At 38.5% G+C, this 72,089-nt stretch overlaps 1 pseudogene; it reads right to left on the bottom strand.

Annotated features, from left to right (window-relative positions):
- Window positions 1-11,661: 11,661 nt before the first annotated feature.
- On the bottom strand, window positions 11,662-50,030 carry LOC143383168 (cytochrome P450 2G1-like; annotated as a pseudogene).
- Between the last annotated feature and the right edge of the window lie 22,059 nt (window positions 50,031-72,089).

The following is a 72,089-nucleotide window of genomic DNA, read 5'->3' on the forward strand; positions in this document are numbered from 1 at the left end:
TCCTTAAGTGTCATGGGCCCATTTCCCATCACATAGAATTTTCAGTGGATTTGTCTCCATGGCCATTTCCCCAGAGTCAAACTTGGTCTCAAGGCAGATGCCCTCTGAGTCAGTGTGATAATATATGTTCCCAGAGACAGAAAAATTCAAGAACTTTTGACTCCCAGAGCAGCAAACTCAGAGTAGACCTCAAAATGCCCCATTAGGGCACCATGAGTACCCACCAGGAAGGATAGAGAACTTTCCCAGCATCAGTTTGCTGGGCAGATCCCAGATCCACTTCCGTTCAGATTGCACATTTGCAGGTCCTGGTTCTTGTGCTTTCTGTCTTTCTCCTCTTCCCAACCCTTCCCACATCGCTGCATGATCAGTCCCACGATTCAGAGTTTGTGGGTTTCTCCCACTGTATCCGCCATTGAACTTCAGCATGTTCCCACCATCACCAACCTTCATGAGGAGCACCTCTCCAGTTGCTTGATTCTGTGGAGAAGTGGGAAAGTGCAGGTGCCTCTAACCTGCAATCTTGAATCTTCTATTTAACAGCCTTCTTATTTTAAATTTAAATGTTAGTACAGGGAATCCATGATATCATTTGTCAACCAACATCTTTTTATGTGAAGCTTTAAATGAATGTGATCTTTCATATTTTTATTAGTGCATCTTAGTTATACATAATATTGGGGTTCATTTTGACATGATCATATATGTATGGAAAATAATTTGTTCTATTTCATTCTCCAGTACTAATTCTTCCCTTCTTCATTCCCCTTCTCTAATATACTGGTCTTCCTTCTATTTATTTATAGTTTTTAAAATTAATGCTTTATAGGGGTGTGTGTGTGTGTGTGTGTGTGTGTGTGTAAAGGTAGAATTTTCTGTGAGATATATATATATTCACATAGTGTTGAGGGCCACAACCAAGTCAAGATGGTGCCTGGCACTTTGCCAGGAGGAATGGTTTGTGAAGTAACACCAGCGAGTCATTAAGATGATGAGGATTCCTTAATGACTGACTGCTGTATCTAGATGATGTTAATTAAGTTAAGCACTATTAGTTGGGTATATATACCTCTGCTATCCCGTAATAAAGCGGCTCCCACTGTTTCAACCTTCACAAGTTGCTTGTCACCCCCCGGTTATTTTGCCCAGCCAGACTGCGGCAACATAATATAATTTGGTCATTTTCATTCCAAAGTTCCTCCCTTTTCCCATCCTCCTCTCTCACCCTCAATTCTCCTTCTCTGCTCCACTGCTTTCCCTTTTATTTAATAAGATCCCCCTCTTCCTACTTTGGTGTAACTTCCACATATGAAAGGAAAAAAAATCAGCCCTTGACTCCTGTGATCTCCCCAATCCTCCCCTCCCCCACCTATTTTTCTTTCTGAAACATCATAAATCCCCCTATAATCTTGTGTGGTTCTTGAAACACCTCCCTGTAAACTTGAAACAAAAGATTCTGAAATGTTAGAAGTCTCTTTTCTAGAAGAGAGATTTGACATTATATCATTTTTTTAATTCCTTGGAACAAAACCAAAGACCTGATTGACCAATTACCACCCAAGCCACTGGCAGTGAGCATGAGAACAAGTTGTGGTCAGGCTGTGAAATGTTTGAGTTTTGTATTTCAGAGTGATGACAGGAATTAAGGTGAGGTCATGGGAATGTTGGCTAATATGGTGCAAAGTCAAGGTTCTTTCTGTCTGTTTAGATGGCTCACGCCCATGGCCACAGGAATGCCTCTTTACCAGGAAAATGGTAGGGCACAGAGTTCAGAGGAGGGGCATAAGTTAATAGGTGATATGGAATGAAGGAAACAGACTCAAAGGAGAAAGGATTTTTTAATTTATATTTTAATTGACAAATAAACATTATATATATTTACAGTATACAACACATTGTTTTGATAGGTATATACACTGTGGAATAGCTAAATCAAGCTAATTAACATATGTCTTGCTTCATATATTTATTTTTGTGGTAAGAACACTGAAAATCCCTCATATCAGTTTTCTAGAATACAATATATTGTTATTAACTATAGTCACCAGGTTGTAATTAACAATAGATCTTCTCAGCTGGAGAAGATTCCTCCGGTTTAATTGATATGTGAATCCTGTGATCTCCCCAATCCTCCCCTCCCCCAGTCTCTAGGAATCACCATTCTCTCTGTTCCTGTGAATTTGACTTTTGAAGATTCCACTTATAATGAGATCAGGTAGAAATTGTCTTTAAAAAGAGAATGGATTTTTTTAGAGTAAAGGTGTCATAGCCTACAGAATGCACTGAGTAGTGTGTTTCTGGTAGTGACTGAGTAACTCCTATTGGATGAAGCATCTAGCAAATAACTCCACCAACTTCCTAAAGTTACTGGTGAATGGAAAAAATACAGCAGATAGTTACCAAAGGAATTGGAATAAATATTAAAGAATGTAATTACATGACTGATAAGGACTAAGGATGTTTTAGAACTTGGTTTCAGGACTCCCTGCAGATACCAAAATCTACAGATGTTCAAGTTGCTAATCACAGTGGCAAATCAATGTGAATTCTTGTTATACTGCCTTTTTTTTTTTTTTTTTTTTTGGTACTGGGGATTGAACCCAGGGGTGCTTAACCACTGAGCCACATCCGCAGACATTTGATTTTTTTATTTTGAGACACAGTCTTGCTAAGTTGTTTAGGGCTTCACTAAGTTGCTGAGGCTGGCCTTGAACTCGAAATCCTCCTGCCTCAGCCACCCAAGCAGCTGGGATTACAGGCATGTGCCACTGTGCCCAACCAATTCTACATTTTTATTTGTAGTTTTCTTGTTGTATTATTTTTTTTGTTTTTTCTCACTATTTTTGATCTGCAGTTTGTTGAACCTGAGGATGAGAAACCTGTGGATACAGAGAAACAACTGCCTCAATGGACATGACAGTGAGGACTATTCAGATGAGGTCTCAGACAGAAATGAGGAACAAGTGTTAGAATCTGGAGTCTCATCTGTAACTGATTTAGATGACAACAGGTGAAACTCTGAACCTTGGCATTTTGAATTGTTGCTAGGATGAACTGAAGGCTGTGGAGGCTGTTGGGATGGAATGAATATATTTTACATGTAAGAAGGATATGAATTTGAGGGGTGAGTCAAAGAATGATATGATTTAAACACATCTTCATTTTTTTTCTAACCGGTTTGTAGTTTTATATTGGATCAAGAATACCTTGAATATGGGTGTGCAGTTTTTCCAGGATTGTTTGTAGAAATGCTGTGCTTCCTCCATTGAATTAACTTTGCACATTTTCAAAATTCAATTTGCCATGTTCGTGGGCCTGTTTCTGTACTCTTTATTCTATTCTATTGATCAATATGTGTATCTTTTCACTAATATCACATTTAGTTATTATTGCTTTATAGTAAATCTTAAAATCAGAAAGTATGTGTTTTCCATATTTTTCTTTTTCAAAATTATTTTGGATGTTTTAGTTCCTTTGCTTTTCCATGTACATTTTGAAATTAACTTATTGATATCCACAGAACATACTGTAGGGATTTTGATTTGGGTTACATCAAATCTATAATTTCAGAAGAATTAACATTTTATCAATATTGAATATTCATTGAATATTTTGGGTTTATTTAAGCTTCTTAATATCTTTCACCAGTGGTTTGTAGTTTTCAGCATTTATACTCTAATTTCTGTTCACTTTTTATGGCTATTGTATGTGGTACTTTAGTTATCAACTTTGCTCTACTTCAACAAAATACCTGAGATAATCAATTGAAAATGAGGAAAGATTTATTTTGGTTCACAGTTTCAGAGGTTTTAGCCTATTGCCACTTGGCCCGATTGCTTTGAACCATCAGCACATGATGGTGGGGAGTATGTGGTGGAATAAGCTGCTCACCTCCTGGTGTCCAGGAAGCAAAGAAAAAGGTCAAGACTTGGGTCTCATAATCCCCTTTGAGGACATGCCCCTGATGACCTAAGATTTCCATTTAGGCCCCGCCTCCAAGGTTTCCATCACCTACTAATCATGCCAAAGTGAAGATCACACTTTAACACATGGGCATTTGAATGACATTCCAGGCCTAAATTATAGAGGTACTGTTTTTAAATTTTTGATTTCCAAGTTTCCTTTGCTAGTCTGTATGTGTGTATATAGGTATACATATATAGTATACATACACACAAACGCTTTATTTTGTACATTGATGTTGTGTCCTGGGATTTGTTCTAGAAACTTTTTGTGTGTATTTTCTTGGATATATTACACAGACCCAATCCAATAATCTGAGTATTTTTCTCAGAATAATTCTTCCCAAACTGTATGTATTTTGTTTCTTTTTTACCTTATTAGCTAGAATTTCCAGTAAGATATTAAAAAGGTGTGGTGGAATCAGACATCCATGTCTTGCTCTCAGTCTTTAGGAGAAAACATTTCGTCATGTCTTTGTAAGCACATCTTAATTTGAACACTATATTTTCACTAGAAGTACTTGATCTGTATTTAGATTTTATAAAACTTAAAATTGAAAAGATAAATTCACATCTCCAAGTGTTCCAAAGTTACTTAAAATATTTCCAATAATTGAATCAAATGTTTGAATTATTTAAAATGTAATAAATGTAAATGTTCAGTAGGAGTTAGAAATTATCCTTTGTATGCACACAAGAAAAAAACTGAGCAAATTGAAAATCAACAACTCTTCTTAGATCTATCAGAGACTTGAGGTGTTAAGAAAAACTGCTGACCCCAAAACTGAAGAAACAGACAGGTAGATACAGAAAATCACAACTTATTAGAGCAGAATCCCAGGAGCAAAAATCTGTGAGAATCAGGAAAGCTAAACTGCAGTTGGCAAGTTGCTGGTGATTCAGTGTGGCCAAGTGTGAAAGGTAAAAACTCCAGAGGAGTCGTTTTTGGAACACACACACACACACACACACACTTTCTTGCTTTACCTCCAGGAAACCCACCTCTTTTCAGACTGTAGATAGGAGATCAGTGCTCCTGGTGAGCAGAGGGAGGAAGTGGGCATTCTGCAATGCCCCAGGTATTCTGATATTCTTAGGAGGCCTTCCCTCACGGGCAGCCATCTTACCAGAGTCTAGCTGACTGGGGTTTTACTCACCAACGAGACTAGCCTGGGTGAAGGGGCACACCCAGCTCCAGCCCACCTCAGCCTTCAAAGTGCAGAAAGGAAAACACACAAGTCCAGCTGCCATGCCCTTTCTCTCACCTACAGGGAAAAAGACAAACAAGTTGGGAAACATGCGCAAGAGTCACAGCTCCTGGGCACAGGTCACTAAAAGACTGAGAAATATGCACACACTACAGGATGCTCCCTCTCCCTCAGCACCTCACCATCCGTGAATACAGCCCCTGGGTAATAACAGGAGGATATAACAGGAAGAAATGTGAATTTTCAGAGGTTAAGGAGAGTTCTCTTGGGAGCAAAGACAAGTGAGACAAAAGCTAGAACATGCAGTGGTACCAACCAGATGGGAGAATAGGGGTTCTCAGGTTCTATCCTGCTCACCCTGGAAATCTAACTCACCACTACAGCAGGCAGTAGTACCTTCATGAATGTTCCAGCACTTGGGAGTGAGGCTGAGATACCCCACTAGGACCATAAAACTGAGAAAAACCATGTTCAAAGAGTCAGAGGAGCAGTTTGCTCTGAAGGCACTGCCTCTTCCCCAAGCTGGCACTGATACACAGAAGATTCCCCTTGACCCATGGTTTCTGCAATGGAAAAAGCAAATTGGAGGCAGACACTCAGTTTCCCCATCACTCTGTGACTCTTGGCAGGAGGCTCATTCCTTCTTGTCCCATTGGAAAATCAGGAGTCCTGGCAGGACTAGACACCTTGGGTCAGTTAGAAACAGAGAATAGAAGTGGGGCTCACCGCAACCAGCACACTGACCTCAGCAACTTGCCAACAGAGGCACCACTCCAAAGAGACCAACAAGTAGCCTCACAGTGCAGAAAGCACAGTCCACGGGACAACCAAGCTTAAGGTCCTAGCTGGCTTCACCACACAGCCCTGGTGCTCGGCTCATTCTTCCCAGAGGTTAGGTTAGGTGGCAACTGCAGCTCAGTGATTATCCACAGAAAGAGCACTGAACCCCACCCAACCCCAGCAGCCAAGAAGTGATCCAACTAAGCTCTGGTCTTGTCATTAAGTGTTCTCCAGGCTGAGAGGCAATTACAGGTCAGCCGTTACCATGGAGGTAATTATCCATCTGGCCCTGCCCAATGCCACTGCTCAGTGGTGACTCCACCAAGCCTCAGTGCTTTTCTTATGCTTATCTTAAGCTGGGAGGCAGGTGCACCTCCACACATATCTGTTCAGAACAAGCTCTGATCTTTCCCACCACAAGTGGCTGAGCAATAACCTGGAGATCTCCATCAGCCTCAGAGACAAGCACATGATCCTGCCCAGCTATAGATTCCAAATCATAGCACGACCCAGCAGGGAAGAAAACCTAGACTTTTTCCTTTTCAGAGATCATTGCAATGCCCTGTCAGTGCTGGCAGAGTCTAGCCAGTGGTCTCATGGAACACGGTAGCATATAATTTGACATCAGAGTACAGAAAGTGATACAGCCCAGTGAGAGAACTGGCACCAAGATCTGTCTGTTTGGGGTTACTATGAGGTGGTCCACCCAGAATCCCAGGCTACACTAAATGATAAAGATCTATCACCACCAAAGACCAGAAAAGGCCTGAAGATGTGGGCATATCATCAAATGTGCAGGCATCAATGTAAGGACATGAGGACAATGAAATCAGGGAAGTATGACACCAACCAAAAATATCTAATAAAGACCCAATAACAGACATGGAAGAAACTGATAACCATGAAATGACTGGCAAAGAATTAGAATAATACTCCAAACAAAGTTCAGGAAACTCCAGAAAAATACAGATGGAAAATTAAATAAAACTTGGAAACCAATTTATGAATAAAATGAGAAGTTTGACAAAGAAATAGAAAAAATAAAATTCCTAGAGAGAAACAGCACAATAACTTAACTGAAAAAAAATCAATAAAAAGTTTCAAAAGCAGACTTGACCAAGCAGAAGAAAGAAACAGTGAGCCAGTAGATACCACATTAGAAATTGTCCAGTTAGAGGAGCAAAAAGAAGAATGAAGAAGGCTTACAGGAATTGTGGAACTTATCAAGCAAACTAACCTTTACATAATACAATTTCAAGGAGGAGAGGGATAAAAAGATATGCTTTCTAAAAAGCATGTTTTAGGAAATAATGGCTGATACTTTCACAAATCTGGGAAAGGACAACAATATCAGGTATAAGCAACTCAGAGGTTGCCAGTAGTCAAATTCAACCCAGAAACATTCACCCAAATATAACCTTATCAGATTATCAGAAGTCAAACACACACACACAAAAAAAAAATACCAAAAGCAGAAAGAAATAAGAAACGTATCACATATCACTTATGAAGGAGACCCAATATCGCTTTCAGTGAATTTCTTAGCAGAAACCCTGCAGGCCAGGAGGGAACAGGGTGGCACATTCAGAGTGCTAAAGAAAAAAATTGCTAACTAAGAATGCCTGGAAAAGCTGTCCTTTAGAAAAAAGGAAAAAATAAATATTTTTCTAGACCAAAAAAAAAAAACCCAAGAAAATGTATCAGCACTAGACTTACAGGAATTGCTAAAGGAAGTTCTTGAAGCCAAAAGGCTGCTAATTCATAAGTAAAAATATAAAAGTTAAAAAAACTCGATAGTATGAGCAACACATAATCATACTCAGAAGTCTCAAATGCTGTAAGGAGGTGTGAAAATCAATTTCAGCCCTACTAGAAGGGTTAAGAGATAAAATTATTAAAAACAATTGTAGCTGCAATAAATAAACTGTTAGGGAATAAAAATTATTAGGAATGTAAAATTTCACATCAAAATCAAAAAAGATGAGAGGGGAAGAAGGGCAAATGTAGAGTTTTTGTATTCAATTAAAGTTAAGTTGCTATCAGCTGAAAGTAGACAGTTATGTAAGACTCATGGTAACCACAAAGCAAAAACCTTGCATCAAATATAGAAAGAAATCATTAAAAAGCACCATCATCAGAGAAAGGCATCAAACCACAAAGGGAAATAGCAAGTTAGGAAGAAAGAAAAGAAAGACCTACAAAATAATCAGAAAATAAAATATAAAACAAGATGTTCCAATGGAAATGGGATCTGAAAGAAAACAGAAATTGCTATACTTAGATAAAATAGACTTGAAGTAAAGAATATGTATATATGAAGAGATAGAGAAAGTCATTACATAATGATAAAGGGATTAATTCAAGGATAAGATTTAACAGTTGTAAATACATGCACTCAACATTGGAGCACCTAAATATATAAAGCAATTAATAAATTATTATAAGGACGATATAATCTGCAATAGGGTAATATCAGGGGAACTCAATACCCTATTTTCAACATAGAGCCTGAAAATCAATAAAAAAGTGCTGGAATTGAGTTATACTTTAGACCCAACAGCTCAAACAAACACAAAAACACTCCACCCAACAGCAGAATATACATTCTTCTCAAATGTCCCCAGAATATTGTCCAGAATGTCACAAAACAAATCTTATTTAAGATAGTTAAAAATATGTATCTTTTTAGGTCACAATGGCATGAAACAAGAATCAATAACAGAAAAACTCTTGGAGCACATGAAAATAGAGGAAATCAAACACATTTCTTAACAACCCCTAGGGTGACTGAAGAAATAAAAAGGAAATAGTAATACCTTGAAACAATTGGAAATGGAAACACAACATATCAAAATTTATGAATTCCAGCAGAAGAAATCCTAAGAGAGAAATTTATAGTGGAATATTCCTTTATTGAAAAAGGAAAAATTTATCAAATAAGTTCCCTCCAAGAACTAGAAAAAAAATGAGAACATACTGAAGCCCAAAGTTAACAGAAGGAAGAAAATAACAAATATCATAGACAAAAATTAGAAGAGAAAAAGAGGTGGGGAAAATCCCATAAAAATAGAAGTGAGAAAAAAATACAGTGGCACCTGCCCATAATCCCAATGGCTCAGGAGGCTGAGGCAGGAGGATCTTCAGTTCAAAGCCAGTCTCAGCAAAAGCAAGGTGCTAAGCACCTTAACGAGATGCTGTCACTAAATAAAATACTAAATAGGGCTGCGGAGTGGCTCAGTGGTTAAGTGCCCCTGAGTTAAATCCCCCCACCAAAATAGAAGGGGAATCAGTAAAGCAGAGAAAAGAAAAGGATTGATTGGGGGGGGGAGAGGAGGGATGGGAAAAGAGAAGAACAATGGAATGAAATTAACCAAATTATACTATGTACATGCATAAATATGCCACAGTAAATTCACCTTTATGTAAATCTATCAAGCACTAATTTTAAAAATCTATTAAAATAGAAGGAAGACCAGTAGATTAGAGGAAGGAAAATTGGGGGAGGTTGGAGGAAGGCAAAGAAGTGCTGGGAACTGAAATGGAGCAAATTATACTCCATGCATGTGTGATTTATGTCAAAATGAACCTCACTGTTACACATAACTACAATGCACTCATAAATACACTTTTTAAATGAAATAGAGATTAGAAAATCAGTAGAAAAATCAATAAAACTTAGCACTGATTTTTTTTAAAGAAGAAAACCAAAGTCAACACGTTCTTTCTGAGATGAGAAAAAAAGAAGACTAAAGTCAATAAGATCACAACTGGAAAAGCAGACAATATAACTGATTTCACTGAAATAAAAAGGATAATAAGCAATTTCTATCAGTGACCATTTGCCAACAAATGGGAAAATGTAAGAGAAATGAATAAATTCCTCAACACAAATCCACAGTACTGAGCCACGAAGACATAGACAACCTGAGCAGACCATTGACAAGTGAGAAAACTGAACCTTTAAAAAAAAGTCCTGCAACAAAGAAAAGGCTGCACCCTCACCAGAATTGCCTGTAATGCTCTGCTTATGGCATTCGAGGCTTTCCCTAGCCTGTTTCTCCAAATTCTGCCAGTGAAACAATCCCAAAGATACTTGAGCCTCTTCCAGTGTACTCACGATCTCATTCTTGGCACTGACTTTACTTTTTGGTCAGTTTGACATTCCAACCCATTACCCACAGCAGCCAACTTCATAAATAAAATAGGTTTATTTGATTCACAGTTTTGGAGGTTCAAAGCCTAAATGGCATCAGTACAAAGCTCTGACAAAGTGCCATGGCAGACAGCAGGCACCCCTGCAGAAGAGTGGCCACATCTTGAACCAAGAGCAGAGAGTTGGATGGGGTCAGGCTTATTCCTTTTATGGTAACCCTTTTATAAAGTCTCCACCTTTTGCAAGAACTACCAAGGAGTCACCAAAAAACGACTTTATCCCCACCACCACCTCCCAGCAATGACCTAAGGACTTCCTGCTAGGCCCTGCCTCTTAAAGGTCCACACCACCTTCCAAATCTACCCCCATTAGGTCCCAAATCTGTAATCACACATACCTTTGGGGGAATACAATTCAAATCATATCCAAACCATAGCAACTTGCCAAGTGCATCGGTAGCTCTGAAATGCTGTTTGAGGAAGGAATATCATGGCTTTAAAGATGTGGGTGTTTGTGTCTGTGGAAGGCGTGGAAATGTGCTACTCAGATCTTCATTCAAATGCAGTGAGCAGACAGCCCCGACCTGTAGCACCATCAGGATCCACCTCAGCTAGAATCAGAGACCGTTTTCTTCCCAGGAAACCCCAGACAGTACTGAAGACAGCCTCTGAAGGTGTAAAGATGAAAGTGGTTAAGGCTGGGGCACTCTACAGGGAGGCAAAACCAGTCGTAAATATCCACTATTCACCTAAGAGGAAACACGAATGAGTAATAGAAGCCTAAAAGGCCATTGGAATGTTTTGGTATTCCACAATGATATCCAATTCAACACATAATAAACCTACTATACGTGAGAGCCTTGAGTTCCTGGATGCTTTTGGTTTTCTGTTTTATTTGGTTTGGGTTTTGGATTTTGGATTTTGGTTTTTAGAGGAGGGAGATGATAGGGAGAACGAATGCAGACTACATTTTGGCCCACGTAGAGGGGCAAACTTAAAGACATAGAATATGCATCAAGAATTTGGTACAGACAGGGGCTGGGGATGTGGTTCAAGAGGTAGCATGCTCACCTGGTATGCGTGAGGCACTGGGTTCAATTCTCAGCACCACATAAAAATAAAATGAAGATGTCGTGTCCAACTAAAACTATATATATATTTTAAAAAAAAAGAATTTAGTACAGACAGAAACAAACAGAGTTGATCAGATGAATGGAAAACCTGCTGACTTACATTGAATCTCAGGAGCGTCATTGCTTTTCTGTTGCCTATTGAAGGCGAGTGGCTGTGTATTTCCAGTAAGACCCACCTCTTGAAGGCCCACACCAATGCCCAAAAGACCAGTGGTCCCATCTAAGTAGCAATACTGACTTGTCTTAGTGTATTTGTGTGAATTTGGGGCAATGAGGAGGGTAGGTGCACCTGGAAACACATTAGACCTCTATTACCTGAAGGTTATTTGCTTTCCAAGAAGGGAGTACTAAGTAGGCCATAAAGTGCAACTCACAGGTTCTCAAGATGTTACTTATACTCAATTATCTGGGAGTGATATCAGTGTCTTAGGGCAGCACCAGCAGGCATAAAGAGAAGTTCTGAAGGATGAAGTGAAGTAGAGGAAGCGTTCCATGCTGGCCAGAGACTCCCCTGGGCCGATGTGCTTTCCTGTGGTCACACCTGCAAGGTGCTGAGGCCTGGAAGCATCTGTCCTGCCTGCCCCACTGAACCTCAGCTACTTCATCAGCATCCCAAGGATCATGACTGTATCCACTCTATAGGGTCAGTAGCAAGACACAGTGGGCTCCTACTGTTGGTGCTCAGTGAGGACCTGCCTTTATAGGAGCTCAACACTGGCACAATGCCTCTGTTGCCTCAGATTCCACTGAGTCCAACAGGGAATGGTTCTAAAGGATCCATAAACTTCCAACTTCTGTTCATTTTAATTCCCCAAAAGTTTTTTAAATGCATCAAGTTCCAGACATTGGTGGGAGGAAAAACTAAAAGTTCACACTTAAATTATACTCTTTGTGAAGCATCCTTCCCATGGTTTAAAGAGATGAAGGTCCACCTCACAGATGGAGATCTGTGTGACTCCCAGGACCAACCACTGGTAAGTGCTGCAGTGGTGTGCAATTGCCCATGCATGGTGCTGAGTCCAGGTTTCTCATGATTTCCACCTTATAAAAAGCCATTGTGCTGAATTTCATACCATGATGGGCAAACTACTGTCTATCTGACCAACCTACCTGTTGGTTGTGTTCACGTAGGCTCAAAGTAAGCATGCTTTTTCCATTGAAAAATGGTTTTGAAAAGCCAAAAGTACTAGAGCATTTGATTATATAGGAAAATTATATAAACTGAAAATTTTAATTATTTGGGAACTCAGCCACATTCATTCATTTTTTGTAGAAGTTTGTGATCAGTTTGATACGACAGCAACCTAAAGGAGTAGGTGACATTGAGGATTTTGTCCCTCAAAACTTAAAATTTTATTCTTCTAAGTTTATGAAGAAAAGTTCCTCACCCTTGTTCAATGCTATCACCATATTTGTTTCTGTTTTCCTAAAGATCAGAGCCAAGGATTCCAGTAGTCCCTGATTCAAGAATGCTCTTATCTTTTTGCCTGTTGTTTATGGTGCTATGATATGTCCCTTTACTTCCCATACTGACCTGAACTCCAAATATGACATGTTCTGACATGTTCCTTTAGGGGAAAAGTAGACCACAGAAACCTACTATATTAAAAGGACAAAAATGCTTCTCTCTTCCTGAAGCATCCCCACTCATCCAACAAGTGCTGGGGTTAGAAGGCATCTGGAGAGCAGACATATTTACCAGGTCTCTGAGGACTGAACCAAGAAGAGGAAACACAACTGTGACCTGGGGTGAAGATGGAGGCAATTAGGAGGGATCAGTGTTGGACTAGGGGGTAGAGAACCAGGCGGAGAGAGTTATGATAGAGCACCAGCAATGAAAGGCAAACCTGCCATCGGGAGAAGGAACACTCAGAAACAAGGTCCCAGGTGACATTGTGTGTGGAACTCCAAAAGGTACACTATTTGTCACCTTCTGTATCTTATGAATTGCTGCATCCATGTAGGTCAACTTGATCCAGTCTCTTACACTAGGGATCCATTTGTAGTTCAATCTCCCAGTAAATCTCTTCATGGATTTTGGCTGCTAGAGGCCAGAAATAATGATGCAGATGACCAAAGGGATTATATACAATCCATTATACAGGTAACTAGGAACATTCTTGGCACATGGGAGAGTTGCCAATAAACATTTGATTATTTAAATGACCAAAATCAAGTTAAATGATGGAGGTGAGGCTAGAAAAGTTGAGTGGATTTGAATTCGTCTCTCCAATTATACCCATTAGGAGAAAGTCAAAGGCTTGTTTTTGAGTGTATTAAAGGGCAAAGGGGACACAGTTGGAAATTGATTTTAAGCAAGATAATGAGTTCCTTATCTTTGGACTTACCCAACAGGCCAGATTACCACAAGTGGGAATTGGATTTTATTGAGTCAGATACCAAGTAGAAGATTATGTGAAATGGCCTCCACGTGGTAAGAACCTATGATTCTGTGCTCACTATCCCCTGAGCTTCTAAAGTTTGAAGAGTTTAAGTAGTAGGATTCTAAGATTTCTAGACTATATATTCATCCTATTGGGAGAGATAATGTGAGGGCCTTCCCCTTCCACCTCAAAATACTCCATCTCTAGCAGGAAACCACAGTGGAGGAGTGAACTCACTGCCAAGTGCCTCCCTAGACGATGTGGAGGATGGTGAGGACCAAGTTGATGAGTCTGAATTCTCTCAGGGATTATTTTTATTCTGAAACTGAAAAGGATACGGAACATTTTTCAGTAGCCTTCATGGTGGCTGTTTATCACTCTGACTAAAACACCTGGCAAGAACAACTTAGGAGAAACTTTATCTTGGCTCACAGTTTCAGAGGTTGAGTCCATGGTCAGCCGACTCTGCTGCTCTAGGTCTAGGGTGAAGGAGAGGATCATGGCGGAAGGGCATGGCGGAGGAAAGCTGCTCACTTCATAGAAGCCAGGAAGCAAAGAAAGACAAGGAGGAGCCAGGGGACAAGATATGATCCCCAAGGGCACATCCCCAGTGACCCAACTTCTCCAGTCACACCCCACCTTGCCACAGTCTGACTGGGCATGAATAACCGAGCTGCCACAAAGCCTTGTAGGTTCAAACAGCAACTACTTTATTTCAACTCTTACCGGCATTGCACGTGCGCAATGGGGCCTTCTCCCGGGACACACCACATACCAACCGGAAATCCCTCCTCCGGAAATCCCTCCTCCGGAAATCCCTCCTCCGGCACTTCCCCAACCAATGGGAACTCTCCGGGAATCCCCGGGAGAACTCCAAAGTAGAGCGACAACTCCAAAGTAGTGGGAGAACTCCAAAGCAGTGGGCGCCCCAGCAGCTAGAGCCGCCCCATTGCCTGACAGTAAAGGTCAAATAGACAATACAATCAATCCAGCATCACGGCAATTATATATAGCTTAACTCAAATCATCTCAATGGTTCGCTGGTGGCACCTTTCAAACATTCCCTCTGGCAAATGCCAGGCTTCATTCTGAGTGGCTGTGGCTCTCGACACCACCTGCCAGTACAGTAGTCTTTTCAAATTATTAATCCATCAAATAAATTAATATATTGATTAGGTTACAGCTCTCATAATCTAATCATTTCACTTCAACATTCCTGCATTAACTCAGGAGCTTTAGGGGGCAGTGGCACCCTAACAGCCCTCTTATTACCTCCTGTGTTCAAGGAACGACTTGGTGAAAAGACACTGGCTGGGTAAATCTATGGGTGCCTGGGAGATGTTCCAGGCAGAGGCAATGGCCAGAACAAAGGTCCTCCAGCAGGGACATGCCAGGTGTGCCCAGGAAGAGCAAGGGGAGACCAGAGTGGTGGGGCTGTGGGAACAATAAAGAGAACGGGAGGGTGGAAAGTAGAATGGCTTGGAACTTCAGGAAATTCTAAAAATTAAGATGTATAATTCTAACCTTTGAAGTGCTAAGGTTCTGTGGCCTTAAAAATATTCAAATCTGAAAGCCTAATATTCTAAGATTCTCTGAGATAAAGGTGTTACACTTCTTAGTCTCTAAATCCTTTAGACTGTAAACCATTAACATATCCATTATAATTTGTAGTATTCTTTGATATCTTTTACATAAATGCTTTAAAATGTCACACACACACACATACATATGTCTAAACATTTAACTTTTTAAAAAGTCTGTGAAATTAAAGTTATCATTCTACTTTTCCTCAGAATTACATGTTTGGTCTACATGGTTAGAAAACTATAAGATTTTAAGTTTCCATGATTCAACAGTTTTCGAGATTCTGGTTTTATTCAAAAATCCAAAGAATTTAGACTTTTACAGTTTCCATATTTTATTCCTACATCAAGGTAAACCATGCAAAAACTATACTTGCTATTTTGTCACCGATGTGTTTTCAGGGGTTTAGAGAGGCAGGCACCATGAGAGGAGAAGAAAGAATTGGAGAAGAAGATGTGTCTGGTTGTTGACCAGGGAGCAATCAATGAAGTCTGGAGAAGTTTGAGGGTCAAGGGACGATTTCTTGATCTGAACCCCGGAGGCTATGAATTCCCTGACATTCTCCTGTAATTAGTAGATGTGATTATGTCTTCCTAGCACAGATTGCACTATTCTGGAGTATATGTGTGACAAATCTGTGGGGAATAGGTAAAGGGGTTTCCCAGTGATGGGCACCAGGGACCATGTGGGCTGAGTCTGGAGTCAGACGGCTGAACTCAGTCCAGGGCTGGGTCTGAGCTCCAGGGAAGGCATTTTGTCTCTCTCATGTTGACTTGACTCTAACTATCCAGTCCCCTTGTGGCTCTCTTGCCTTTAGTTTCTATAGTTTCTCTAGTAGGAAGCCAGTCTCTTTCTGGATCCTCTCTTGAAAGCGTTCCCTTTCCCATTCTGAAGTCTCAAAGAAGGCTCACGGAGAAGCATCAGGGAATCTTCCATCAGACCCCACTGGTGATGGTTACTCCTGCAAGGATGTCGGTGTCAGGTCCTGCCTCCTCTCCTGCTGTGTCCAATAGTGCTGGACCCTCAGAGGGTCTGTATATGAATGTCCTACACTGTGCTCTCGAAGAATCTTCTCCAACCTGCCAAGGGGGATGGGGAAACAAGGATTCCTTCCTACTTGCTCCTCAAAACACAATCTAGAACTGTAGTGGAGGCAAAGGGAATCAGGCTACAGAGGATTGTGGGAGATGAGGGTCAGTTTCCTAGAGGCCAGAGAGCCAGAATGGGACCAATAACTGGTTGCTGCACAAAAAAAGTGGAAGGACAGGTAGCTGGAATGTCATGTGGAGGACCCTGAAAAAGTGAGTCTAAGCACTACTAGGATTCCCCAGACCTGCACATGCAGGTACACACAACCTCACACCTGGACGTCAATTCGATGATGCAAAAAGTCTTACTATGCAGTAATATTTTTAAACTATCAGCTATGGGGGGATGTGTGGCAGAATATTTGACAACTTATAAAAGCGTGAGTGTATCCCAGAATGTGTGGATGGATGGATGGAAAAATTTATTGCTGGATTGATGAAGAAATGGATGGACAAAAGAGTTAATGAAAGGGTAAAGGGTGGATAGATGGATGATCTCAGAATCAAAGAGATAAAATGGTTGAAAGACTCGTTGAATAGAAATCATCCAGTTGAATGTATGAAGATTAATGCATGTGTGTGGAAAAAATGAGAGAGAATAATAGATGATTAGGTGGAAATGGAAATGAATCTAAGGGCTTTTGAATGAATGGGACTTTGGACAATGTACAACAGTAGAGCAGTGGATGGATGAAGTGAAAGCGTTTGCATGAATAGATGGAAGGAATGATGTCAGGGACAGAGGTTTGGGTAATCCTAACAAATGAGCTTGGGGGGGGGGCTGGAGATATAGCTCAGTTAGTAGAGTACTTGCCTTTTTTGTCACAGGGCCCTGGGTTCAATCTCCAACATCACACACATACAAAAGTGAGCATATGTTGCAAGCAGTGTTGGACATGTGTTCATATGTGTGCATGAAGAAAGATAAGTAAGTTAGCCAAAAGGACTTGAGTGGACACACAGAGCATGGAGCTGATGCATTAAGGGTTAAAGCAGAAGTAACACAGGAGGTACTTTTGGAAGCTTATGGCCTGAGATAAAAGAAGTGTTCTTGCCATGTGGTGTAACACTACCTAACCTTTGTCACTTTTCAGTTAGTTATTTGCAAATTTAGTGAAATATTAATACTTCTCAAAAAGAGTTTAGGAGATGATCCATATTGAGTATTTGTGAGTGTACCCTGAACACAGGCAGTGCATTATAAATGCTTTATTATTGGTTGCTTTGTTGGTCTAACAGGGCATCCTTCACTGATTCATGTCCACATATGATAACTACTGCCTGGAGACCCACATGCTCAGAAAACATCTCCCTGATTGGGAGTAAAGACACAGAAGAGAAATCTGATTGGAGAACCACACACACACCAAGCCAGGTAGAGGTTGTAGAGTGCTGGGAGACACAATGTGGAGGTAACGGGTAAAGGTAAGTCCTGGGCTTGGGAAAGCTTTCGGCACAAAGGCATAGTCATCTCGACTCCTGTGTTCCTGGAGGAACATCCCTTTTCCAAATCCGAGTGTCCTCAGGTGCAAAATGACAAACTTACATTAAAACTCAAAGGTTCATTTCTCTTTCTAAAGTGCTAAATCGTCAAATATTAAGATTTCATGTTATTGAGTCTCAGAGTTACAAGACTAAAAAGTACCAGAGTCCTTGAATTTATGAATCAGAATGAATAAGATGTAACTTTGTTATGGTTATATATGAATAGATGACCAGTGAGACTCCATATTATGTACAACCATAAGAATGGGAAGTTATATGCCATGTATGTTTTATATGTCAAAAAATACACTCTAGTGTTGTGTATATCTAAAAAGAATAAATAAAAAAAGATAAAAATAATTTCAGGGTTTTTTTGCTCGAATTAGTAATAGATGACAATAGAATGCATTTTGATACATCATACATAAATGGAATACAATTTCTCATTCTTCTGGTTGCATATGATTTAGAATTACACTGGTCATGTAATCAAGTATGTACATAAGGTAATAATGTCTGACTCATTCTACTATCCTCATACTCTCATGCCCCCTCCCCTCCCTTAACTCCTTTCTGTCTTACCTCAATTCTTTCCTAGCCCCACCCACTTATTGTGAATTAGCATCTGCATATCAGAGAAAACATCTGGACTTTGGTTCTTTGGGATTGGCTTATTTCACTTACATTGATATTCTCCAGCTCTATCCATTTACCATCAAATCCCATAATTTCATTCTTTGTTAAGGCTGAGTAATATTCCATTGTGTATATATACCACATTTTCTTTATCCATTCATCTGTTGAAGGGCACCTGGGTTGGCTTCATAGCTTGGCTATTGTGAATTGAGCTGCTATAAACATTCATGTGGCTGCAGCACTATAGTATTCTGATTTTAGGTATAAAACAAGGAGTGAGGTAGCTGATCAAATGATGGTTCCATTCCAAATTTTCTGAGAAATCTCCATACTGTGCTTTCCAGAGTGATTGCACCAACTTGCAGTCCCACCAACAATGTATGAATTAATCTTTTTCCCCACATCCTCACCAACATTTACTGTTGCTTGTATTCTTGATAATTGCCATTCAGATCAGAGTGAGATAGAATCTCAGTGTAGTTTTAATTTGTATTCCTCTAATTTTTGGAGGAGGGCATACAAGGATAGAATGAAGGGGCATTCAAACACCGAGCCATATCCCCAGTCCTATTTTGTATTTTATTTAGAGACAGGATCTCACTAAGTGGCTTAGTACCTCACCATTGCTGAGGCTGGCTTTGAATTCCAGATCCTCCTGCCTCAGCCTCCTGACCCCTGGATTACAGGCATGCGCCAGGCTTAATTTGAATTTCTCTAATTGCTAGAGATGCTGAACATCAGTTATATTTCTCCTTCTGTGAAGTGTCTGTTCAGTTGCCTAGCCCATATATTGACTGGGATATTGGGGGGCAGGCTGGTGTTAAGTTTTTGAGTTCTTTATATATTCTGGAGATTGGTGCTCTGTCTCAGGTGCAGGTAGTAAAGATTTTCTCCCTTTTTATAGGCTCTCTCTTCATGACCTTGATTGTTTCCTTTGCTGTGAAGAAGCTTTTTAGTTTGATTCATCCCACTTAGTGATTCTTGATTTTACTTCTTGTACCTTAGAAGTCTTATTAAGGAAGTCAGTTCCTAAATCAACATGGTGGAGACTTGGGCCTACTTTTTCTTCTGTTAGGTGCAGGGTCTCTGTTCTAGTACCTAAGTCCTTGATCCACTTTGGGTTGAGTTTTATGCAGGGTGAGAGATAAGGGTCAAATTTCATTTTGCTACATGTAAATTTCCAGTTTTCCCAGCACCATTTGTTGTGGAGGCTATTTTTTCTCCAATGTATATTTTTGGCACCTTTGTCTAGAATGAGATAACTGTGTTTGTGTGGGTTTTTCTCTGTGTCTTCTATTCTGTACCATTGGTCTTCATGTCTGCTTTGGTACCATGTCATTTTCATTATTATGGCTCTGTAGTAAAATTTAAGTTCTGGTATTGTGATGCCTCCTGCTTCACTCTTCTTGCTAAGAGCAAAGTAATTGTTCTGGCTATTCTGGATCTCTTATCTTTCCAAATGAATTTCATGATTGCCTTTTCTATTTCTATGAAGAATATGTATTTATCACTGATATATAGGAACACATTTGATTTATGGATGTTAATTTTTATCCTACTACTTTGCTGAATTCATTTATGAGTTCTAGAAGATTTCTTGTGGAATTTTTTAGGTTTTCTAAATATAGAATGATGTTGTCAGCAAATAGGGATAGTTTGAGTTCTTCTTTTCCTATTCATATCCTTTTAATTTCTTTCTTATGTCTAATTGCTCTGGAGAGAGCTTCAAGGACGATGTTGAATAAAAGTGGTGAAAGAGGGTATCCTTGTCTTGTTCCAGTTTTTAGCAAGAATGCTTGCAATTTTTCTCCATTTAGCATTATGTTGGCATTAGATTTAACATATATAGGTTTTACAATGTGGAGGTATGTTCCTATTACTATCTCTACTTTTTCTAGTGTTTTGAACATGAAGGGGTGCTGTATTTTGTCAAATGCTTTTTCTGCATCTATTGAGATAATCATATGATTCTTGTTTTTAAGTCTAATGATGTGATGAATCCCCTTTATTGATTTCTGTATGTTGAACCAACCTTGCATCCCAGCATAAACCCCACTTGATTGTGTTGCACTATCTTTTCAAAATGTTTTTATATGCAATTTGCCAGAGTTTTATTGAGAATTTTTGCATCTATGTTCATCATGGGTATTCATCTGAAATTTTCATTCCTTGATGTGTCTTTGTCTGATTTTGGTATCAGGGTGATACTAGCCTTGAAGAATGAGTTTGGAAGGATTCCCCCTTTTCTATTTCATAGAGTAATTTGAGGAGGATTGGTTATAATTCTTCTTTGAGGGTCTTGTAGAACTCGGCTAAGAATCTGTCTGGTCCTTGGCTTCTCTTTATTGGTAGGCTTTTAATGGTGTCTTCTATTTCAGTGCTTGAAATTGATCTGTTTAAATTGTGTATGTTCTCCTGATTCAGTTTTTGCAATCATGTGTCTCTGGAATTTGTTGATGTCTTCAATGTTTTCTATTTTATTGGAGTATAAATTTTCAAAATAGTTTCTGATTATCTTCTGTATTTCAGTAGTGTTCATCATGGTATTTCCTTTTTCATCACAAATTTTAGTAACTTAAGTTTTCTCTCTTTTTCTCTTCATTAGCATGTCTAAGTGTTTTTCAATTTTATTTGTTTTTTCAAAAAACTAACTTTCTGCTTTGTTGATTTTTTAATTGTTTATTTTGTTTCAATTTCATTGATTTCTGCTCTGATTTTAATTATTTCCTCTCTTCTACTGCTTTTGGCATTGATTTGTTCTTCTTTTTGGAGGACTTTAAGACGTAATGTTAGGTCATTTATTTGTTGATGTTTTATTCTTTTAACGAATGAGCTTAATGCAATGAAGTTTCCTCTTAGCACGCTTTCATAGTGTCCCAGAGATTTTGAAACATTTTATTGATGTTCTCAATTACCTCTAAATATTTTTTAATTTCATCTCTGATTTCTTCTGCTGTCCATTTGTCACTCAATACCATATTATTTAGTCTCCAGATGTTAGAGTAGCTTCTATTTTTTAATTTCTCATTGATTTCTGACTTAATCCATTATGATCTGAGAGAATGCAGGGTATTATCTCTATTGTTTTGTATTTGCTAAGAGTTGCTTTATGGCATAAGATATGGTCTGTTTTAAGGAAAGATCCATGTGCTGCTGAGAAGAAAGTGTATTCACCTGTTGATGGATAAAATATTGTATATGTGTCTGTTACATCTAAATTATTGTTTTATTGAGTTCTATGCTTTCTTTGTTTATTTTTTGTTTGGAGAATCTAGCCAGTGGTGAGAGAGATGTGTTAAAGTCACCCAGTATTATCTTGTTGTGGTCTATTTGATTCTTGATATTAAGAAGGGTTTTTTATGTACATAGATTCTGCATTATCTGGGGCATAAATATTTATGATTGTTATGTTTTATTGATATATAATCCCTTTAAGCATTATGAAATCTTATTCCTAGTCCCTTCTGACTAAGTTTGGCTTGAAGTTCACTTTATCTGATATAAGGATGGAAACCCCTGCTTGTTTACAAGATGCAAGTGAGTGATATGTTCCTTTCCTATCCTTTCACTTTCAGTCTGTGGATGACTTTGCCAAGGAAGTAAGTCTCTTGGAGACAGCGTATTGTTGAGACTTGTTTTTAATCCAATCTTCTAGTCCATGTCTTTTTATTAATGAGCTTAGGCCATTAGTGTTCAAGGTTATTAATGAGATTTGTAATCCAGTTATTTTTGTTTATTTCTCTTTATTAATTTGAATTTGTCTCTCCTTTGATTGGCCATTTCTTTTGTGTAGTTCCTCCTTTTGCAATTTTCACTATTTATTTTCATTTCATCATCATGAAATATTTTGTTGAGAGTGTTCTGTAGTGTAGGTTTTCTAGTTGCAAATTCTTTTAACTTTTATCATGGAAGTTTTTTTATTTCATCTTCAAATCTGAAGCTTAATTTTGCCAGATATAGAATTCTTGGTTGTCATCCATTTTCTTTCAGAGTTTGGTATATATTATTCCAGGTCCTCCTAGTTTTGAGATCCCAGGTTGAAAAATTAGCTGAGATCTGAATGGTTTGCCCCTATATGTAATCTTTTTCTCTTACCACCTTTAAAATTCTGTTCTTATTCTTTATGTTAGGCATTTTCATTATAATATACCTTGGTGTGAGTCTATTGTAATTTTGTACATTTGGGGTCTGTAAGACCCTATTATTTGATTTTCCATTTCATTTTTTAAGTTTGATGAATTTTCTGATATTATTTCATTGAAAAGATTGTACATTCCTTTGGTTTGTAACTCCATGCCTTCATCAATCCCAATAAATTATAAATTTAGTTTTTTCATGTTATCCTATAATTCTTGGAAGTTCTGTTTATGGTTTCTTAACATCTTCTCTTCATGACCAACTCTATTTTCAGGATTATATATTTTGTCTTCATTGCCTGAGATCTGTATTCCAAGTCATCTAGTCTGTTTGTTATTCTATTAAAATTTTAATTTGTTTTATTGCTTCCTTCATTTTGAGGATTTCTGCTTGATTTCTTTTCAGAATCTCTATCCCTTCGTTGAAGTGATATTTCATCTTCTGAAATTTATCTCTTCTTTCACTACTTCATCTTTTACATCACAGATCAGTTTAACTATGTATATTCTGAACTCCTTCCTTGACATTTCTTCTACTGTGGTGTCAATGGATTCTATTATTGAAGCACCTTGGTTTGTTTGGGATGACTTTTTCCCCTCATTTTTTCATGTTTTGTGTCTGCCCATCTAGCAGTGTGGATATGAGGCAGTACAGTTTCTGCCCTGTTGGCTTATAGTGTCCCTAAAGGTTTCTAGTACTTTGCCTTTAAGAGAGAGAAAATAGCAATAATACCCAATGCAAATACTATTCAGACTTAAACCAAATATTGCCTATTAAGATCTCTACAGTTTTGTCACAATAAAAAGAAATTATGTGCTCAATTATGTCTATAATATAAACAATTTGCAAAATTGTTTACAATTTCAAGTGGTGAACAAAGAGAAAAGAGAAGAAAGGTAAGATGTGATGTTGATGAGGAAGGAGGAGAGAAGCTAGAAGTAAAATATTAAGATAAAGATGAATTAGTAGAGATTGGCCGTTAGTAGGAGAAACAGATAAGTGGAGGAAAATATATATATATATATATATATATATATATATATATAAACAAAAATTTTTAAAAAAGAAAGAAAAAAGTAAAAATAAAAGAATACACAACAAAACTGCAATATACTATTCAGAGATCCCAGTCCTCAATAACTTGATGCACAATAAATATACTTGGTTTCAAAATGGTAGAAATGTGAGAGAGAAAAGTAAAAATTAAAAAAGGGATCTTGATGAAAAAGTGAACGATTTTTTTCCATCAGAGTTCAAAAGTTTATCAGCTTCCCTTCTCAGAACTTAGGTGGAATTGGATTTTCTGGAGTTTGATGTTAGCTTCACCCTCAGGATGGTTAGTATTGCTGTGATGAGTGGATTAGTCCTGGAGGCAGAGCTCCTGGAGGTGGGGTGTAGACTTCGGTATGCTCTGGTCTCTTCACTGGGTGCTAATTGGTCTGGAAATTTTAAGTCAGCCCAGCTCCAAGGCCCAGCAATTGCCAGTCCCCATTGGAAGACTGCATTCCAAGAATCTCATTTGAGTTCCTCTCTTGTGGTGTAGGAGCTTGTTCTCAGCCCAATACTTAGCCTGCAGGCCCAGCAATTCCTGGTCTCTGATTCAGTCTCACGTTCACTCTTTCCCACTCTGCCTTTTTGCATTCCTGCTCAGGCACTTCTCTCCCAGGTGGTCCTCCAAACAGCTGGATTAGAGGGGGAGATTGGAATCCAGGTGGGTTTCTGTGACCAGTATTCCCCTTTAAAACCTTCTCCACACTTAATTTTATCCTGGTCACTTAGGCACACTCTTTCATGCTGCATGAGTTTGCCCAGCTTGTTTTGGGGGCCAGACTTGGGTCTGCCAGTAATTGGCTCCCCCAGCTGCTGGCCTCTGGCTGTGGCTGTAAAATGGTTCCTTCCATTGTCCTCTGTGCACACCACCAAGATAAGGTGGCTTTCCTCCTGTGCATGGATTCTGTGCAGCACAGCTTACTGTTTTTTCAAGCGGTGTCTCTGATCTCTAAGCTCCTCATACCCCAACACATCTCAGCCTTCCTGAGAATGGGGGTTCTTTTAATTCCTTTGTTGCTTTATTGCATTCAAATAGGGGCTATTGTGGCATGTGTCTCCAACTGCTTTTGTGATTGTGGGACTGGGAATCTTTCCCCCTTAATTTATTATACAAGATCTCCTAAGCCCCTGATATGTTTTGAGTGTCCAGCATTAAATTTCAGTAAAATCCTAATTCTTGATCATTCACTCACCTGGTTAAAAAGTTGCCTATCTGATTTTCTTGGTTCATGCCATGGAGCCACTAGGGAAGCAACCCCTCTATTACACCATTTTGCTGCCTCTCAAATTTAAGTTATTTTGATTCCTAAATCCTGAGTGTGTGAATTTTTCAGTGTGTGAATTCCAGTATTCTAGGATGGTCTGTTTTAAAGAGCTGAATATTTTGGAATTTAAGAATTCTATCTAAATGTTTTAGCTAGTTTCTTTTTCCAAGTGTCTGTGTATTAGAATTGGTGTCTATATGTTTTCAGCTATAGATTTGGCTGTGAGAGGAGGTAGACAAAATCACCTTCATGAAAGGGGGCTTCTGTGCAAACTTGTAGCAGGTTCCCCAGGAAAAATATTAATGTGGAACCTGGTGGCAGCTTTCCCCTTCTTTGAGTAGTTTCTAGGCAAGAGGGATAAGCAAAAAAAAAAAAAAAAAAAAAAAAAAAAAAGCAGAGTGCCAGAAAAACTCTATGGTGCCAGGTTGGGGAAATATATTCAGGGCACCAGATTTGGCACAAATAGGTATTGGGAAATGTGATATGCAGAAATTTGATCATTTAGATTCCAGTTTACTGGGTAAGGATGTCATCAGGAAAGATATTGCTTAATCTAGGTATGTTTATTTAAAATTTAATCTTCCACTCGAGTAATAAAGGATTGAATCTCAAGGAAATACTCTAAGGTCATTTCCCACTCTTCATATCTCCAGTCCCCCAATTGTTCTCCCCAGGTGTGAAACTAGATTAATGACATTAGAGTTTTCTTCCTTATGATTTATGCATTCATTGCTATAAATTTTCCTCTAAGCACTGCTGTGGCTGCATCCTTCAAACTCTGATAATTTGTATTTTCATTTTCATCTTGTTCAAATATTTACAAATTTGCCTTCAGAGTTCTTTATTGACAAATCACATTGTGTTTTTTAATCTACAGATGTTGTGAAACTTACTGATATATTTCTCTTATTGATTTATGATTTAATTCTATGGTGACTAAGAAAATACTTTATATGTTTATGTACTTATTAAATGCTGGTTGAATGGGTAATTGGGTAAACTTTTGTCTGCTTGTGAGCATGACTTATCCCAGATCATCTAACTTCTCAATCTGAGTTTGGTATATATTATTTTAAATTTGCTGATAAGCATTTTAAAGTCTATAATGCAGTCTGTCTTGGGAAATATTTTATATAAGATGGAGAAGACTGTGTATGCTGACGTGGTTGGATGAAGCACACTGTACAAGTCAACAGATACAACTGAATGCTGGTGCTGTTCAATTCAATTATACCCTTGCTGATTTTCTGTGTGCCAATCCTGTCAAAAATGGAAAGAGGGGCATTGTGCCTCCAAAACATGGAGTTTTTTATTTCTCCTTGCAGTTTTATCACATATTTTGATGCTCCATTGGTAAGCACATACATGTTAAGTGTTAGAATGTCCTTTTGGAGAACAGATTATGTAACCAGACTATGTAACCAAAGGAAAACCTTAATAAGCACCCCAACTTCACTTCCTTTTAGTTGACTCAAAATCAGTAATTCTAGATACTATGTACCACACCTTGACTGTGGATGTTTGACTAGAGCCATTTGATGGGTTAAAACTGTTGCCCTTCAAAATATCCTCCCATTCTCTGGCAAAAGGTGCCTTTTATATTTAATTATTAAGTACAAGTTAGCTATTGCTTGGAAAAGAGGTTAAAAATACTATTTGTTAAACTTAATAATCAGTAGGTTTTTCCTAGATTTACAGAATATGGGATGCCCAATTGTCTTCTGATAGCATAAAAGTGTGGGCCCAGGATGTGGTAATGTGGTTCATTTTTAACTTTTTTTCCTTTTTATTGGTCCATTATAGTTATATGTTACAGTCAATTCATTGTCCCATATTTATACATGTACACAATATAACAGTATAATTTGGTCGATTTCACTACCCAGTACCTCCCCTTTTCCTCCTTTCCACCCTCCTTCTGGTCCCCTTCCTGTACTCTAATGGTCTCCCTTCTATTTTCATGAGATCCTACACACACATCTTTCCTTTTTTTCTTCTCCAGCTTCCACATATGAGAAAAAAACATGACCCAACTTGACTTCTGAGTTTGGCTTATTTCACTTAACATGATGTTTTCTGGTTCCATCTGTTTACCAGCAAATGACATAATTTCATTCTTCATTGTGGCTGAATAAACCTCCATTATGTACAAATACCATATTTTCTTTACCCATTCATCCATTGACAGACACATAGGTTGGTTCCATAGTTTGACTAGTGTTAATTTTGCTGCTATACACATGGGTATGCAAGTATATTATGCTAACTTTAATTCTTCAGGGTAAATACCAAAGAGTGGCATGTATAGTTGGGTCATATGGTGGTTCCATTCCTAGTCTTTTGAGGAACCTCCATACTGATTTTCATAGTAGTTGTACTTATTTACAATCTAAACAGTGTCAAAGTATTGCTTTTTCCCCACATTCTCTCCACAATTTATTGTTATTTGTACTCTCGATGATTGCCATATAAATAGAGTGAGGTAAAATTTCATTGTAGTTTTGATTTGCATTTCCCTAATTGCTAATAATGTTGAACATTTTTTCATATATTTGCTGATCATTTGTATATCTTCCTTAGAGAAGTGTCTGTTTAATTTGCCCACTTATTAGGTTTATTTTTTTATTTTTTGTTGGTAAGCTTTTGGGGTTCTTTATATATTCTGGATATATTAATCCTCGGTCAGAAAAATAGCTGGCAAAGAATTTTCCCATTCTACAGGTTCTTTATTCACACTCATAATTGTTTCCTTTGCTGTGTGGTAATCTGGTTCTTTAATTAAAATTGGAATAATGTTTAACTTTCAGGAAAGAAATGTATTTATCTAAACTGGGTATTGAAATGGAGCAATTATATTACATTAATGCATACATATGTCTAAATGAACCCTACTATCATGTATGACTAAGGTACTAATAAAAACATTTTTATATTATAGAGACTGACTCAGGAGAGGAAATAAGATTGTTATCTCAAGGATATTGCCACAGAGAAAAGACAGCACAGGCCTTGGTTGAACAAGATCTTACTCAGAGTGTAGCCTTCTTTCTCATTGTCTCTGCTCAATATCTCAGCCCTTTGCACCCAGAGATGATCTTAGTTGGTGACAGCCTCCGATCTTCTTTGCTTAGGTAATTTTCCAAATAAATCTTTTCCCTTGCCCCATCAACTTGCCTTGAGTCATTGCCCTTTTTGAGTGGCAAGTAAATAAACCTGGGTTCCATCACAACTGTGAGGTAATGCTTTTATCTATGCCTGATAATTTTGTTTGCTCTGAAGTCTCCTGTCTCTGAAATTAATGTAGCCATATTGGCTCTGTTGGTATTTTTGTTAGTTTTGTATATCTTTATCTAACTCTTTACCTATTATCTTTGTATTTTTATATTTATAGTGGGTTTCTAGTAGTCACCATGTAGGAGAGTCTTACTTTTGTATCCACTCTATCAGTCTCTGAGTTTTATTTGGCATATTTACACCATTTGTATTTAATGTAGTGTTGGCACATTCAGGTTAATGCCTATCCTATTTGTACCTGTTTTCTATTAATTGGATCTTTTAAAATGTTCCCCATTTTTCTGCCTTCTCTGGTATTACTTGTTTTTAATCTGATTACACTTTATTTTGTATCTTAGCACATCAATTATACTTTTTAAGATTTGTGTTTGTGTGTGTGTGTGTTTACACTAAGTTTGCAGACGTGGTTTTCAGCAACTCTTAGTCCACATCTAGTTACACCATACTGTTACATGGGAGGTGCTGGCAATTTAGAACAGAGTAATCCAAGTTCCTTTCTCTCTTCCCTTGAGGCATGCTATCATTCATTTCACTTATCCATATGCTCTGATATGAGAATTCATCATTCTTATAACATTTTAATGAACATCACTAGATCAACTAAGAATTAGAAAAATAAAAGGCTTTATTTTAGCTCTGTTATTTCTAATCTTCTTTCTTCTGTATATACAAGTTTCTGACCCATCTCACTTCCTTCTCTTTGGAAACCTTTAAATGTTTTCATAAATCAAATCCACCAGTGACAAGGTCTCTTGGTTTTCATTGTTGAAGAAAGCTTTGTTTTTTTGCCTTTCAAAGATAGTTTGCCGAATACATAATTGTGGGTTGGTGGCTCCTTTTTTATATAATGAGACATAATTCCTCATCTGTTAAATCCCAATTCTCTGCCATACCTGAGGCTGGAGGTGTGAACTGATCAATATAATCAATAAGCCATAGATATACGTTATAGATTATAGGTATAAGGCAAGATAGCATAGATAATCAATAAGTCATAGGCATAGGTTATAGACTGTAGGAATAAGGTAAGATAACATAGAAAAGCAATAGTAAGACACAAGTATAACATGAATATATAGATGAGTTCATCAGGAGTAAGCCTAAGTAACAGTAGTAAAATCATGTAGCTGTAAGACATAGGATTTAAGCCATAGGAAAAGGATATACAACAGTGAACAGTGATAAGTCAATATAGTTATAGATAAATATAAACTAGTAGGTTAATATAGATAAGGTAAGATCAATGTAGCCATGAACAAATATATCACCTTGATCTTGTAGCCTTGCATAGGATAAAGGACATAAGGGTTACAGATATTAGTAAAATGATAGATAAGAGTGTGTATGTAGACTATAAGGTGACTGTAGTTTCAAGTAGGCATCAAATAACTTACTATTTCTGAATGTGTAAAACAATTGTTGTGGTAGAAACTGATTAATCACTTGTAACAATTCCTACCTTACTGGGATAGTGGGAATGGAATCACTATAGTCATAGGAACAAACAGATATGAGACTCCATCTTAGCTGTTCTAGACTCCATCTTGGTTTTTTCTGTTACTGTCCCTGTGAAGAGAGAACTGTGTGACCCATTTCTGGGAAACAGAAAGGAAATCTGTCTTCTTATAAAAACTTATTTTTCTGTACTTTGTACCCCATAAACTGTACCCCACTCAGATGCAGTGTTGCTCATGGTGAGCTACATCCTGGGTTTGAGGGCACTTGCGGGTCTACATGACTTTTAAATAAATTCTTGCCGATGCCAACCCCTCAGGATATGGTTGTCCAGCACCTGCTTGAACCCAGGAATGTGGTCAATTGAATTAAAAATCTAATTGGGAGGAGAAAGCCCAGCGCCAGCCCAGCCCAGACCGGAGGAGGAAGCCCAGCCCCACCCGCGTGCTAGTCCCAGGAAGCCCATCAACCCTTAAATCCCATCAAAGGTTGTGTGGCTACCAGCATGGTTCTGTGGCTCATCCAGATACCCGGTTTCAAATTCCCCCACCCTTAGCTGCTTTAACTCAAAAAATTTCCCACAAGCTTTTGGGGGTTGTAGCTATCAACACAAAACAACAACTGTACAGGCACCTGGTTTCCCACCTCAGAGATTAGAGTAGGGAAGATACAGGTGGAAGCTCATGTCCTTTTACACTGGCTATATCCACCACCCTGAACACAGAGGCTCAAGCTAGGAATAGACAACGCCACCTACTGGAAGCAAGGAAAACAGTGTTCTGAGAGACTTTTTTTTTCTCTTTCTCTCTTTTCTTCTCTCTCTTTCACAACCTCAACATATGTGAAACCAAGAACTGTGCATGAACAACCCAATCACCAAAATAATATAATATAGAGGAATTGCATATGCCCCACCTTCCCCCATTTTTTCTTTATTTCTATCTTACTTTCTTTTTTCTTCTCTCTTATTTTTATTTTCTTCCTTGTTATTTTTTTTCTTTTCTTCATTCGTATTCCCTCTATCCCACTTTCAAGCTCCTAACTTTTGCTATCTATACATAGGGTAACTATCTAAATACAGATAGGATGTTGAGTCTATACATTCTTCCATAAATTACCAGTCTATTGGTTAGAGTTCTCCAAAGTTGCTAAGTTAGTTTAACCTCATACCCTCACTCCTTTCCCTCTAAGTATAACATCCTTCGTCTCAAATTAAGTTTTCTATATGCCACCAGATATGGTATGCCTTTTATGAAATTAATGACTATATTCTTAAATAATAATTAAAACCAATATCTGTAGATGTAGAATCTAACTATAAATGTATTAATAATGAAAACTTGTGCTTAGATGATGTACTGTATATTGGGAACTGTTAACATTGTCTTTCTCCACAAAAGAGGGATTTTGAGCTATACAAGAACAATATAAATATATAAGGGGAAAACCATTAACACAACAGTTTCACAAAGCTAGAAAGAAACATGAGCAGTATGAAAAGACAAGGAAAAAAAGGACCACAAACAATACAGATCAATTCAATATTAGATGAGGTAATATCTGCAGCTGATGGAATGTCAAAGAGTTCAGGATATACATGCTTCAGATGATCTGGAGTCTCAAGGAAGACATTATATAGCAAATTCAGACAATGAAAGATCACTTTGACAATGAATTACATAAACAAATCCAAGAAGCAAAAGATAACTCTATAGGGAGATAGAGGATATTAAAAAAACAAACAGAAATTCTAGAAATGCAGGAAACAATAAGCCAAATTAAAAATTCAAATGAGAGTATTACCAGCAGAGTAGAACACTTAGAAGACAGAATTTCAGACAAGGAAGACAAAGTTTTTCAACTTGAAAAGAACATAGACAGCTCAGCGAGAATGTTAAGAAATCATGAGCAGAACATCCAAGAATTATGGGATAACATCAAGAAACCAAACTTAAGAGTTATTGGGATACAAGAGGATATACAGGTCCAAACCAAGGGAATGAGCAAGCTATTCAATGAAATAATACTAGAAAACTTCCCAGACTTAAAGAATGAAAAAGAAATCCAAATACTAGAAGCCTACAGGACACTGAATGTACAAAATCATAAGAGATCCACACCAAGACACATAATAATGAAGATGCCCAACATACAGAATAAGGAGAGAATCTTAAAAGCCACAAGAGAGAGGAAGCAGATTTCATTTAGGGGTAAACCAATCAGGATAATGGCTGATCTTTCATCACAGACTCTGAAAGCTAGAAGATCCTGCAACAACCTATTTCAAACGCTGAAAGAAAAAGGGTTCCAACCAAGAATCATGTATCCAGCAAAATTAAGCTTCAGGATTGAAGATGAAATAAAAATCTTCCATGATAAACAAAAGTTAAAAGAATTTGCACTAGAAAACCAGCTCTTCAAAACATCCTTGGCAAAACATTACAAGAAGAGGAAATGAAAAATAACAATGAAAACCAACAGCGGGAGGTAGTACAGTAAAGGAAAAACTAATCATAGAGGAAAAACAAATCATGTTAAGTAACATACATAATCAAATATGGCTGGAAGTACAAACCATATCTCAATAGTAACCCTAAATGTTAATGACTTAAATGCACCAATCAAAAGACATAGGCTAGGAGAATGGATTTTAAAAAAAAGATCCAACAATATGCTGCCTACAGGAGGCTCATCTGATAGGAAAAGACATACACAGACTGAAGGTGAAAGGTTGGGAAAAATCATACCACTCATATGGACCCCGGAAGCAAGCAGGGGTGTCCATACTTGTATCAAATAAAATAGACTTCAAGCCAAGGTTAATCAAAAGGGATAAACAAGGACACTACATACTGCTCAAGGGAACCATACACCAACAAGACTTAACAATCATTAATATATATGCCCCAAACAATGGTGCAGCTACATTCATCAAACAAACTCTTCTCAAGTTCAAGTGTCAAATAGACCACAACACAATAATCATGGGAGATTTTAACACACCTCTCTCACCACTGGACAGATCTTCCAAACAAAAGTTGAATAAAAAAACCATAGAGCTCAATAATACAATTAATAACTTAGACTTAATTGATATATACAGAATACACCACCCAACATCAAGCGGATACACTTTCTTCTCAGCAGCACATGGATCCTTCTCAAAAATAGACCATATATTATGTCACAGGGCAAATCTTAGCACTTACAAAGGAGTAGAGATACTACCATGCATTTTATCTGATCATAATGTAATGAAAATGGAAATCAATAATAAAATAAGAAAGAAAAAATCCTACATCACATGGAGAATAAACAATATGCTACTGAATGAACAAAGGGTTACAGAAGACATCAAAGAGGAAATTAAAAAATTCTTAGAGGTAAATGAAAATTCAGACACAACATATCGAAATCTCTGGGACAATATTAAAGCAGTACTAAGAGGAAAATTCATTTCATGGAGTTCATTCCTTAAAAAAAGGAAAAGCCAACAAATAAATGACCTCACACTACACCTCGAAGCCTTACAAAAAGAAGAACAAGTCAACAGCAAATTCAGTAGAAGACAAGAAATAATTAAAATCAGAGCTGAAATCAATGAAATCGAAACAAAAGAAACAATCGAAAAAATTGACAAAACTAAAAGTTGATTCTTTGAAAAAACAAATAAGATTGATAGACCACTAGCCATGCTAACAAAGAGAAGAAGAGAGAGAACCAAATTACTAGCTTATGGGATGAAAAAGGCAACATCACAACAGACAATTCAGAAACACAGAAGATAATTAGAAATTATTTTGAAACCCTATACTCTAATAAAATAGAGGATAGTGAAGGCATCGATAAATTCCTTAAAGCATCTGAGATACCCAGATTGAGTCAGGATGATATAAACAATCTAAACAGACCAATATCAAGTGAGGAAATAGAAGAAGCCATCAAAAGACTACCAACCAAGAAAAGCCCAGGACTGGACGGATATACAGCAGAGTTTTACAAGAACTTTAAAGAAGAACTAATACCTATACTCTACAATCTATTTCAGGAGACAGAATAGGAGGGAGAACTTCCAAATTCATTCTATGAGGCCAATATCACCCTGATTCCCAAACCAGATAAAGACACCTCAAAGAAAGAAAACTACAGACCAATATCCCTAATGAATTTAAAGATGCAAAAATCCTCAATAAAATTCTGGAAAATCGGATACAAAAATATATCAAAAAGATCGTGCACCATGTCCTAGTAGGATTCATCCCCGGGATGCAAGGCTGGTTCAATATACGGAAATCAATAAATGTAATTCACCACATCAATAGACTTAAAGATAAGAACCATATGATCATCTCGATAAATGCTGAAAAAGCATTTGACAAAATACAGCATCCCTTTATGTTCAAAACTCTAGAAAAATTAGGGATAACAGGAAATTACCTCAAAATGGTAAAAGCTATATACGCTAAGCCTCAGGCCAGCATCATTCTAAATGGAGAAAAATTGAAGGCATTCCCTTTAAAATCTGGAACAAGACAGGGATGTCCTCTCTCTCCACTTCTATTCAACATAGTTCTTGAAACACTAGCCAGAGCAATTAGACAGATGAAAGAAATTAAAGGCATAAATATAGGAAAAGAAGAATTTAAATTTCACTATTGCCGATGACATGATCCTATACCTAGTAGACCCAAAAAATTCAACCAAGAAACTTCTAGAACTAGTAAATGAATTCAGCAAAGTGGCAGGATATAAAATCAATACCAATAAATCAAAGGCATTCCTGTATATCAGTGACAAATTCTCTGAAATGGAAATGAGGACAACTACTCCATTCACAAAAAAATAAAATACCTGGGAATCAACTTAACAAAAGAGGTGAAAGAGCTATACAATGAAAATTACAGAACCCTGAAGAAAGAAATAGAAGAAGACCTTAGAAGATGGAAGGATTTACCTTGCTCATGGATTGGTAGAATTAATATTATTAAGATGGACATACTACCAAAAGCACTTTACAGATTCAATGCAATTCCCATCAAAATCCCAATGACAATCCTTGCAGAAATAGAAAAAGCAATCATGAAATTCATCTGGAAAAACAAGAGACCCAGAATAGCTAAAGTAATTCTAAGCAGGAAGAGTGAAATTGATGGTATCGTGATTCCAGATTTTAAACTATACTATAGAGCAATAGTAACAAAAACAGCATGGTACTGGCACCAAAACAGGCTGGTAGACCAATGGTACAAAATAGAGGACACAGAGACAAATCCACAAAATTACAACTACCTTATATTAGACAAAGGTGATAAAAAGCAATGGAGAAAGGATAGCATCTTCAACAAATGGTGCTGGGAGAACTGGAAATCCATATGCAAGAAAATGAAATTGAATCCCTTTCTCTCACCATGCACAAAAGTCAACTCAAAATGGATCAAGGAGCTAGGAATCAGACCAGAGACTCTGCATCTAACAGAAGATAAAGTTGGTCCTAATCTTCATCATGTGGGGGCAGGCCCCAAATTTCTTAATAAGACACCTATAGCACAAGAGTTAAAACCAAGAATCAACAAATGGGATGAATTCAAGCTAACAAGTTTTTTCTCAGCAAGAGAAATAATATACGAGGTGAATAGGGAGCCTACATTATGGGAACAAATTTTTACCCCTCAAACATCATATAGAGCTCTAATCTCTAGAGTATACAAAGAACTCAAAATGTTAAACAATAAAAAAGCAAATAACCCAATCAAAAAATGGGCCAAGGACTTGAACAGAAACTTCTCAGAAGAGGATATACAATCAATCAACAAATACATGAAAAAATGCTCAACATCTCTAGCAATCAGAGAAATGCAAATTAAAACTACTCTAAGATACCATCTCATTCCAATAAGAATGGCAGCCATTATGAAGTCAAACAACAATAAGTGCTGGCGAGGATGCAGGGAAAAAGGTACACTCATACATTGCTGGTGGGACTGCAAATTGGTGCAGCCAATTTGGAAAGCAGTATGGAGATTCCTTGGAAAGCTGGGAATGGAACCACCATTTGACACAGCTATTCCCCTTCTCGGACTATACCCAAAAGACCTAAGAAGAGCATACTAAAGGGACACAGCCACATCAATGTTTATAGCAGCACAATTCACAATAGCTAGAATGCGGAACCAACCTAGATGCCCTTCAATACATTAATGGATTTTTAAAATATGGCATTTATACACAATGGAATATTACTCAGCACTAAAAAAATAATAAAATCATGGCATTTGCAGGCAAATGGATGGCATTAGAGCAGATTATGCTAAGTGAAGTTAGCCAATCCCTAAAAAACAAATGCCAAATGTCTTCTCTGATATAAGTGGGGGTGACTCAAAATGGGATAGGGAGGAAGAGCATGAGAAGAAGACTACCACTAAATAGAGAAGAGAGGTGGGAGGGAAAAAGAGGGAGAAGGAAGTTGCAGAGGATGGAAGGAGAACCTCATTGTTATATAGAATACATATATGATGTTGTAATGAGAAAAATAAAAAAAAGTGTGTCACACTAGATTGGATAGAGAGAAAGGATGGGAGAGGACGGGAGGAGTCAGAAGGATAGGAAGGGCAGCAGAATAAAATAGAAAATATGATTGATGTATGTACATTCCATGTATGTATGTATTATATATCAAAATGCATTCTGCTGTCATGTATGACTAAAAAAATAAATAAAATTTTTTTTAAAAAAAGCTAAGTGCTTTTTTTAGCTTCTGATACTTTCTTGCTTGCTAACTGGAAAATTCCAGTCCTACTTAGAGCCCACAGGTCCTGCTAATTCATGTTTTAATTTCTGTGATTGGCTTACTTACTTGATGCTAAGCAAGCCACTGAGTTGTGGTTTTTGTCCATAAATTCTCAAGGAACAGACCAGGAAGCAGCTGTTCTCCCACAGAGCTTGAGTCTCTATGAGTGGGTAACAGTCCCTGGCCAAGTAAGTAAAGCTCTCTTTAGATTTTAAATTTGGACTCAAAAGAGTGTTTTCTGCCATGGCTCCCCATAACAGCTGTGTTCCTGGATTTGTCTCTTCACACTATTCCTTCTTGCCTTTTGGAAGGCCTTGGGGTCATGTTTTTGATGGAAGCTGAACTTTGATGGATTGGGCAATACACTGTGGTAAGTAGGCCTTGGGTATGAGGATTTACTTCCAGTGGCTGTGGGTTCTTCTATACTTCCTGCTTGCTGTAGCCATAGATGTCAATGTTTCTATTTCCTCTAGTGTCCTTTTGCCTTCATCGTTAGGTTTCCCTGGAAACTCCTTCTCACTTAGCATCTGGGCATAATGAGATTATGGCATCAGTATCTGAGTTCTTTCACCACAATCTTGTGTACTTACGCAGGATCCCTGTGGACGTGAAGGTAAGGTGCAAAGGGAGAGCAGACCTTCACATCCTTTGAGTAAAGCTGGGCTTTCCCAGGGCCTGTGCCTTTGTTGTGTGAACTTCACAAACGCTGTCAGAATTTCCTTCTGTAAGACAGAAAAGCTGGAGAGGTTGGAGTTAGATGTTTCCCTGCCGCCATATTGCTTAGACCCTACTTAAGTCCTTGCCCTTGAAATCAGGCAGAGCACAGAAATACTCTGAGTTCATTTTATAAGGGTTAATTTCCCCTTTTTCCGGACACAAAAGAGGGTTTCTCTTCTGTCTTCAACATGGGATCTGATGGTGTGGGAAATGGAAAGTCCAGTGGTCCATTTTCAGAATACAGTATTTAGCTTTAAATGTAAACTGACTTGGGATGAAAGAAAGGCACTTTGGAGACCAAAGTGAAAAGATTGAAGAGTTAATAATGGAGTGTAAAAAGTCACAGCTGCTTGACAGGAAGTGAGAAGGAAGGGGCCACCTGACCCACAGAGACAAACTGTGCACAAGCCCAAAGGAACTCAGTCCAAGAGACTTTTCTGCCTCAATAGAACAAAGGGAGGTGGGAACAACTAAAGGTACATTTCTTTAAATAACCCATTAGGAGATGGTAAAACCTAGGCAATGTTTGCAAAGATTATGTACCCCATAACACTCAGCCAAAGAGGAACTGGGAGAAGGGTCTTGTCCCCTGAGGGATAAAACTCTGGTTTACCCAACTGTATTTCCCTGACCTCCAGCACCCGATGTTTCAAGACAGTCATTAAAGTAGAGCCTCGCTTTTTACTGTTCCTTGTTTCCTAGTCCATGTTTTTGGGCTTGGACAGGTAAGCGGGTTTCTTACAACTAGGATCCTGGACATTGACCTCACAACAGTCCCTCTTCAGACTTGAGAACTCTGCAGGAGTTCTTAACCCACAACTAGGCCACTCTCAGGCCCAGGGCTTCATCTATGACAGTGTCAGTGTTCCTTCCACTTTGGGCTCCAGGGGCTTCTGTTTCAGATAAGCTGTGATTCCCTCTTCTCTGTCTCTCCAGCATTAGGAGGACCTGCTTTCTCTGTGATAATTTTCTGATGGACCTGAGAATTAATTTTCAGTTATTTCAGCTTTTTTTTTCTGGCTGTGAAGATGAGCCAAATGACTCTCAAGCTCTCTACCTTTCAAAGTCCAAGCCAGAAGCTCTTTCCATTTACATTGATCTCAACAGGCACAAAGTGGAATGTCTGTCACATGGAGTTTATTCACATGTCTTTGATAGTGATGTTCAATATCTTTCCATGTGCATCTTGGCCACTATGTATTCTCTTTGAAAAAACAAAATGCCTATTCAAATCCTTGGCCCACTCTTTATTTGGTTTGACTATCTTTTGGTTGTCAACTGAAAGAATTCTTCATATATTCTTGAATAGTAAGTCCTTGAATTTTAAGATAGGAAGGGCACCAGAATAGAATAGACAATATGATTGATGTATGTACATTCCATGTATGTATTATATGTCAAAATACATTCTGCTGTCATGTATGACTAAAAAAAATAAAAATTAAAAATAAAGCTATTTAAAAACATTTAAGTTTTGATGAAGTCTAATTTATTTTTCTTTCATTGATTGTGCACATGGTGACATATAGTCTTGGTTTTTTTTAAGGTTTTTTTTAGTTGTAGATAGACACAATACCATTATTTATTTATTTATGTGGTGCTGAGGCTCAAACCCAGTGCTTCACATGTACTAGGCAAGCGCTCTGCCACTGAGCCCCAACCCCAGCCCCATAGTCCTTATTTTGTGGTTGTCCAGTATTATTTTACTATGCTGATGGGCTGCAGTTCCATTTACTTGTTGAAGTGCATTGGGGCTGTCTCCAGGTTTTGTCACTGAGAGTAAAGACTCCATAGATGAAATTTCCATTAGACTGGAAATCCATGTCCGTGGTGTAACAGTGCACCACCTCATGCTTTGAATACAGCCCTGCTGCTCTGCCACTGAGGCTTATTTTTAAATGGATGTGTTTCTTTTTCTCTTCTCCCAAAAGGATTACCTTGTTCCCTCCCTGGGCTGAGTTCTCTGTCTTTGAACACACACCTACCATAGGAACTGAGTAATTCAGAACTCAGGGATAGCACCAGAAGATCCAAGAAATGGCTGTCTCCCAAATTAACAAGTCAATCACAACTCCCCACAGGGAATATATGGAATGAATCTCTTCTTTAAAAACCCTCTGTTCACCCTGATGGGCAAAATCACAGCCTCAGGAACAGGAGTCTCCTGTGCTTCTCCTCTGCCAGCAAAGCAATAATCCTTCTTTATACTTTTTCTCAAACAATGTCCTCATCATTGAATTTGCATCAGGGGCAAGGCCCAAGCTTTCAATAACAATGGAATCTTCTGTACAATATATGAAGACTAGAGTTATAACGATGTATTACATATACTGGAAATTCATAAGAGTAGTATTACATTTTACAGTTTTCACCAAAAAAAAATCAGTATAGAAAGTTATTCATATGTTAATTAGTGAATTCACAAGGTATATTTTATAGAACAAAATGTTGCAAATGGTATTTGAATTTTGTTATTTGTCAATTTAGAAGAATACAGCAAAGTTACTATAAACATTCTGATGTAGAATTTTGTTTTAAAAGTTTTCTTTTTCTTTTGTTTTTTTTTAAATACCTAGGATTGGATTGCTGGGTTATTTGGTAAGTTTGTGTCTATAGGAAACTGCCACACTATTTTGCAGAAGAGATACCGAATTTTACATTACTCTGTATCCTAGCCAGCAGCTGCTACTTTTGTTTTATTTTAGTCTTTCTATAATATGTACAGATGTTTCTTTATGGTTTAAATTCATATTTTCATTATGTAAAATGATGTTTGGCAACTTTTCCTACACTTATTTGCTGCTTATATATATTCTTTGATGAAGAGTCTTTGGTATAAAAATTATTTGCCAATTTAATTAGTCATAAACGCCACTGCATTTGGACCAGCCTTATTTACCAATTTAAAAAGCTACATTGGCTTTTTGTTGTTGTTGTTGTTGTTACTTTATAATTTTTTATTTAATTACTTATACATGACAATAGAATGCATTTATGCACTTTGATATACATAAATGGGGTTTAATTTCTTATTCTTCTGATTGCACATGTTGTAGAACCACATTGGTCATGTAGTCTTATATGTACATAAGGTAATACTATCTGTTTCCTCTATCCTTCCTATCCCCACTGACCCACCCCCTCCCTTCACTTCCCTCTACCTAATCTAAAGTAACTCTATTCTTCCCTAGCACCCTACCCACTTATTGTGGATCAGCATCAGTATATCAGAGAAAACATTCAGACTTTGGTTCTTTGGGATTGGCTTATTTTGCTTAGCATGATATTCTCCAACTCCATCCATTTACCAGCAAATGCCATGATTTTATTCTTTTTAAAAGCTCAGTAATGGTCCGTTGAATGTATACACCACATTTTCTTTATCCATTGATCTACTGAAGGGCACCTAGGTTGGTTCCATAGTTTAGCTAGTGTGAATTCAGCTGCTATGAACATTGATGTGGCTGCATCACTTTAGTATGCTGATTTTAAGTCCTTTGGTTATAAATGAGGAGTGGGATAGCTGCATCAAATGGTGGTTCCTTTCCAAGTTTTCTGAGGAATCTCCATACTGCTTTCCACAGTGGTTGCACCAATTTGCAATCCAGCAATGTATGAGTGTACCTTTTTCACCACATACTCACCAACATTGATTGTTGCCTGTATTATTATGATTGCCATTCTGACTGGAGTGAGATGGTATCTTAGAGTGTGAACGTCTAGTGCGTTCGGGTCCCTGGGTAAGGGTCACGAAATAACTGGGACACAGGGGATGCAGAGCAAAGGCAGCAATTGCAACTGCATGCTGAGGTTTATTTGAAAGTTCCTTTTATATTCTTCTTCTAACAAAGCAAGCAATTCTTCAATAACACTTTGCCCACATTGCCCAGATAACATGCCTCAGCAGACACACAGAGCTAACTTCAGATTGTTCCTGTTTATTTGATAAGTACCCTCCTAAAGTTCATTGTAGACATTATCTACTCCCCTGAGGATGCATTTATCTCTTCAGAATGTACTGTTCCCAGGACAAGTATGCAGGAAGCTTCTTCCTCTTGGCCAAACCATGCAGAACTTGTGACTTGCGATAAGGGGAAGAGAACATTTCCTCCTCCTAACTGAGGTTTGCCTCAGCTGACCTAAATCACAGCCACAGCTCTTGCACACTGTCAGGCCTGAGGGAGCTAAACTCTGCACACTCGAACCCCAACATTACAGTAGTTTTGATTTGCATTTCTCTAGTTGCTAGAGATGTTGAACATTTTTTCCATGTATTTATTGATCGATTGTATTTAAAATACTCATTGTTTTTTCATTGTTTTCTTATTATTGAGATTTTACAACCCTTTTTCTCAGTATGTCTTCTAAATCTGGTGAGTATTTTACATATATGGGATATGTTGACCTATATACTCTACTCTTGCTTGAGATTCTTGATCTGCATTTAGATGTAATAAAATTTACCACTAGAAAATTAAACTCTCCTATCAAATATTTAATTGTCCCAAATATTTGTCTTAATAAATGAATCAAGTATCAGTGCTTCAATCTAAATAGATTAAAACTAAATAGAATTTAAAAGTTCCCAAGTCCTACTAAATACACCACCAGCAGTCATTTGCTCAGTGTAACTAGGCATTATCACAATGGACACTCAGAGCCAGGGAAAGAAGTACCAGCTGTGTTTCACACTCTTCCCACCAAGACTGGGAAGAAGAGGTTATGACTGGTGTCATTAAAGCCATTACTTCAGTGGTTAAAGAGAACTCTTGGCAGGTTGCTCCTGGAGAGCAGGCAGGTGGTCTTCTCACCTGCAATGGGAGGGACCTGCATCACCTCAGATGCTCACCCACGGGGAAAACCCAATGGAGAGAAAGAAGAAACCTGTGGGAGTGCTATCTGGTTTTGTCTCAGTCTGGTATTTACAGGAAATGAGAGATTTTGTTAAAGCATTATTGTTAATGTCTTTCAAGGAGTCTGACTTTTTCTCTTTTTTAAAGAATAATACCAATTAATTATCTAATACCTTGCAAGAAAAATGGAGTCACTGATCGTTTGCCAGGAATTTCCAGAAGATAGTTTGTAATACATATTTCAGCAGAATTTAAAATGTAATTTTTCATTTATTCCTATTTTAATTATATGTATGACATAACATTATGTGGCTGAATTTAGATTTTGACTTTTCAATGATCAGCATAACCCATTGGGTAGGATCCACCACACCTCTATTGAAGGGCATGCTCATCATTTACCTTGTACTGAATTCCTGTATTCAAGTGTTGTTGGAAAGAACACTATGAGGACAAAATTATGTCCTCATAATTTTGATGTTTGTATGCCCTAATGGAATGGTGAGATGAACACATGCACAGAAGAAAAAGCCTTTCTAAAACTAGAGATAGCTCGTTAAAAAAGAAAAAGAAAAATTAGAAGTCATTTTACTTCAGAAGAAATAACTTTTAGAAACATGAAAATTCAAGAGCATTAGGTAGAATCCTGTTAACCACCACCAGAAGTGGGATTACTAGCTAGGTAAGGTGACACGTGCCTGTAATCCCAGCAGTTTGGGAGGCTGATGCAGGAGGATTCCAAGTTCAAAGCCAGCCTCAGCAACTGAGTGAGGCCCTGAGCAACTTAGCTAGACCCTGTCTCAAAAAAAATATACAAAGGGATGGGGATGTGGCTCAGTGGTTGAGTGCCCCTGGGGTTCAATACTTGGCACCCCCCCAAATGAGATACTTTCCTAACTGTGAAACAACTTAGAGTCAGTGAGAGATATCCTGACAGTAGAGGACCCACATGGACAAGGAGTTTAATTCACAGGTTATTAAAGTTCAAATTCAGCACATACATAAACACAGCTGAGGAGGCAAGGAGAGATCTTCACTGCTGGCCTTGAAGCAGCAAGAAAGAGCCACGAACCCAGAAATACAAAAGAGGAAGCTGTTAATGCTGGAAAAGGCTCCCCCTTGGTTTCGGTCTCGTCAAACCTCTCTGAACTTCTGAACTCCAGGACTTTAAGGTAACACGTGTGTAAGGTTTGAAGCTGCCTCTTACAACAGACACCAAGTTGAAGGCTGGTTTAGTAGCCCCCAATCCAGAGATTTCAAGATCCCATGTCCTGGCGTTCTGAAGAGTGAAGAGTTTTCTAAGGTTGTGGGACCCTAAATTTTCAAGATTATGTCCTGGTAGGACTGGGAGGTGCCAGACAGGATGGGCCATTTCGGGGGGACACTCACCTTCCACTTCAGGATGCTTCATTAGCAGCGTAGGGTGGAGCTCACTGTTTCTGTGCCCGCAAAGAAGAGGTTGAGTGTGGTAAGGACCAAATTCTTGAGGTTGAATTCTGTGTGGGGATTAGTTTTTTTTCCTGAAAGGGAGGAGATAATAAATAGCTGCCATCTTAAGTCTTTGTTTTATTATTTTCTCTCTGTGAATAGTATAGGCATTTGTGAAAAGGCAATAGATAGGTAAAGTAAGTCTGGGAGAGAAAACAACCAGAGCAAAGGTCCTGAGGCAGGAGCTGAGGTCCTGATCCTGGTGTGTTAGAGGAAGAACAGGGCAGAGGGCACTGCGGCTGGAGTGGACAGAGAAGGAGAGCAGGAGAAGGGAGCAGTGCCTTGTAAGATTTGAAGGTTATAATTATAAATATTAGAGTTTATAATTTTAAACTACTAAGTTTCTTTTTTTCCTATTTACTTTTTTGTTTGTCCTTTGTAGATATGCATGACAGTAGAGTATATTTTGACACATTATACATACATGGAGTATAACGTATTCTAATTAGGATCCCATTCTTGTGGCTGTACATGATGTGGAGTTTCATGGTGATGTATTCATATATGAACATAGAAAAGTTATGTCCCATACATTCCACTGCCTTTTCTTTTCCTATCCACCCCTACTTCCCTTTATTCCCCTTTGTCTAATCCAATGAATTTCTATTCTTCCCCTCCCCACTTGTTGTGTGTTAGCATCTGCATATCCAAGGGCTAAGGTTCTATAAGATAAAAATAGAAATTTACAGATGTCTAAAATTCTAAGAATCAATGATACAACATATTAAGCCTCTTAATTTTTACATCTCTAAGACTTTAAAATTTTTAAAGTTTGAGCTCCAATTTTTTTTAAAAAAAAAGAAACTAAGCTTCTAGGAGCCAGGGTTGTGGCTCAGTGGTAGAGTACTTGCCTAGCATGTGTGAGGCACTGGGTTTGATCCCTGGCACCACATAAAAATAAACAAATAAAAGAAAAACATTGTGTCCATCTACAACTAAAAATATATTTTTAAAAATAACTAAGTTTCTAAATTTCCCAAATTCCAAAACGCTAAACATTCACTCTGCTTTTCTACAACCATTAAGTCTCTGGCATATATGATTGGAAAAATGTAAGATTTTCAGTTTCCTTGTTACTAAAATTTCTGGATTTGAATCTTATTTTTGATAGAAAAAAGGTGCCATATCCATATACAATGGGGAGCTAGTCATCCACAAGGAAGAAGGAAATCCTTCCATCTGCAGCAAAATGGATAAAACCAGAGGTCATTATGCTAAATGAAATTAGCCAGACACAGAAAGACAAATACCACATATTCTCTCACATGTGGAAGCTAAAAACTCAACCAGAAAGAAGAATTGTCATTACTAGTGATTGGAAAGAAGTGGGTGGAAAAGGAAGGTTGAATTTGATCAGTGCCTGCCTTATGATGTATGGAAATATCACACCAGTGATCACCCACTAATACATGCATTTAATGCATGTCAATATAAATAAATATTATTTCATCAACTTAAAAAATGTTTAAAGGCTGTGAGAGTTTCTACTTTCATAGTTTCTGTATCCCATCTACAGATAAGAATGAAGCATGGGAAGTAGTACTTGCTCTTTTTGCCCCAACCTCTGCAGAGGGGCTTAAAGGTGCAGATACCTGGAGGAGATGAGAGAAGGGTATTGGGGGAGGGAAGCAAGCACCTGGTGCATCTTGATGAGGAAGCAGTCGATGAAGTCTCGGGGATGGTGGGGGTCAAGGGATGCCTCGTTGATCTTGACTCTGGATGTAACAAAGTCCTTAAGATCCTCTATCATATAGTAGAGGTGTTTGTGTCTTCCTGGCAAATATTGCATGATTCCTGGTACATCTCATAGAGCTGCAGGGAACAGGCAAAGAGGATTATTTAGGAGTGGGTACTGGTCACCATGTGGGTTGAGTCTAGAATCAGGGAGCTGTGCCGCAGTCTCTGGCTGGGCACAAATCACGAGCCACTCACAACTTGTAGATTCAAACAGCAATTCTTTATTCCCGATCTCACACCGGCCTTCTACAAACACGTTCTGGGGAAATCCACGTTCTCTGCCCAAATCCACCACTCCACTGGGATTCTGTCTCCCAAATATACTGTCTGACCCTAAGAACTCAAGAGGAACTCAGGCAGCAGGATACGCCCTATTCTAAACGGGGAACACCCTAAACTTAGATTATCTTAAACCGGGAACACCCTAAACACGGATCCTCCCTGGTCCTTGAGCAAGGTCACCTTACATGCAATGTCGCTGCAAAATGTCCTATTTCCATGAGTCCTTCCACTAAAGAAACATGGGGGTACGCTGGCAAGGAAATTGTCATACCTACTTGGCTGATGGCTCCCAGCAGAGCTGGGCTCAAAATGCAGTGCTGGGTCTGAGAACCAGGTGTGGCTTTTGGCTTCCTAGAGATTTGGGCATATTGATAGTTGTCTTCCAGGGCTGTGGGGAAGATTAAGTGAGGTACAGGCAAGTACCTATTGAACTCAGACTAGAGGTGGCAGAGAAGTGACCAGTGGTACCTGTGCCCAGGGGGTGCTCATCTCTATGAAGCTCTCATTGTTCATCTGCAGCAGGTTTAGGAATTCCTTGTCCTCATAGTCAAAGGGGCTTCCAAAGACAACCGAACTGATGACATTGGAAACAGTACGCTTAGGAAGAAGGTGGGATCGATGGGGGCACCTGGTGATGGAAATTGTCTATGTTGGAGGTGAAAATTAGTAATCAGGGAGGTGGATTCACTCATTGGTAGATTTGGGTCCTGTATCTACTGCTTAATTGTATATGTGAATTACTTCATTTGGGGGTTTGAGTCTAGATTTCTCAATCTGCAAACTGGCTTAAAGACCACCTCATTTGTTCGTGCAGATTCCATGTTATGTTCCATGCAAAATGCTTAGCACTGTACCCGACATGGATTTAACACTCAATAAATGCTGATGAGGTTTAATTATTTCTTTGTTATTGTTGCTTACATGCAGTTGTGGATAAGAGTCACAAATTTGGGGCTAGGGTTGTACTTAGTGGTAGAATGCTTGCCTAGCACATGTGAGGCACTAACCATATTAAAATAAATTTTTTAAAACGTATTGTGTCTGGGGCTGGGTCATACCTCAGTGGTATAGTGCTTGCCTAGCATGTGTAAGGCCCTGGGTTTGATTCTCAGCAACACATATAAATAAATAAAATAAAGGTTCATTGACAACTAAAAAAAATTTTTTAAAAAGGTACTGTGTCCATCTATGACTAAAAAAGGGAAAAATGAGTCACAGATTTGGGAGGAAAGCAATGGTAAGGACCATATTTTAAAAAGAAGGACTGGCGGTGCAGCTTAGTAGTAGAGTGCTTCCCTAGCAAGCATGAGTCCCTGGGTTCGATTCCCAGCATTGAAAAGAACAAAAGAAAACAAGAAGAAGAATGTCTGGACTCTGTCTAGCTCCACCATGGATTCCACTTAGGCTATGGAGGAAATCCTTCTCAAGACCTCAGCTGCACCATCTGTAAAATGGAATGCAGGTCAAGGAAGTAGATTTGGGAACAGTTGCTTCAGAAAAATGTACATATTTACAAGTGCACATTTTGACAAATAACTTGTGAGGGTACATGGCCTTTCAAAGCCTTTATAAAGACCCTATAAATCATCCATGGAATCCAGATGGAAAAATCTCTGATTTAAAGAAATCTATCTCTGTTTCTAGCTCTTATTCATTTCTCTTTACATATTTCTCAGCCCCTGGGTCTTTTCTCTCTCGACTTCATTGGTTCCAGACCCTATTTTTGGTTGGGAACTGGAATCCTTTTAAAAGAATAATGAAATAGGTAAAGAGTTCCTGATTTGCAAGATGAAAAAAAAATTGAAGATTTGTTTTCCAACAATATGAATATACCTAACCCTACTGAATTGTACAGCTAAAATGTTGAAGATGGTAATTTTGATGTTATTCACCACAATAAAAATCTATAAACATAATGAAATTTGATCCTGCCTCCAAAAAAAATCACAAACTCATATATCATCCTAGTCTACATATTATATAATGGGCACACAATCACAGGGATCCAGAGGTAAAAGGTTCTAGACAAATGGTCTCTGGGGGCCATCCATTTTGATTTTTACCATGGAACATGCCTGATAGCTTAGCAAATCTGTAATATTCTCCATACTCTTTATTTGAGTGTTTTTTTCCACCAAGGTACATCTACTATGACTATACTCCCCATAAACACCCAGTCATCTAGTAGCCCTCTCCTGTGACCCCCATACCCTTGGTCTTCCAGAATTCCTCCAGCAGGTAGCCAGCCTCCTCCTGGATCCGCTCCTCAATGCTCTGCTTTCCCATCCCAAAGTCCCACAGGATGGTCAGAGAAAAATGTCGGAGAATCTTCCATCATTCTCCATTGGCCATAGCTACACCTGCCAGGATCTGAGTGTCAGGCTCCTGCCTCCCTTCCCCTCCCTGTGCTCAGCTGTGTGCTAGGCAAGGAGTGGGTGAACTATAAAAAGTTTTTATTCTGGAAAAAGTTCCTCTTGACCTTGCAGGCTCAATGGGGAGACTAAGATTCCCTTCCTTCAGTACACTCAACAGCAGTCCAGACTGAGGCAGAGGAAAAGGGAGTCAGGCTAGGAATAATGGTGGGGAGATTAGAGAGAGTTTCCTATAGGAAAGAGCTAGAACTGGGTAAATTACTTAGTGAGTGGGAGGGAAGGTGAAAGAGGTAGGTTTTAATCCACATACAGCACCCTGGAATTAGAACACAGTTCTATTTTCTGTGCACCAATGGATTCTCTAGATCAACACATACGTATACACAGAAGCTTGTACTTGTACATCAATACACCTACACTGAAGGAGTTACCATGTAGTAAGATTTATTTAGAAATCACCAGCTGTGTGGATTGGTAAATTCTTTAATGACATTTCTGGGTAGATTTATCAATGAAAGGAAGAGTTTATGACTAGGATGACCGATGGATAGAAGATTGAAAGATTGAGTAGCTAGGTGAAATGTTAATATATGGATGGTTTGACATGAATGATAATAGTTTGAAGGTAGATGGAAAGATTAAGAGATAAACAAATGATGGAAGGATTAAGAAATGGATGGATGGGTGATTAATTGATATATACATAATATAATGGAAAGATGTTTGCATATAAAGAATAATGAATATGCTTTGATGGATTTATTGAGTAATGGATAGGAGGAAGAAAAAAGCACAGAGAGAGAGAGAGAGAGAGAGAGAGAGAGAGATGAAAAGATGGAAACAATGAACCTGCTTTGGATTAAAGTATATAGGGAGTTAGCAGTAGGTACGTGGGTAACACTAGAAATAATCCTCCTAAGTGGAAGAGTCAGAGACCTATGTGCTAGGTATGTGTATGAAGATAAGAAATAGGGTTCGCTATGAAGGCTTCAACTGGTGCACAAAGATTGTCACACACTAATTCATTGAATGTAAGAACTGAAATAACATAGTAAGTGATCACGTTAGAATCAGATGTCTTCAATTCAAAGCAAAGCGATTCCACCACTTTTGTGGGACATTACCTCATCCTCCACACCAGTGGTTTTTTTTATAAAATTAGTTCAATATTAATGGCTTCCTCAAAGGAGTTAATGCAATAATTCCTGTAGAGCACTTATCAAAGAACCTGGAACACACTTAGTACGTTGTAATACTTTCTGGTGATTGCAGTTACCTATCATGACCTTGGAAGTTTAGGTCTAATGTAGCCATTTCTGCATGGCCACTGAACTCATCTGCTCAGTCTACCAGAGCCTTCTTCACCAGTTCATGTCCAACAAAATAACTACTGGCTGCGGGCCCAGGTACACAGTGAACATGGGGCCATACTTCTTCTGGAGCTGGGAGTAAAGCAAGACACCAGAGGAGGGGTCAATTAGAGCACACATAGAAACCAGTCAAGGATTTTAGGGGAGGGAGAATTCAGAGGATATAAATATGGGTACAACAGATCAAGGTCATCTTGGAAAGACTATTGGGGGAAAGGCATGGAAATCTTCACTCCTGGGATCCTGAGCACAAACCATCCTCAACTCTTATATGCCCATTTCCTCATCCGTAAACTGATGGAGCTGGATTACATGAACTCTGAGATCTATACTTCACTCTCTCTGAAATGCTGAATTCCTAGAATCCTGAGATTTCATGGTACAGAGTCTCAAAGTACTAGTAAAAATCTAAGTACAAGAGTCCTTATGTTCAAGGATATAAGATCCCAAAATACTGAGCCTGTGATTCCAAAGTCCTGAAATCATGAGACTTTTATTCCAATGCACCTGGAATTTCAGAATTCTCACGTTCTCAGTCTCTCAGAGTCTGTTTCAGAAGTCATAAGGTCTACAAGTATCTGGCTATATGATTCATTGCTTCTAGCCCCAGGAGAGGAAATGGACAAACTTACCTTATGAGACACTGAAAAGGGGCATTAGAGCTGATTTGGAGCAGGTTTCCCAGGAAAGGAATCGGTGTGGGACCTGGGGGCAGCTTTCCCCTCTGGTTGATTTATTTCCGAGCAATGAGGACGAGCAGGCAAGACAAGCAGAGTGCCAGAAAAATGGTGAAGGCCCCTCCCAGCTCCATGGCGCCAGGTTAGATAGTGTCCTGGGCGCCAGGTCCTGCATAAATAGGTTCTGAGAGATCAGCTTGTTCTGAAATCTGATCACCCTGAGATTCAAGTTTTCTGGGAATGGATACCATCAGGAAAGAGACTGCATTATTGAGAAGAGTGGTTACATAACTTGTAATCTCCCACCTGGATAAAAGTAAATCAAATTCACCCAAGGAAATCTACAGGGGCCATTCCCCTTTCTTCATATTTCCAGTCCCTCCATTTTTCCCTCAGCTCAACCCCTGTAGCATTTCCTGTGGGTTGTGGAAGGCTGCTGGGTATCTGCTTGGTTACAGAGTTTAGGGTTCAGAGAGTTTGTGTTCAAGTTCAAACTCCATCTTTTCTTCACTGGGTGAGCCATCCAACCCTGGGCCTCAGTTTCCCTATCTCTCAAGCTAATTCAGAAAGTCTTGATCAACAACAGGGCTGACTCCTCTGTTCATCTTTTGGTTAGGGTGAAGCTAAATGTTTTTAGTAAATAAAGATGAAAATTTCAAATAGTAAGAAAAGTAAGTCAATTAAAAGGGTATTAGTCAACACGTCTTTGCTACTCAAGATGACACTAAATAATAACAATCAAAAGCTGGTTTATGGATTTATCTTTGCTGGAATGTGTGTGTGTATGTATGTGTGTATGTGTGTGTGTGTGTATGTGTGTGTGTGTGTGTGTGTGTGTGTGTGTGTAAACACTTAGACATTTCTAACTTCAAATCTCAGCATACCCAGTTCCTTGCTGTACGACCTTGAAGTTTCTTTGTTCCACAGTCAGTCACTTTCCTAAGGGTCCTGCTTCCCAATTCCTGTGTCTCTTCCCTGCCTTCACAGATTGGATCCAGTGAAGATCACAAATGCTAAACACAGTTCCCAAGGACCAAGCAGTGTGCGTGGCATTTGCACGCCTCAGTGGCAAAGTGATGAATTTCCCAGCAGGAGGGGCTATAGCCCAGGGGTCCCCCACCAGCCCCTAGAAACCCCATTCTGGAGCTTGGCCAAGCCTCTAGATCACTGCCAAGCTTGGCCACTTGGCCTCTGTAACCTGCACCACATCTTGCTCCTATATGCACTCCAGGACAATGGGGACCGCTGGATCACACTGTTCCTGAGAGGGGAAAGTCAGCCTTTGACATGATCTTCTTCAGGTGTCTATGTAAACTGCACCCTGTTCACAAACTTGGCCGGTGTTGGACGGCCATGGTCATCTCCAGCAGAGGCCACTATAAATTTCCTATCTGAAAAAAATTTGCTTGGCACCCCCATAGTCCCAAGATGAGAACTTCATATCTCTCTCTCTCTCTCTCTCTCTCTCTCTCTCTCTCTCTCTCTCTCTCTCTCTCTCTCTCTCTCTCTCTCTCCTGAACAAATTTGTGGGTCAGAAGGATCTGGCAGATGGCTGTGGATCACATCCCACAGCTAGTGGGATGTTCTAGCTTTTACCAGGAGATGAGCTGTCCTTAGAAGATTCAGACTTTTTTGAAAAGCTGTTGTCTTCTGAAAAAAAAAATGACTAAAGAAACCATGAAGGAAGGAAGAGGTTTCATTGACTAGTGACATACAATCACCATCTTCATAATATCCATGTTACTGTTCAGAGTGTGAACACGTTTAACCTAAGAACCACCTGTAGGTGCTGCTTGTTTGTAAGCAGGCCTGCTTGCCATTGAGGTCAAGAATAAACAGAGTCGACTAAACTTAAAACTCACAGAAGTTTGTGCCTATAAAAGTTATAATGCAGGGTTTCAAGTGTCATATGGAACTCCTCTTGCTTATTTTACTCCTGAAACCATACACTGTGCCACAAGTATAAAATTGATAAAGTGGCATTAGTTACTATGTTTTCTAGGTTGGAATTTTATTTTAGTTAGTATTTTCAGGAACTATGAAGCCATATAAAACCCATCTACTTACTGAAGGCAAAGAGGTTAGAGAGAAGGAGTATTAAATTAAGGAGGATTATTTTCAGTATGGTAAATATTGGATCCTTTTTTCCACCTCATTAAAAGAGGTCATTTTATATTGATTAAAGGTGGGAAATGAGAGTTAAGACATGAACTCTATTTATATCATGTTGTGGATTCTACAATCAATCTCTTAGTTCATGAATTTTCTTAGTTTCCTACCAATAAAATAAACGTGATTATAATTTTTTGTAAAAGTCACATGGCAACTTATTAATTGTGACCCAGAGAAAGTCATCTCACTTATTTCAGCCAAATTACTGCAGCGATAAAACAAGTGTTATGAGATCTGCCTCAGGTTGTTGCAAGGACTGAATGATCTGAACAGGAAAAGCACCCATGAGGCAGTGGGTGGGACCATTTCCAGTGTCAGGAGGTGAAAGACACACACACACACACACACACACACACACACACACACAACTTTAATGCTGGCTCCACCTACCCAGGGACACCCAGTGACAACAAGCAGGAACCTTTCCCTCAGGGCCTTGGTTTCCCATGTGCACAGTGGGAAGCCAGAGTGTGATCTGCACTTCTTTTCCATTTTTTGAGGGCTTGTGGACCCTCATGAAAACCTGATGAAAACTTTTCATCCTCCTTCACAGATAAATGTGGGTCTGCACATTGAATAAAACTTCAGGAAGTTCCAAGACCCCTCGTCAAGCTCTAGCATGGCTTCCTATCATAGACACTTCTTTGTATTTGTCTGTCTAGTTTTAGCTCAGTATCTCTGCCCTTTGTTTCAGTGGTTCATGACAACTTTTGTTCCTTCATGTTTGGAAATCTGATAAAAGTCAGAAATTTTATCCCTAGAAAAATACGCCTATAGGCACTCTAATAGAGACCACCAATTGTTCCCTGAAATCTGCTTATCTCTTCTTCCACAGCAACAGAAATTCCAGTTTGTCATTGGGCATAGAGCCACCTAAAGTTAAATAATATACATTTCCCAGCCTCACTTACAGGTGAATGTGGCAACATAACTCGGTTCTGGCCAATGGGACTTAGTAGAATGGCCATGTGGCACCCTCTTGGTATCTCTATCAATGACACATGCCTTAACTCCATGACCCCATTACCTTCTATTTCTTTTATTTCCTTCTTTCTCCTCTCTCCTACCTCACTCTCCTCTCCTCTCTCTCCTCTCCTTTTCTCTTCTCTTCTTTTTTGGCACTAGGGATTGAACCCGGGATGCTTAACACTTGAGCTACATCCCCAGCCCTTCTTATTTTTTATTTTGAGACAGGATTTTGCTAAGTTGCTTAGGGCCTCACTAAATTGCTGAAGCTGACCTTAAACTTGGAATCCTCCTGCCTCAGCCTCCTGAATCATTAGGATTAGAGGCCTGTCCCACCACACCTGGTCCTTTCCTCTTTTCTGACAGCTGGGATGTGTAATCAATGTCCAATGCCACAGCAGTCATCATGCACCATGATGTGATCCTGAGAGTGGAAAACACACAGTAGAGCAATAAAGTAGAAGAGCCCAACCCTGTGGAGAACCATAATGATCTTGTACTGACAACTGCTGAATGTCTAGAATTTGTAAGAGAATTAAAGTATCTTATTTTTTCAGACTATTTCTGGATTAACCCATCACCCACCATACTCAAAAGTCTGTATGTATTTAACATGAAAGAATGATTGACAAATGAATGACCACAGTCAATTTCACCTGAAAAACTAAGAAAGGAGTGGGGGGCACTGTAGAGAAGAATAGTAATAGTAATAGAGGAGTTGTGGGGTGTTTAGACTGGGAGAAGAAACACTGAGAGCAAAAGACAGTTTATAATTCCATGAAGCAGTTGTGCAGCATATATACGAAGGCCAGGTGAGGAAGGTGATTGATGGAAGAAAAGGTGAAGAGCAAAGAGACAGGGGTGAGTGAATGGTGTGGGGATGCAGCAGTGCCACTGAGAATTGCAGATAGCTGGCCAATTGAGGAAGAAAGGGGAAGGGATTTTTTTTTACAATTCCAAGAAGGTGTGCTTGGACCCTCATCTTAGTGAGCTAGCTGCTATAACAAACAATCCCCCAAGTCACATGCACTCAACACAAGATGCAGTTCTTACTTACATAAGACATGTGCTGGAGACCGGAGCAGGAAGCCACGACAGCCGCCCAGCCAGACCGGAGCAGGAAGCCGCGACAGCCGCCCAGCCAGACCGGAGGAGGAAGTCCGGTCCTGCCCCGAGCGCTAGTCTCCAGGAAGCCTATCAACCCTTAAAACCCATCAAAGTGGGTGTGGCTACCAGCACAGTTGCGGCTGATCCAGGTACCCGGTTTCCAACTCCCCCACCCTTAGCTGCGATAACTCAAAATATTTCCCACAAGCTTTTGGGGATTGTAGCTATCAACACAAAACAACAACTGTAGAGGCACCTGGTTTCTACCTTAGAGACCAGAGTAGGGAAGATACAGGTGGAAGCTCATTTCCCTTCACACTGGCTATACCCACCACCCTGAATACAGAGGCTCAAACTAGGAATAGACAACGCCACCTACTGGAAGCAAGGAAAACAGTGTTCTGAGAGACTTTTTTTTTTTCCTCTCTTTCTCTTTTCTTCTCTCTCTTCCACAACTTCAGCATATGTGAAACCAAGAACTGAGCATGAACAACTGAATTACCAAAGTAATATAATATAGAGGAATTGCATATACCCCACCTCCCCCCTATTTTTTTTTCTGTATTTCTATCTTACTTCCCTTTCCCTTCTCTTATTTCTCTTTTCTTCCTTGTTATTTCTTTTCTTTTCTTTTTTTTTTAAATTCATATTCTCTCTATACCACTTTCAATCTCCTAAGTTTTGCTATCTATACATAGGGTAACTATCTAAATAGGAGGTTGAGTCTATACATTCTTCCATAAATTACCAGTCGAGTGGTTAGAGTTCTCCAAAGGTGCTAAGTTAGTTTAACCTCATTCCCTCACTCCTTTCTCTTTAAGTATAACATCCTTCGTCTGAAATTAAGTTTTCTATATGCCACCAGATATGGTACGCCTTTTATGAAACTAAGGAATATATTCTTAAGTAATAATTAAATCCAATATCTATAGTCTTAGAATCTAACTATAAATGTATTAATAATGAAAACTTGTCCTTAGATAATGTACTGTTGATATTGGGATCTGTTAACATTGTCTTTCTCCGAAAAAGAGGGATATTGGAGCTATCCAAGAACAATACAAATATATAAGGGGAAAAACATTAGCTCAACAGTTTCACAAAGCTAGAAAGAATCATGAGCAGTATGAAAAGACAAGGAAAGAAAGGACCACAAACAATACAGGTCAATTCAACATTAGATGAGGTAATATCTGCAGCTGATGGAATGTCAGACAAAGAGTTCAGGATATACATGCTTCAGATGATCTGGAGTCTCAAGGAAGACATTATTCATCAAATTCAGACAATGAAAAATCACTTTGACAATGAATTACATAAACAAATCCAAGAAGCAAAAGATCAACTCTATAGGGAGATAGAGGATATAAAAAACAAACAAACAGAAATCCTGGAAATGCAGGAAACAATAAACCAAATTTAAAACTCAAATGAGAGTATTACCAGCAGAGTAGAACACTTGGAAGATAGAACTTCAGACAACGAAGACAAAGTTTTTCAACTTGAAAAGAACATAGACAGCTCAGCAAGAATGTTAAGAAATCATGAGCAGAACATCCAAGAATTATGGGATAACATCAAGAAACCAAACCTAAGAGTTATTGGGATACAAGAGGGTACAGAGGTCCAAACCAAGGGAATGAGTAATCTATTCAATGAAATAATACTAGAAAACTTCCCAGACTTAAAGAATGAAAAAGAAATCCAAATACTAGAAGCCTACAGGACACCGAATATACAAAATCATAAGAGATCCACACCAAGACATATAATAATGAAGATGCCCAACATACAGAATAAGGAGAGAATCTTAAAAGCCACAAGAGAGAGGAAGCAGATTACATTTAAGGGTAAACCAATCAGGACAACTGCTGATCTTTCAACACAGACTCTGAAAGCTAGAAGATCCTGGAACAACATATTTCAAACGCTGAAAGAAAAAGGGTTCCAACCAAGAATCATGTATCCAGCGAAATTAAGCTTCAGGATTGAAGATGAAATAAAAATCTTCCACGATAAGCAAAAGTTAAAAGAATTTGCAGCTAGAAAACCAGCTCTTCAAAACATCCTTGGCAAAACATTACAGGAAGAGGAAATGAAAAATAACAATGAAAACCAACAACGGGAGGTAGTACAATAAAGGAAAAACTAAGCATAGAGGAAAAACTAATCATGTTAAATATCATACATAACCAAATATGGCTGGAAATACAAACCATATCTCAATAGTAACCCTAAATGTTAATGGCTTAAATGCACCAATCAAAAGACATAGGCTAGTAGAATGGATTAAAAAAAAAGATCCAACAATATGCTGCCTACAGGAGACTCATCTGATAGGAAAAGACATACACAGACTGAAGGTGAAAGGTTGGGAAAAATCATATCACTCATACGGACCCCGGAAGCAAGCAGGGGTGTCCATACTTGTATCAAATAAAATAGACTTCAAGCCAAAGTTAATCAAAAGGGATAAACAAGGACAATACATACTGCTCAAGGGAACCATACACCAACAAGACTTGACGATCATTAATATATATGCCCCAAACAATGGTGCAGCTACGTTCATCAAACAAACTCTAATAGACCACAACACAATAATCATGGGAGATTTTAATACACCTCTCTCACCAATGGACAGATCTTCCAAACAAAAATTGAATAAAGAAACCATAGAGCTCAATAATACAATAAATAACTTAGACTTAATTGATATATACAGAATATACCACCCAACATCAAGCGGATACACTTTCTTCTCAGCAGCACATGGATCCTTCTCAAAAATAGACCATATATTATGTCACAGGGCAAAGCTTAGCAATTACAAAGGAGTTGAGATACTACCATGCATTTTATCTGATCATAATGGAATGAAATTGGAAATCAATAATAAAATGAGAAAGGAAAAACCCTACATCACATGGAGATTAAACAATATGCTACTGAATGAACAAAGGGTTACAGAAGACATCAAAGAGGAAATTAAAAAATTCTTAGAGGTAAATGAAAACTCAGAAACAACATATCGAAATCTTTGGGACACTATGAAAGCAGTACTAAGAGGAAAATTCATTTCATGGAGTTCATTCCTTAAAAGAAGGAAAAGCCAACAAATAAATGACCTCATACTACACCTCAAAGCCTTAGAAAAAGAAGAACAAATCAGCAGCAAATACAGTAGAAGGCAAGAAGTAATTAAAATTAGAGCAGAAATCAATGAAATCGAAACAAAAGAAACAATCGAAAAAATTGACAAAACTAAAAGTTGGTTCTTTGAAAAAATAAATAAGATTGATAGACCACTAGCCACACTAACAAAGAGAAGAAGAGAGAACCCAAATTACTAGCTTACGGGATGAAAAAGGCAACATCACAACAGACAATTCAGAAATACAGACGATAATTAGAAATTATTTTGAAATTAGATAATTAGAATTATTTTGATAATTAGAATTATTTTGAAACCCTATACTCTAATAAAATAGAAGATAGTGAAGGCACAGATAAATTCCTTGAGACATATGAACTACCCAGATTGAATCAGGAAGATATAAACAACCTAAACAGATCAATATCAAGGGAGGAAATAGAAGAAGCCATCAAAAGACTACCAACAAAGAAAAGCCCAGGACCGGATGGATATACAGCAGAGTTTTACAAAACATTTAAAGAGGACATGTGCTGATATTCTTGGTCCTAAAAGCTATGAGGGATATCAGGAAATACAACCTCCTAGTCTCTGCCACCTTGACTTTTCTTCTTATTTTTGCTCCATAATTTCCTCTTATTGTCCTAATAGAAAAACAAATAACTGTTTTGGATTATTATGAATTCATTTTTGAGACAGAGCCCTGCTTTACTGAATGATGTTTCCCAAACAGATTGCATGAATATTTGTAATCAGTGGGTTTTGGATATAAATTCAAGGAGTCCACAGAACCATTGAATCCTAGTCACAGTCCCTGGGTAAGATTTCCTGGGCCAGAAGAACTTCTCCTCTTTCTTCTTCTTTCTCCCATTCTCTCTCTCTCTCCCTCTCCCTTACCCTTTCCCTCTCTCCCTCTCTCCCTTTATGTCTCCCTCTCTCCCTCTCTTTCTCTCTCCAGTACTTAGAATCAGCTTATGGCTTTGAACTTACTGGGCAAGAACTATACAGAGTTATACCTCCCAGCCTGACAAGAGGAATTTTAATGACATTTCCCATAAAGGAGTCAACCTGAGCCCAAGCTGGTGAAAGTGTCCACTATAAAGAAGTATTGAACAACCAAGTAGACAAAATAACTATGGTATACAATTTTTGCCAACAGCACTGGCAAAACTGGCCTCTGAACACAGTGATTCTGAATATTAGTTGTTGCTGTACAAAAAGTTACCATAATTAGAGCATCTTGAAGCAACACAAACTTATTAGCTCACAGTTCTGGAGGCAGAAAGTTCAGCATGCATTCACTGCGTTTTCTGGTTAGGATCCAATGAAATTGCAGTCAAGGTGTTGACAGACTGTCCTCTTACCTGTAGAATCTAGGGAGAATTAAACAGAATTCTATACAAACAAAGCTTGTTAAAATAACCCTTATCTTTCTAGTACTCCTCCATGATTAGCACATGCTCAAGCCCCTTGTCTTGCCATATATTCAAAATTCACTACTCTTTTTTGAACTTAGTATATTAGCATCTGGCTCTAACTGCTCCTTTGGGTTTTCTCTTTCCTGAAGAGATTCCCATGCAAAGATAGAAACCATATTCTTTTCTCCTGTGAATCTTTCTAATGTTAATTTTATACTTAGGGACAGCTGAAATACCCTGTGAAGTAAAATTTTCCTCCCCTATAGTACCACTGGAAAAATGATATATGGGGCCTCTATATCTTTTTTGTTGAATCTATGATTATTTCACACTGAAGAGAAAGAATCTATGTTACCATGTTGACATAGAAATTGAATGCATCCTAAGCACTGTGACTTAAAATTCTTTTCTTTGACATCTGTATTTCCATTTTTGTCTTCATTCCTGCATTATCTTTGGTTTTCTGTGTTGATTTTCTCAAATTTCTAAAGATGGACACTTAGTGTACTAATTTTTGTGTGTTCTTTTCTTCTCCCATGAAACTGTAAGGTACAAATTAATGTCTAAATACAGATTTTCCTTATTCCCATGGAACAAATCAGAAAGAGTGTTTCCTCCCATTTTATCCTTATTTGAAATTTTTTGTCTAGTCTATATAGATTTTTAAACAAGTTTATATAAATCCACCAAAATTCTTGCTTGTATTTAATTGTGTTAAAGTTATAGATCAATTTGAGGAGAGATGACTTCTTTATTATGTTGAGTCTTTCAATCCATGAACATGGTATGTTTCTCCATTTATTTACATAGTAATTGATTTTTCATCAGTATTTTGTAGTTTTTAGAATACAAGTAGTGTGAAAATGTTGCTACATTCATAATTAAGTATATTTGAGTGACTGAAGTAGTATTATGTTTTAAAGCATTATTTCTTCAGGTTTATTGCTAGTATATAGAAATAATAAAAAATAATTTTCACATGTATGTTAACCTTGCAGATCTCACTTATTAATTCTAGGAGGGTATGTTTGGGTAGATTCTTGGAGATTTTTTTGCATAGACCATTGTTTCATCTGCAAGTAGAGACAGTTTTATTTCTCCCCTTCTAACATGAGTGCCTTTCATTTTATTTTTCTCTTGATTTGATATGTTGGCTAGAATTTCCAGTAATACATTGAACAAAAGTGTTGAGAACAGATCTACTTGCTTGTTCCTAATTTTGCAGAGAAGTCACTCAATCTTTTACAATTAAATATAACATCAGCTGTAGGTTTTTATAGAGTCTTTATCAAGCTGAAAAAGTTGTCTTCTATGTATAATTTGCAGAGAATTTTTATTATGAATAGGGGTTGAATTTCACCAAATGATTTTCCTGCATATGTTTATTCAATCACATGACTTTTTCTCATTTCATCTGTTTACATGGTGAATTGTCTGGGCTTATTATTTTCAATGAATAGACTATTTTTAAAGTAGTTTTACTTACTTTATTGTAAGTAAGTTTTACTTACAATAAAAATTGAGCAGAAACTACAGAATCCTTCTTCTCAATTCTCTCTACTCTATTCCACTGAACTTCCTTCTATTTTCCTGGGATTCCCACTTTTTCCTTAATTGGCTCTAACTTCTGCATATGCTAGAAAACATTTGACCCTTAGTTTTCTGTTTCTGGCTTATTTCATTTTAGCATGATGTTCTCCATTTCATCCATTTACCAGCAAATTACATAATTTCATTCTTCTTCATGACAGAGTAAGACTCCATTGTGTATACATACCACATCTTTATCCATTCATCTGTTGACAAACACCTGAGCTGTTTCCATAACTGAATTCCAATCAACCACAGTGAACCTTTGTGAATTCCACTTAAACGTAATGGATAATATTTTTAGTGTGTTGTTGCATTTGGTTTCTAGTTTATTGTTGAAGATTTTTGTGTCTATTTTCATCAAGATTTTTGTATACTATTTTATATTCACCTATAGTTTCCTTTTTTGATGTGTCCTTATCTGGTTTGCTTCACAGTAATGCTGGCCTTACAGAATATGTTTGGAAGAATTCCTTCCTATCCTATTTTTGGGAGATAACTTAGGGGGAATTGATATTAGATTAAATGATTGACATTGGAATGGGCAAATATGTTTTGGAAAAACCCCCAAAGCACAAGGAACAGAAGCAAAAATGGAATTACATTAAACTAAAAGGCTTCTGCACAGCAAAAGAAACAATCATAGAATACAGAAACAACCTACAGAAAGGGAGAAAGTATTTGCAAACTGTATATTGAACAAAGGGTTGATATTCAGAACATATAAGAAACTCTGAAAACTCAATAAAAAATAATAACATAATTAAAAACTGAATAATACATCTAAATAGACAATTCTTTAATTAATACTACAGATTTTAAAAATTATATATATTTTTGTATACTATTTTATACACACACACACAAATGACTAACAGGTACATGAAAAAAATGATTGACATAACTAATCAGCAGGAAAATGTAAATCAGAGCTACAGTGAGATGTCATTTCACCCTAGTAAGATTGGCTATTATCAAAAAGACAACACAACAAGTCCCAGCAAGGATGTGGAGAAAAGTGTACCCCTGCACACCACTGGTGGGAATGTAAATTAGCACAGCCATTGGGGAAAACAGTATGTAGTTTCCTTAAAAAAATAAAACTATAACCATTATATGATTCAGGAATCCCACTACTGGGTATCTATCCAAATAAATGAAACCAGTATGTTGAAGAGACATCTGCATTCCTGTGTTTATTTAGCCCTATTCACAATATTCAAAAAGTGGGGAACACATAATTGTTGAGAGCCACAGTTGAAGGGGCCCCAGCAAACTTCCAGCTGCCAGCTGATTGGCTCCTCTGTGATGATGCTCATTGGGCTGTTTCCCCACCATTTCAGTCCACGGAGCTGCTCATTGGGGGACTCTTTTGGCTCCGCCCACAAGACCCAGCCAATCGGCCTCAAGAGCAAGAGGAGTGGGGTGGGGGTTGAGAGGCTTGTGGGAAGCCAATGGTGGCAGTTGGGCTCTGAGGGAATTCCTGAAGAGTTCATGTGGTGCCGCGTGTGTGTTCTAAAAATAAAGTTCGTTTCTGCTTGATAAGTGGCTCCTGAATTTTGCCCTGCCAGACTGCGGCATTTGGTGGCCCGCAAAAGAAACGACTGAGGGTAAGTGATAAGGTAAACTGCTCGCCCCTGAGGGCAGGGAGAGAGGATGAATTTTAAGCCATTTTAAGATTCTTCTTTCATTTTGTTTCGCTTTTGTTTTAAGTTGCCTGTCCCTGGAGATGTGTAGAATGGAAGAAAAACCACTCACATCTGAGGAAAAACTATTTGCTTCTGAGGAACAGATAGGGAGAAAGGACAGACGGACATTTCAGGAGGACAGAAAGGCTGATATAATGATTTTTTGTTCCATTCTGTTTCTTTTTTCTTTTTTCTTTTTTTTTTTTTTGGTGTTATCTTGTTGGGTTGTATTATAGTAGAAATATGGGATCAGAAATTAGTAAAAAACAAACCGAAAGACTGTTAAGTAAATTGTTAGAGAAAAGAGGCATCTCAGTAAAATCAAGAACAGTCAGAGCATATGTTGATACAATACAAAAATGTAGCCCATGGCTTTTTAAGGAGGAGTTGTTAAATATATCACAATGTAACCATCATGGTGAAGATTGAAGGGAAAAGGAAAAGAAAAGCCCAGGAACTCTGCCAGTTGGCACATTGCCATTGTGGGCATTGGTATCTTGTTTGCTTAGTCCAAAGCCTTCAGTTCAGACAATGGTAGAGGAAGGAGAAGACATATTGATTCAAGTAAAAGAGAAGGTGTCTCAAATTAGTCAGACAGAGGAAGAAAGTTTAGAGCAGAAAAAGCCATCAGGGGAAAAGTTACATCAGGAGACTGCTACTAACACCTTTCTATCACCAGAGGGCGTAAGTGTCCAACCAACAGCTCCACCTCCATATGCTGGAAGGCCCCCAACCCCCATAGTTGATAGATGGGATACTGAGACAGGACCTCAAATATTAGCATGCCCTGTATTTGAGCAGACAGGAGGGCAGTGAACTCACCATGCTTTAGATTTCAAAACAGTGAAGCAGCTAAAAGAGGCTGTAACAACCTATGGTCCTCAAGCACCCTTCACTGTAAGCATGGTCGAATCCATTACCAACTTGAACATGACGCCAGCAGATTGAACTGGTATGTGTAAAGCTGTGCTAAATGGAGGACAATACCTCTTATGGAAGGTTGCCAATGAGGAATTTTGCAAGGAGACGGCTAGGCAAAATGCAGCAGCTGGTTATCCTCAGAGAAATTTGGATATGTTGTTAGGAAAGGGACCTTATGAGGATCAGCAGCAACAAATTGCATATGATCCTGCTATATACTCACAAAATTGCTGCAGATGCAGTTAGGGCATGGAGGACTTTACAAGGACATGGAGGTTTACAAGGACAATTATCTAAAGTAATACAAGGAGCTAACGTACCTTACAATGAATTTGTAGATAGGCTTATTCAAACAGCTACCAGAATTTTGGGGAATACAGAACAAGAAATGCCATTAATAAAACAACTGCCTTATGAGCAACCAAATCGTTGCTGCAGAGAGGTCATTAGACCATGGAAACATGAAGATTTAAACACATATATTAAATTATGTAGAGATATTAACGAATAAGGGCAAGATTTGGCAGCTGCAGTACAACAGGTTTTAGATGCCAGGCCAAAAACATGCTACAATTGTGAACAAACAGAACATTTTAAAAGGAATTGCCCCATAGGAGGAGGGTTTAACAAAACTAGGTATCAAAGGAATAGAATATCATGTATTTGCCCATGATGCCATAGAGGGAGACATTGGGCTAATGAATGCCGTTCTCAAACCACCATAGAGGGTACTCCGTTATCAAAAAACGAATAAGGACCAGGTGTCTATCCACGATATCATGGAGAAAGGCATCAGGCTCCATTGCCAAAAAATGGACAGGGGGGCCCAATGCTCCGGGGCCCAAGACCACAAATATACGGGGCACTGGAGGAACCTAGCAACCCCATCAGGGTAGTGCCCAGGACACATTGTCCATTAGATCCCTCACTAGACAAACCAGAGGAAGTGCTGGATTGGACATCTGTACCTCCGCCAGAACAGTACTAACTCCAGAGATGAGAGTTCAAATCATCCCCACAGGGGTAAAAGGACCTCTTCCCAAGGGAACAGTAGGCTTATTATTGGGACGCAGTTATTCTACTATAAAAGGACTTATGATAAGTCCTGGGGTAATTGATCCCAATTATGAAGGTGAAATAAAAATTATAGCCAGTTCTCCAAATGGTATATCAGTAATTTCACCAGGAGATAGAATAGCACCAGCCTGCATGATAAATTTTCCAGCCGTACTGTACAAAGAGGTTCCAGGGGATTAGGCTCCACAGGTGTATATTGGGCTATGCTGTCTTTAAATTTAGATTCTCGCCCCATGCTAAAACTAAATATTCAAGGACATTCTAAATTTAATGGGCTACTTGATACAGGTGCAGACCTTAGCATCATATCTCATCAAGAATGGCCAAAACATTGGCCATTACAACAAGCCACTCAAACACTTTGAGGCCTAGGAGTGGCAACTAATCCCCATAGAAGTGCAATGGTATTAGATTGGAAGGATCCTGAAGGATGTGAAGAAACAATACAGCCATATGTATTAAATCATCTTCCTATAAATTTATGGGGACGAGATGTCCTAGATCAATTAGGTTTGACATTAACAAATAACATCGATCCAAATGAGCCCACTATTAGGGCTAGACAAGGTTTTAGGAAAGAAAAAAGATTAGGAGAACAAGAACAAGGTATAGCAGCACCAATACAAATAGATCAAGGAATAGATAGACATGGATTGGGTTTTCAGAAGGGGTCACTGAGACAATCAAAATTACTTGGAAATCAGAAAGACCAGTATGGTTTCCTCAGTGACCCCTGACTAAAGAAAAGATACAAGCAGCCCATGACCTGATCAAACAACAATTAGCTGAGGGACATATACAACCTTCCATATCTCCCTATAATACTCCCATTTTTGTCATTAAAAAGAAATCTGGTAAGGATTATTGCAAGATTTAAGAGCCATTAATAATGAGATGGTTATTATGGGACCTGCTCAATCAGGGATTCCCCAATTGTCTGCTTTGCCAAAAATCTGGTATGTTTTAGTTATAAATATTAAAGATTTTTTTTTTCAATTCCAATTCATCCTGAGGATAGTCCACGTTTTGCATTTACTATCCCTGCACTGAATCATGAAGGTCCTGATCAGAGATATGAATGGAAAGTACTCCCTCAAGGGATGGCTAACAGCCCAACTATGTGTCAAATTTATGTTAACAAAGTAATCGAGCCACTTAAAAATCAAAATCCTGAACTACAAATATTTCACCATATGGATGATGTATTATTAGCACACAAAGATAAAAACACATTTGTAGAATGTTATGACACACTTACAAACTTATTAAAAATTATAATCTAGAGATAGCAATAGAGAAAGTACAATTAAATTTTCTAATTAATTATTTAGGAGTTCTATTATCCTCCACCATGGTCCGTCCACCAAAAATTCAAATACGAGTAGATCAACTCAAATCACTCATCGACTTTCAAAAGTTATTAGGAGACATAAATTAGATAAGGCCTTATCTAGGCAAACCAACGGGAGAGTTGGGACCTTTATTTGATATCCTAAAAGGTCCATCAGATCCAAATTCACCCCGAATGTTAACGCCTGAAGCAAGAAAGGCATTAAAAATCATTGAAACATATATGGAAAATATGCATTTGGATAGAATTCATATAAGTTTGCCTTTATTATTTATTGTACTACCAACAAAAAATATTCCTACGGGAGTATTTTGGCAAGAAGGTCCATTATTGTGGATACATTTATCTTATTCTCCTAACACTATTCTTACTAGGTATCCTGAGGCTGTAGGACAATTAATACTCAAAGGAATAAAAGCAGCAAAGGGAGTGTTTGGAATTTCTCCCAATAAAATTATTACTCCATATACTATGGATCAAATTGATAACTTAGCTAATGAGTTAAATACTTGGGCAATAATCATGTGCAAATCTAATGTTTCATTTGATAACCACTTACCATCTAATCCTTTATTGTCTTTTTGGTCCTCACATCCTGTAATTTTTCCAAAAGTTACAAGAAAAACACCTATTATGAATGCTCCAAATATATTCACTGATGGGTCAAATAATGATACAGCCTTAATAGTTACCCCTGATCAAACTTTTACATTTTTAGTACCCAAACAATCAGCTCAAAAGGTAGAGCTTAATGCAGTATTACAAGCTTTTGTGATGTTTAAAGATTCTGTATTAAATTTATTTTCCGATAGTCAGTATATAGTTAATGCTATAGTATCCCTTGAAGATGCTGGTAGGATTTCCCCTTCCTCTACTGTTTTCTCTTTGTTTTCCACTATACAAAGTCTAATCTGGGACAGAAAAGATCCATTCTTTATAGGTCATATCAGGGCACATACAGGATTGCCTGGAGCCCTTAGTTTGGACAATGGTTTAGCAAATAAAACTACACATGACATACATATTTTCTCTACACTAGAAGAAGCTACAAATTTTCATAAAAAGTTCCATGTCAATGCTAATACTTTACAAAAGCATTTTAAAATAACTAAGGGACAAGCTAGATAAATAATAAAACAATGTCAAAATTGTGTGACCTTTTTACCACAAGTTAATCTTGGAGTCAATCCTAGAGGACTGATACCTAACTATATTTGGCAGATGGACATCACACACTTGCCAGAATTTGGCAAATTAAAATATTTTCATGTTACAGTTGATACTTCTTCCGGATTTTTGATGGGCCCCCTTCATGCCGGAGAAAAAACTAAAGATATTATAGCTCATTGCTTACAAAATTTTACCCCTGGTTATACTTCTACCTCTTTTAAACAATTGTACTCATCATTTGGCATTACTCATATAACAGGAATCCCATACAATCCACAGGGACAAGGCATAGTTGAAAGAGTTCATCAAACTATTAAAATGTACTTATTAAATCAAAAAGAGGGAATTGGGAAGGGGTATATATTCCCCAAAGATAAACTTAAAATAACCCTTTTTACTCTAAACTTTGAAAATTTGGATTCATAAGGGCTTAGTGCTGCGGAGAGGCATATGTGTCCAAAAAATGTACATAAGCCCAAGGATATTCTAACAGGACAATGGAAAGTCCTGACCCAGTAATTGTCTGGAGTCGGGGGTCTGTTTGTGTGTTTCCACAGGGAGAACAGCAGCCGATTTGGATTCAAGAGAGATTAACTAAAGTGATTTCTACAGACCAAAAAGAAGATGATTTGGCTCAAATCCATTTCAGCTGATATCCAGAACTCCAGTTGGGCTATCCTTACATCTGCGACAGAACCAGGATTCAATATCTATTTTATTATTGCCCTTTCCCACATCATTAAGTTTTTTGAGCTCATACAGACCTAGGTTAATGTTTTGCTGATCAGTTCTATTTTTTGACTATAGAGTTTTTAAACATTGTAATGGAAATTTCACCTGGAAAAAGTTATAAGGCCCTTTCTATTATGTTATGTGTTGTATGTATTATATTATGTGTGCACATTTGTGTTTTGTGTTGTATGTTTGTATGTACATATGTCCGTAAATCATATATGATGAGCGCTCATGAAAAAATGGATCCAAATATTTTTTTATTCACGTGATTTAAATGGTTTAATTTAAATTGGGTAAACAGCTGTTGATGATTGTTTTAATATGTGAACAAAAAAGGAGGTTAACAGATCTGTTTGTTTACTTTCACCTTTCCTTTTCATTATATTTAATAATTTTGTTCAGAATAGTGTAAATTGTTCAGAAAATTGTTTTCTTTTAGTGCCTACTGGAATGTTACATAATTTTTTCTTTAACCATTATTGCCAGAATTCCTATCTTCATCCCAGTGCCAGTAAAGACAAAGATAAAACCAATCTACAGCTTCTGCAATAGCTATCACTGAACTGCTTGCAGAACTTGTATCACTTGTATGCATTGTGAACTATCTGTTGGTGCAGCGACTTGTGGTAGTGTTGGGGTATTTTTGCTGATGGTGTCATGGATGGTACAATTTTTCCACAAGGAGCCATCAATTGGCTTGGTGTATCCTCCTCCATTCTGCTTGTGATGGTTGTTCAGCTAAAATTTGGGGGCCAACAGAGGTGAGGCAAAGAACCTCACCCCCCCACTGGTGTATAGGCCTATCCACAAGTATGGCTGTATGCTGGACCAGTAGTCAGTGACAGCTAAGATCCAATTGCAATGGTACCAACCTAAGACAGGAGGCTGATGCCTTGAGGTCAGCTCATCTGATGACAGGTAAGGAACATATGTAGTATTGGACAACCTAAGGCAGGCACAGTCCCTAAGCCACATGCTTGTTGTTTAAACAGAGAGGAGGAGATGTTGAGAGCCACAACCGAAGGGGCCCCAGCAAACTTCCAGCTGCCAGCTGATTGGCTCCTCTGAGGTGATGCTCATTGGGCTGTTTCCCCGCCCTTTCAGACCACAGAGCTACTCATTGGGGGACTCTTTTGGCTCCGCCCACGTGACCCAGCCAATCGGCCTCAAGAGCAGGAGGAGTGGGGGAGTTGAGAGGCTTGTGGGAAGCCAGTGGTGGCAGTTGGGCTCTGAGGGAATCCCTGAAGAGCTCGTGTGGTGCGGTGTGTGTTCTAAAAATAAAGTTCGTTTCTGCTTGATAAGTGGCTTGTGAATTGTGCCCAGCCAGACTGCGGCACCTAATGTCCACAAACCAATGGATAGGTAAAGAAAATATAGTACATATACATAACGGAGAACTGTCAGCTACAGAAATCAATGATATCCTGTCATTTGTGACAACATGTGATGAACTGGAGATTGTTGAGTGAAATAATCCAGACACAGAAAGATGAGAATTATATGATCCTACTCATGTGTGGAATCTACAAAACTTATCTCATCAAACTTCCGAATACAATGGTGGTTCCCAGAGGCTGGGGCAACTTGAGGTGAGAACTGGAGAAAGTTTGATCAGTGGTTACTGAGTTACAGCTAGATAAAAGCAAGAAGTTCTGCCATGCTATTGTACAGTAGGGTGACTATAGATAGCAATAATATATACAGTCCTTTTCAAAATGCTAGAAGAAAGGATTCTGAAAATTTTTACCTTGATGAAATGATGTTTGAGGAGATAAAAGATTAACCTGATTTATACATTGTACAATGTACCCAAACATTACATGGTACACCATTAATATTTGTAATATTCATGTTTTGATAAATGTTACAAATAAATTTTATAAAGAGCATGTTGCTAGATCACATGGTTGGCATATGCTTGACTTTTAAGAAAATGCCAATCTATCTTCCAAAGTGACTGTAACATTTTTGCATTCTTACTGGTGATGAAGGAGAGTTCCTGGAGCTTCATCTCCTTGCCAGAATTTAAAATTGTCAGAGTTTCAAATGAAGCCCTTCTAATAGGTACATAGTGGTATCTTATCTACCATGGTGTCTCATTGTGTGTTTTTGTTTCCCTGTGGTACTGGGATTGAACCCTGGGCCTTGTGCATGTGAGACAAGCTCTCTACCAACTAAGCTATAGCCCCAGCCTCCATTGTGGTTTTAGTTTGCAGTTCCCTCATGACACAAGATGTTGGGCTTCTTTTCATCTGCTCATTTGCTATGCATGCATTCTCTCTGGTGCGATGTCAATTTACAACTTTTCCCCATTTTTTTTTCTATTTGTAATTGTGTTGTTTTATTCCTTTCCGTCAAATTATAGAAGTTCTTGTATTATTCAGATATAGTGTTGAAAGTATGCTTTCCAAATATTTTCTTTCAGTCTTTAGCTTGTAAGTTTTTAAATTTAAGTAAATTGAACATATTTATTGTTTCTTTCATGGATTGTGCATTTGCTATTCTAAGACTTCATCACCAAAGCCAGGTCACCTGGATTTTCTAAACATTTCACAGTTTTTCACCTCGTATTTAGATCTAGGTATGCTTAGAGTTAATTTTTGTGAAGGCCGTAAGCTCTGGGTCTAGATTCATTTTTTCAAGGTGGATGTTCAGTTATTCCAGCATTTTTTTCTTGGAAATACTATGCATGTCCACAGGCCTGCCAGAGTCGTGGAAGCAGCCCAAAGTGGAACATCATGGGTTTCAGTGAGGGATGATGGGAAGCTACATCCCAGCCTCTGACCTCGTTTCCTTGGGAAACGTTCTCCTGAAAGCTGATTCCTCCCCCAGGGTTCCTCTGGGTCTGGAGTTGTCTCTATCTCTTCTCTGAAAGCTCAAGAGAGGCACATCAGAATTTCCCTGTCCTGTACCACTTTCTGTCCTTCATATGTCCTATCTGTGTGACTTTAAGCAGGTTCGTAAACTTCCTATGAGCCTGTGAACTCATCCTTAACATGGCGCCATCGAATTGCCTGACAGGCTAGTTTATAGGATTGAATGTGCTCCTGCATAGGGACGTTATGGGGGTGAAATGTGTGCTCCCAAAACGTTCAAGTCCTAATCCTCAGGACCCCTGCTATGTGACCTTATTTAAGCATAGGGTCATGGAAGATGTGGTGAAGATGAGGCCACTCTGGAGTAGGGTGGATTCCTAATCCATGTGACTGGTGTCCTTATAACAAGGTGGCCAGACAGGGAGAATGCTATGTGACAACAATGGCAGGGATGGCAGTCATGCAGCTAGAAGCCCAGGAACATCAGATTTCCAGCAAGCCTAGAAGCTAGGAAGAGGCGCAGAAAAATTCCCTTTTGTGTTTCAAATGGCATGACCCTGGCAACACCTTGATCTTGACCTCCTAGCTTTCAGAACTGTGAGACAATACATTTCTGTGTTTGAAGCCACCCATTCTGTGTTATTTTGCCTTGGTAGCCCTGGGAAGTTAATACAAGGGGCTAAGCAAGGCTCTGGCACAACCTAGGCTGTTGTCACCATGGCAAGAACAGGTGTGTGTGTGTGTGTGTGTGTGTACGTGCATGTGTGTGGCTTTACTCTTGGAACTCTGGGTTTGACGGAAAGATTGGTGGAAATAAAGGTACTCACAAAACATCACCCCATCTCATCCATCTATCCCTACAACCATTTAGGGTTTCAAGCTCTCCAGAACCGGGCTATCTGTCAACCTTCACATCACTACTGTGAGGAAGGAGAGATGAGAAAGTGCCCCAAGAAGTTGGCAGCAAAGCCTGGCCCAGATCCAGGGGTCATGCTCCCATCTCAGTCTCAGCACAGCTGGGGAGTTGGCCATTCCAGAGCCCCACAGCTGAAGGCATCCTGTTTGAACAAGTGAAAATGGCTGTTGGTGGCACCTCTGGAAATGCATTGATGAACTCCAGGTTTTGGTTTTGGTTTTCTTACCAGGCATAAGTTTGAGGGTTATGAGAATTGGTACTTGTTCTTTTTCTCTCCTCTCCCCTCTTACAGGGTAAAGACCTACCCGCCACTCTGTCTTCCACCAGAGGTGTGTCTCATTGGCAGAACCCACAAATGGCACCAGCCTCTCATTCCTCTCCTCTTTCTCAATAGGAACATTTATCTTGGAGGATAGACATTTGCTCCCACTGAGGTGCTTAGAATACATTCTCCAAAAATGTGTGTGGGGCAACTTCTATAGAAATTGTGAGCACCAAGAGTTCCAAGCATCAGTGATCCGAAGATTCTGAGGGGACATTTCTGGGTAGTTGTCATTCCAAGGTTCTGAATTTTAGAAACCACAGTTTTAGGATGTGACAGTTTTGTCACTGCACAATTCTAAGATTCCCCGGGCTGGATTTGTGGCTCAGTGGGAGAGCATTTGCCTAACACATGTGAGTCCCTGGTTCGATTCTCAGCACTGCATATAAATAAATAAAATAAAGGTCTATTGACAACTAAAAAAATATTAAAAAAAGAAAAAAAGATAAATAAAAGGATTCCCTGAGTCAAGGATTTTAGAAGCTCTTTAAGGAGACATGCAAATGAGAGGATGTGGCTTAATGCTGATGCTGGGTTGTTGACCAGCATGTTGGTAACAACAGAGGGGTGTGAGTCTTTGGGTCCATTCTCACTCCCACTCCAGTGAACAGGAAGAGACCATTTATGGAACCCAGGTTGTAAGACATAGATAACAGCAATCGAGAAACATGAGAATCACTTCCTGTTTGGAAACCTGCAAAGGCCAGGGGAACAGATTTCTCTTTGGTGGATCTCAATCTTCATTTGTTAAGAGGAGGTGTGTGTGTGTGTGTGTGTGTGTGTGTGTGTG

Source organism: Callospermophilus lateralis, chromosome 18 (genome assembly GCF_048772815.1).
Source record: "Callospermophilus lateralis isolate mCalLat2 chromosome 18, mCalLat2.hap1, whole genome shotgun sequence".
Lineage (NCBI taxonomy): Eukaryota > Metazoa > Chordata > Mammalia > Rodentia > Sciuridae > Callospermophilus > Callospermophilus lateralis.